We start from the raw sequence: 66057 nt of genomic DNA on the forward strand, positions 1-66057 counted from the left end.
AGTAATATTCCATTGTAGGGCTATACCACACTCTCTGTTCATTTATCCATCGATGGGCACTGGATTGCTTCCACCTTTTGGTTATTGTGAATAACGCTGCTATGAGCACGGGTGTAACGACTATCGGTTCTAGTTCCTGCTTTCAGTTCTTTTGGAAATATTCCCTAACCAAGACATTTTAAATACTTTTCCTCTCTTTGCTATTGGCCGGTTATTCTTTGCCTTTTGTTAGTTTTTTGTGGATGTCTCCATTTATGAAGCAATTATAGACATGTAAGTATCTAGGGAGATTCTTGTCATCTTAAGCTAGTAGCGTGGAGAGCAGCAGGAGGAGGCAGGGCTGGCTCACAGTTTGGATAGACACAGGCACATTCAGGCAGACTGGTGAAGCAGACAGAATTTTTCAGGCCAAATATATTTTAAACATAATTTCCCTCCCTTGGCTAACATGGTCTTTTGACACGCTTTTTTTAGGCTTGAAGGACATGACAAGCCACTGAAGACTTTAGATAGAGACAGTGAGAAGGGGAAAAAGATCCTGGTGAAGAAAAGCTGTGGTTCTGAGGTCTACCGAGAAGCAGGAAGGAAATGTATAAGCACATTAGTGATGTTAAAGTCCGTCTTAAAAAGGAAAAGGATGTAATTTTTAAAGAAAAAGAAATGAACAGGATTAGCAAGAGCAGGGCCCTGAGACATAAATGCCCTTAAGGAGGCAGCTTCTGCTACTGTTGAACTTTTATCAGACTCTTCCAGTTTTTATCAGAATCCCACGGACTCATTATTTTCTCAAATATACTCTCCTTAAGCCAAAATCATCTACTCCTCCAACATACGCCCCGGTAGGACTCTTTTCTTTCTTTTCTGGGTGGGTGAAGCATCTGCCAGCAGTGTCCTTTGGTAGTTTCCCCCTATTTAAAGCATCCTTCATTACTTCATTACTTTCCTCATCACTACAGCAGCATGGCCAAGCGGAGAGACCATGAGCCCCTTGGAAAGAGGGACCCAGGCTTCAGTCCTGGCCCTGCCACAGACTGACATGGCAGCCTCATATTTTTTACTTAGCCTCCCTCAATCTGTTTCCTAACCTGAAAGCAGGGACAAAAATACCCAACTCAAAGGATTTTTTAAAGGATCAAATGACATAAGTTCCTAGTATGTAGTATGTGCTTAATAACTGTACTTCTTGTCTGGATTTTGGGACAAATGAAAAATTTTCAATCCATCGTCCATATTTTCTTCACATAAAGTAATTATGTGAAACAGAGGTCCTCGCTTTCTCAGTCTTGTGTTTATAGATAAAGACATGTAACATAAAAGCTATAGGATGTTTGCCACAGAATGCTTATAAAGGTATTGAGATAAAGAGGCTGAAAGACAGGAAAAGGCACATCACCAAAGAAAAAACACAAATGATCATTGACTTGACAAAAGGAAGAGTGGCTATTAGAGATTTAAAGGGATTTAAGAGACATCATAATTAAATGGAATGTTTGGACTCGTGTGGATGATGAACTGAACGAGCCAACAGTAAAAAGCCATCTTTGACACAGCTGGGAAATTTTAGGTATGGACTGGGTATTATATTTTATTACAGAATTTTTAAAATTTTGTTAGGTACAATAATGGCATTGTGGTTATATTTTTTTTGTTGTTCTTATCTGTGAGAGATGCATACTGAAGTATTTACAGGGTTTTCTTTAAACTACTCCAAGGAGGAAAAAAAGGGAGGGACAGGGAAACAAGAGTAGAAAAGATTAGAATAAATTTTTCAAACTGAGTGATGTGTACATGGGGGTTCATTATCTTCTTCTTGCTATATACATTTGGAATATCCATTATAAAAAGTTCTTTAAAAATTAAGACCACTATTTACAGAATGGATGGGAGGAGGGACAAAAATGAAAGTACATAAACCAACCAGACAATGGAAATGAAGAAAAGCGGTCATGTTTTAGTGCTTTTGGAGGTAGAATCAACAGGACTTGGTGAAGAAGTTGCTATGTGGAGTAAAGTCCAGGGGAGTGTTAGATTTCTGTTTTAGGGAGCTGGTACCATTTATTGAGATGAGATTCCTGGAGGAAGAGCAGGTTTGGGGGAGGTCAACCAAGGAAAGCTTTCCAGGAGCCAATTGGCTCTAAGTATCTGCAGCTGGGCGAGAAGTCTGAGCTCCGGGTACAGATCTATAAGCCACTGGCATTTGGATGTTATATAAAGCCATGAGGAAAATCAGAATCACCCAGAAGAAAGTATAAAACAAGAAAAGGGCCCGGGATCAAGCTCTGAGGAACTCCAACCCTTAAAGATCAGGATGAAGAAGAGATAGCTCAAAGAGAGGGAGAAGAAACAGCCAGAGAGAAAAGAAGAAAACTAAAGAATGAGGGAGCTCATAAAACTAAGGGAACAGCGTTATAAATGCTGATTAGAAATATGTTTTTAGTATCTATGGGTTAAAATAGGTTTTTTTTTTAGCTTCTTTAACAATCAAGTCATATTTAAAGGTACCCGTGCTATAAACTTTATAGCATTGTTTCCATTGCATAAATATTTTCAAGTTACAAGCTACTGACACACAGAAACTTTAGAACACAACCAATCCTTAATCGAGGGCCATCATAGCAAAGGAAAAGGAAAGTTTAGCAAACATTTGGTGAATTCTTACTATGTTCGCCCACGGTTTTATTGTGCCAGTGGATGCAGTAGCAACCAGCATTTATTGAGAATCTTTTAGACGACAACAGCTAAAATTTACAGAGTGCTTACTTTGCAGTAGGCACTGTTCTACTTTCATTGCTAACTCTTTTAATCTTCACGATAACCTCATAATGTAGTTCCTATTATTGTACTCATTTTACAAATGAGGAAACTGAGGCGCCAAAAGTAAATTCCTTAAGATAACCGGAGCTGGTATTGGAACACTCGCAGCCTCATTTCAGAGCCAATCCACTTAACTCTTACTCTGTATTGCTTCCTTTTTTATATCTTGTCCCTCATTTAAAAAAATTTTTAAAGCCCTATATTATAGATAGTGTTGGGTGCATGTTAAAGATTACTAAGAAGAAACTTGGAAAGGTCAAAGACTGACAGAAGTCACGACTCCACTATGATCAACCTGGAGAATGTAACCAGGATTAGCAAGATGCCCTAAAGTACATTTTTTCTCTACTATGTGACGTCCTGCAGGGTAGTAGGTACAAAGAAGTGTAAGATATGGTTTTGGTTCTCAAGGCTGTCAGGATGGAGGGAAGACAAAAGCAATACAAGTAAGGTGATGTCTGATAAGTAGCAATGAGTGGTACGAACAATAATTATTAGAGAAATTCAGAGAAGTGAGAAACCACTGGGTCTTGAACAATGACTAAGATTTAGATAAATACAAAAGAGACAGGAGAAATTTTCTGGCTGAAAGAGCAGCATTAATAAAGGAACAATAGGGCAACTTGGTGCCAAAAGAAGGCAGACAAAGACACAAATTTCAACTCTGGCCACATATTTATATATGGCCTTGGTCACCGAGCCTTTCTAGGCTTTGGCCTTCTCATCTGTGTAATGGGTCCTTAAAACCCACCTCTTGGAATGTGGTCATTATTACTGAGGTATGTGATTCACATACGGGACTCGGGGATAACTAGGACCAGAAGCTAAACATTGTCATAAAGATAAAGCCTGAGGGAATGCCTAACCCTTGATCATCTTTGGCGTGATTAATATTGGCTGTTTGGTTTGGAGACGGTCCAGATTTTTAAAGTATTTACAAGTGGTTTTTGAAGATTTTCTTAATTTAAATCTTTTTTGAAAAATTCATGCCAAGGGTATTTCATTAAGTTGGTTCTTCCCGTGGTTTTCTGGTCTAACACTCGATTACATGGTGGCTCTGAGAATGCCATTTTCATTTGTATGGTTTTTCTCAGCTACAGCTTAAGAAAGGGTGAAATTTTAAGTAAGTATAGTCTGTTCCTTACACCATAGACAACAGCAATGACAAAATTATAGAACAGTTAGGTTTATTTCATGTGGTATGGGCAGGTTTGGCGGCCAGGCCTACGAGTGCTGAAATGGAGCACAGGCAGAATTTGAAATATGTCTTGAGACAAATAAGCAGTTATTATAGCTATTACACAGAGCAGAACACATGCCAACCTGCCTCATTTTTCTTATATATAAGCACTTGGTTTCCCCAAAGCAGAAATCTTAGAGGAACACAAACCACCCTAGGAGAGTATGAATTCTGAGTTGTTTTCCTATAACCGCGATGGTCTAATATGCTCTTACCTGGTCTCTTGCGTGATTAAGTGCTAGGATTTACCAAATAACTGCATAGAGTTTGGAATACAACCTTTGACCAAGAAAACAGAATGAAACTAACTGGGGATTTCAGCCATGGTTTCTCCTCTTTTGCATCAACAAGCAGCCTTCTTATCTTTCTCAATCTCCAACCCCAGCTATGCAGGAGGTGGCAGCGGAATAGAACTATATTGATACACCATACACTATATATACATACATATATATACGCACACACACACGCAGGAATACACACATATGTATGCACGCACACAACAGAGGAAAAAACCAGTAAGAAAGTGCCTTGAAAGAATCAAATTCCAATATTGCTCATTTGTGAATGACATAATATAATACTATTGCAGGTTAATGACTATCAATGCTATTGATAACCATGCTTAACTGGAAGCTAAACAGCATGACTCTTGTTAATGCTAATAATCACTAAGTGTTAATTAGGAAAATTGTAAATTTGGGGTTTTTTTAAATCTAATTTCGGACTTGCAATAAGACCTTTACTTATGTTAACTTCTGAAATCAAACCAACAGAGTATAGATGTTATTTGAAGTAAAGCGTTTAAGGAGGCAAATAACATGAAAAGCCAGAAGTACTGCATCAGGATAAATGCAGCAAGAGTTAGGGGTGAGCACGCTATTGAGTCACTTCCCCTAAAGGGGGAAAAACGAATTTTGAGGTTCTTGTAGTCCCAGGGGCTAAGACATGGCTATTTTCTATACTTTATCTTACCACAGTTCTGTAAGGCAGAGGTTATTATCCCCATGTCATAGATGAGAAAACTAAGGCTCAACATGGTTAAGGAATTTGCCTAAGGCCACACAGCTAATAAGTGGTGGACTCTCCGTGTTCTCCATTATTCCACAGTACCTTAGGAATAAAAAATTCAACAAACACATTGTGAATGCCTATTATGTGAAAAGCACCATGCCAAACACAAGAAATACACATCCTGACCTTATGGATTTTATCTACAGAATAGGCAGGACTGGCTGCATAATTTGAGGGACCCAGTGCAAAATGAAAATGCAGGCTTCCTGTTCAAAAATTATTTAAAATTTCAAGATGGTGACATCAGAGCATTAAACTGATCGTGGGCCTTTCTAAGCACAAGGCCCTGTCACATGCCCATGGAACTGGCCCTGAGTACAGCAGGGCAAACAATGGCCTGGGGCTGAATCCAGCCCACTGCCTGTTATTGTACAGCCAGGAGTTAAGAATGGTTTTCATATTCTTAAATGGTTAAAAAAAAAAAAAGAAGAATATTTGTGACATGTAAAAATTATATGAAATTCAAATTTTACTGTCCATAAAGTTTTATTAGAAACAGCCACATTCATTCTTTACGCATCCTATGGCTGTTTCTGCACAACAAAGGCAGGGTTGAGTAGTTGCAACAAAGACCATCTGGCCCACAACACTTTAAATACTATCTGGCTCTTCACAGAAAAAGTTTGCAAACCCCTGTTCTAGCAGGAATGTAGGAAACAAGCGACAAAAGAAAGGAACAATCGAGTGTTATGGGGATTCCAAAGAGAAGAGACCACATGAGATTGGAAATATCTGAGAAGATGCTCTTTCTTGGGGAAAGTAAATGGACCTTGAACAATGGGCAGGCGTCGGAAGGGGCTTCCGGGCAGAGGAAATCACCTCTCACACCAGAGAAGCAGAGAAGTGCTGCCATATTTGTGCAAGATGAAAAGTCCACTCTGACTGTCAGGCAACTTCAAGGGAAAGGGAAAAGTAACTAGACTCAAGGATTTTAACTTTATTCTGGTAGGGCTGGGGAAGAGAATGACTTACTCAGCGTGCTTCAAGATAATTTATCTGGCAACAATGTGTAGAATGGATCACAGCAGGAACAGACTAGAAGCTACAAGGCAAGGTAGGAAGGAGCAGCTAACATTCTGGAATTGAGAGGTAGTGCCAACCTCAATAAGTGTGGTCTTAGTAGGAATTAATTACTATCTAACAGATGTGCCAATTGACTGATGGTTCAAAAAAAGGCAGAAAAAGGAGAGTCAGGCTTGAAGACTGGGTAATTCAAAAGATGGTGATAAAATTAACAAAAGAAAAGGAGAAGAAACTGGTTTGGTGACAAAGACGATGAGTTCAGTTTGCACACATCACCAGTTCAAGTTGCCAGTAGAATATCCTGGCGACGATTTCAAGGAGAAAGGAACAAGGGGCTTAAACTCAAAAGTGAGATCAGTGCAAAGAGATGCAGATTCTGGCATTCTGCTTACAAGTTAACGATTTGCAGTCTAGTAAAAGATAACAAATGCATTTTTAACTAAAATAAACTATTTTACACATTCTCTCAAACTCTAAATAATCCTACCTTCAATCTTCTAAAACTGACTCTTTCTGGGGGGGAAAAATCAATTGCCCAAACGTCAAAGAAAGTTAAGAAAAGAAACAAGAAAAAGAAAGAAAAGGAAAAATACAGCACACCCAGGTAACAGCTGCTTCCGTGAACTCAGTGTTTCAGGCTTTCAGATTTCCCAAAGTTTCCTGCAATAACTGAGAGGTCAGTAAAGTCAAATTATTTAAAATTCATTCATTCAGAATTTATAATAATTCCTACAGACTGCTCTGAAATTTGCCTTTGATATTTCCATTAAAAAAGGGTTTTCTAAGGAAACAGAAATTTCCAAAATATGTAACATATTCAATTAACCTAAATTGTGTAACACCTAGAAGGCGCTTATGCAAAACGGAGGATAATTGTAATTCATTCTTCTCTCTTCCTTTAACTTACATTAGTTTTCAATTACTAGTGTTCTTAAGAGGAGTGAAGTTAACCATGCTTTTCATTAATCTCCCAAATTTATCAAAGTTCAAAAAAGTTATTTCAAGAATTATCTATACAGGGCCCCATTAAACTATGAACGGAGGGAAAGTCGTTCTTCAACGACCCCCACCACCTACTTTTCCTTGCACTTTGCTCGCTCTTTGAATCTCTTCGCCCATCAAAACCTCATAAAAAAAAAAAAGCTTTCATAAAGAAGTTAGTATCTTGTACTAAGAGAGCTGTATTTTAGTCTAATAACGGTAAGTTCCCTTATTGAGGGCCCGCCCCTTTTGGAACAGAAGGTGCTTTCCGTTGCCCAGTAGTCACATCATAAATCTACCTATGAGTAACCCTTTAAAGCGCCGGAGTCAGGCATTAAATATGCAACTTGCTTTATTCATGTAAATAGCTGATCCTGGAACAAAGTTGTTTGGGATCACCGATTTGTCAGCCGAGTTTGGCAGGGTAATTTGGAAAGGGTTCGCCGGGTTAAGACATCAGTGGCTGGGACCCGTGTCAACTCAAGAGAAAACCCATTTCAAGAACGAGAAGGAGCCGTGGCCCAGGCCCGTGGGCGGGGGCCCTGGGAGTGGACACGCGCCCCGCCACGGGCCCGGCCGCTTCCCAGCACAAAGGACCGCGCGCACCCACTGCCGGCGGCGTCGCCGAGCGCTCTGCGGCGCGTGACAGGCACCTCGCCGCGCCGGAGGGTCCCGAGGCCCGGAGCCCGCCGGCCTCGCGAGCGCGCGCGGAGCCCGGGCCGAGGCGAGACCCGTGGCGGCGGCCGCGGGAGGCAGCGCCGCGCTGGCCCCGCCCCCTCCCGGCGCCCCGCCCCGGCCCCGCCCCTTCCCGGCGCGCCACCGCCCCTCCCGCGGACGGAAGCGGGAGCGAGGCCGAGCGCCTGACGTCAGGGCGCCGCCGCCAAACCTCGCCCGGAGTCGGCGTGTGAGGGGCCGGAGCGGCGGCGGAGCGGACGCCGTGGCGCCGGGGCAGCGGCGCGGAGCAGCGCGGGGCGCGGCGGGGCGCGGAGGCAGCGGGCGAGGTGGGCGGCGCGCGCGGGCGGCGGGCGCGCGGGGGCGGCGGGGCGGCGGGGCGGCGGGCAGGCCGCGGAGGCGCCCTCGGCGCGGCAGGTGGGGCGGGCGCGGCCTCCGGGGCTCGGGCGGGGGCGCCGCGCGGCGGACGGGTCGGGCGCCGGGAACATGGCGGAGGGCGCGGGCCGGGGACCCCCCGCCCGGCGCGGCTCCACCCGCCCGCCCGCCGCCCGCCGCCCCGGCCTCCGGGTGGGCGCAAGTTGGAACGGAAACCGGAAAGTTGTCCTGCGGCCGCCGCGGGCCGCGCCCCTGCCGCGGGGCGCCCGCGGGAAAGTTGGCCGGGGCGCGGGCGGCCCCACCTGGGCGGCGCCGGGGACGGCCGGGCCTCGGCGCCGCGGGACTCGCCCCGGGCGACGGCTCGGGAAGTTGGCCGCGCCGCCGCGGCGAGCCCCGTCCGGCGCGGGCTGTCAGCGTGGGCGGCGGCCGCGCGGCCCCGGGACCCGGCCATCCGGGCTCCGCTTCCGAGCACACTGGCCTGCGGAGCGCGGCCGGGGCTCGCGCTCGGGCAGCTCGTGTGCTTCCCCTTCGCCTGCCCCCGCCCCCCGTTAGTTTAGAAAAACATTTCGCCTGCAACTCTCGGCTGGGAGGAACACGAGCGAGTCGGCTTCGCAGTAACGGGAAATCGCGTTTTGAACCGGGTAGGAAGTTGACGCTAAGTGAAGATTGTGGTTTTAGCGTTTTAAAGTCGATGCAGCCTAGCTGGATTTTTGTTTTGCTGGTAGCGTCTAATATGTATCGAGTGCTTCTCCCTTAAAGCTTCTGACTCATGAATTGATTTTTTAACCCTCTTCTTTTTTGTAATTAGAATGCTGTTTGGACTTGCTCGATAAAACCTTATCTCAGCAAGAATAACTTAGAAAAAAGGGAGACAGTTGGACTTGGAGCTCAGATCGCTGCTGAAAGCTCACTCTTGAGTAGTGTTTGAGTCATAATGGAGTCCTGGGACGTTTGAAGGGCCGGAAAGGACTGTTTCGATCATCCAGTCCCACCCTCTGATTTTATGCAGGAGGACACTGAGGCCCCGGAAAGATAAGATAACTAGTTCGTGGCCGACTTTTAGGACGGTAGTCTATCCGTAGTAGACAACCCGGAGAAAGAAATACGACGTTTTTATCGTGAATTACATTGTACGGAGGATAGTTTCCGTCATACCCAGAAAAGGTGGGTACCTTGGTCAAACAGTGGAAAACTCGGGTGGTTTCGTTGCCGGGTTTTAGGAGAGGAAATTGATACTCCGGGTGGTTAAATAACTCTCAGGACTCGGAGCCCTGAATGATGGTCTTATTTCAGCTCATCCCCTTTTTACTCTGTGCCCTACATGGTGTTTTCACTTGCGTTTTCTTGGTTGGTATTCACACATTGTGAGGCTGCCTCATCAGAGGAAGCCCCAAAGTAAATCTTTGAAACACACGTAGCCAGTTTGGTTTTAATGTGCCGGGTCTCATAATACAACTGAAGAGCCCAATAATAAACTTGCTTAATTTGAAAATGTGGTGTAGGGCGTGAAAATGACTGCTCTGTCTTTTGCCTTCTCCCCGTAGCCCACCCCATAAAAGTCCTCTCTCTTCCTTTCTATGGCACATATCACTTCCTGCCTTCTGTTATCATTAGAAGTATTTTTGTCATCTATTCCGTCAAATTGTTGAGTCCAACGACCAGATGTGTTCTTTGTATGCCCCGGAGCACTGGTATGGTGCCCTCCTTGCAAATGGTACCAGTTTGTTCAGTGCAAGCACCACGAGGGTAGGGACTTAATCCGTTTCCTTCTCCACTGTATCTTCGTTCCTAGACCCTTGCCTGTGCACATGGTGTTGAGCGTTTACCTTTAGAGATTAACTGCATTGAAGATTTAGAGAAGATATTTCAAAAGAACTTGATATTCCTTCAAAAAGAAACATACCCACATTGACTTTGGAATCTTTTTAACTTGAAAAATTGATTTTCATTTTATCCTCAAAACCATCCTTTACTGTAGAATTCCAGTACTTAGCTAAGTGAGTCCCCATGGTAAGGAGCCACCACGTAAGGAGGCTCCAGGGAGATGAAATGAAGAGTTGATGGTAAAAAAACCTTGATGAATGTCCATAAGGATCTTATCAAGTGTGTTTTCCAGTGTGATTCAAGATTGGTAGAAGGCTTATGCAGAGATCAACAACATGGTAACTAATTATACATGTTTTTTTAAATATAAAGTCTAAGATTTGGGTGAGAAAGTGCTCATGTTCAGTTTTCTTTGACTTGTTATAGCTACTTCATAAATATTTGTTAAGGGAGTGAAATCAGCAAAACTGGATTTGACACAGAATTTGGCTGATTTTACAAAGGTGTCGTTTATTTTTTTCCAAAACTAGTTTAAATAATTTTATTATTGAATATTGGAATCTTACTGATGTGCGCGTCATTTTCCTAAAGACTTAAATGTGTCCCTGTGTATGTGATAAAGAGGGTGGGTATTGATCTGTAGTGTCTAGATTTGACTGGCACCAGGAATAGTTTCGTTTTTATGAACTGAATGTTCAAAAGCTTTTTTTTGTTACTGCAGTGATGTCACATGTTCAGACTGTAGAAGAACTTGATAAAGATTGATCTCTCTCAAACCTTGTGTGTAAGACCATATAAGGTTGTGACTATATGCATGCCTTGGTTGGTTGGTTGGTTTTCCCTCCCATCATTTTTGAGGATTCCATGGCCTCAGAGATTAGGCTGAAGTTTTTGCTGTTAGCCTATGCAAATTGAATTTCTTTTAGAAAAAGTTAAGAAACAGCTATTTTGGCTGATGCAATGATTCATTATAACATTGGACAAATTTTTCAGTAAACAGGAGTACTGTGCCATGGCTTACCCTTGCTGAAAGCCTGATGTTTTTCAGTGTTCTTAGGTATATTGCAGCAGTATTGAAAGGTACTAATTACCATTGGAGGACTTACGTCTTTTTAGTTTACTAGTTCTTTGGAAATCTCATGAACGCAATGGAAGCAGTAGCCACAAAGAACAGAGTGAGTTTATCCATTTGCAGTAAAGACTGGCTTGCTGTACAATCTGTTGTACCTCGTTTGGATCTAGTTGAGCACTGGATCTGAGACCAAGGCCTTTCGTTATAGAATTTCTATTTTAAAGAGGAAAAGTTACAAGGAAGTTTTGTGCTGCCTTTTAAAAATTAAAATCACTTTTTAAAACGCACCACTAACAAAGAATACTACTTCTCCATGCTTCCTAACACTACTGTGTTTATTCCTAATGTTATTCAGATTAAAGGTACACAGCAACTGATTATTCTTTCAATAGCGATTTAGAAAAAATTTTTGCTTTGCATCAGTGGAGGATCAAAATTTTTCAAGCTCTGTTTCCAAGGAGCCTTAAAACTTATAAAAGAAAGAAATGTAAATTTAGGGAAATGTACCAGGTTTAAAATAATATTTAAATCACTTATCAAAAGAAAAAATATTTGTAACATGAACTGCAGGATTTCCATCTGGTTTTTATTATACAGAACAATATTCTGGAGTATTACTACGCTTGAGATTGTTTGTGTATGAGGTGCTCAAGTACTAGAAATAGGTTCACTTTTAAATTAAGAATCCTAGTCCCTCTGACCATAGAGAGTAATAATCTAATGTTCTGATTTTGGATTTTACATTGAGCTGGGTCCTAAAGCTTATTCTTATAGTTACGCTGTTTTATAATTTTGTAGTTAGGCTAATATATATATATATATATCTCTCTCTCAACAAAACCTTTTTCATTTAAACTGGATTCTGATCTTATGAGATAACTTGCTAGGTAATCTTTTCCAGTGGTTGGGGATTGAATGTTTTTGACTGTTGTTCAAGTAGACTGAATAAAGATGTTAAAGGAAGAGAGCATCTATTAAAGGCAGTTATGAATAATTTTGATAACTAAATTATTGACTTCTTGGAATCATCACTTTTATTGCGTCACAGAGCTCCTTGATGAGTTCTTCAGTAGTTGCTTTGGAAATTTATTTCAGTAAATAAGTACTTTCAATAAAACAGATTTTTTCCCTCATATATTTAAAACTTAGCATTTCATTAAGTAATTTTGTTTTAAAAATATACAGTGAACTGATTGCCCCATTGGTGGATGACCTCTACCTGTTGCTTTCCTCCTCTTTCCCTTGTGGGAAGGAAAAAAAGATGAAAGAAAATCTGTTTTGTCCATTTAATAGCAGTTTTTGGCAAAAGCTTCTGGAGAGGAAGTGGAAAATGTTACGTAAAATAAAATTCTAATTATCTGTGTCTTCTAAAATTTATCCTTCTCATTAGAATATATTTTTAAGTCACTTCATTCTTTAAAAAAGTAGAGGACTTTCTAAAAGTTCTTAGCTAATAGGACTGAGGGTATCAATAAAATAAAGACTATAAATATAAGCTCTTTTCGTTTAATAGTTTTTAGGTGTCACAGTGGTATCCCTATTGCATCCGACTGTTACCTTGTGTTTTAAGGTTGCAGTGAGAATATTACTACTACATTATGCTAATATCGTTAGAGCTGCTGCTTCTAAGATTTATAAGTTATCATAAAGCTCCTCAGTAACAATAGCAAAACTCAGAAGTCCCTCAAGAATCTTGAATTCTGTACCGTACAGATAATAAAGAGGGATAGCAATGAGGTTATATAAATGTATGTATCTACTATTTTGTTCTACTGCTCTTGAAGTTGTCACCTTGAGATACAACACTACATTTGTTTATCTTGGTAACACTGGCTGAGTTTTCAAATGTTTTGTCTTTTTAATTTTCTTATTACAGTGTTTAGAATACAGAAAAGTATAAAGAAGAAAATTAATACAACTTTGTAATCCCACCGGGACAATGAATTTTTAGGCAGAATTTGTGCTTCCCTTTCTGAAGCTTTCCTCCATGGGAAAGATGACATGTACTACTTAGAATTGTTGAGGATTAAATGGAGCATTATTTGTTAATGTTTATAAAAGGATATACTAATGTGGTATTAGTTCTCGTTCTTTATTATAAAGCTTCTATTCCCCTGTAGCATTGCTACTCCTGATTGAAGTTGATTTGGTTATTTGATTTTTAAGCTTCCCAGTAAGGTATGAATGAAGACTAAGAAAGAATAATTGTGATGTGAACAGCTTAACAAATAAATTATCTAACTCAGTGGTTTTCAAAGTATGGTCCAAGGAATTCTCAGGATTGCTACACATTTTCAAGGAGTCTGCAAGTACAAAACTGTTTTTACAATAATACTGTAAGTGATAATACAGTATGTTCTTTGCCTTTTTCACTCTGTTGACATTTGTACCAATACCATAAAAGCAGTGGTGGGTAAAACTTCTTGCACTTTAGAACGAATCAGAGTGCCACACTGTATTAGTAGTCGTTGCCATGCACTCACAGTTTTAAGAAAACAAAAGCATTCACCTGAATGCACTTGATGAAGAAGTAAACATTTTTTAAGTCAAATCTCAACTCTGGTACACATCACATTAATATACTGTGACAAAACAGGAAGTATGCTTAACACACTTCTGCTGCCATGCTGAAGTCCAGTGGTTGTGTCTAGGAAAAGCGTTTGTGTGATTGTTTGAGTTGCAAGCTGAACCAGCCAGTTTTTTTCATGAGCACCATTTTTACTTGAAAGAATGTCTGACGAACTATGGTTATTCAGACTTGAGTATTAGGCTGACATTTTCTCAAAAGTAAAGTGAGCCCATTGCTTTCAGGAAAAGATTGACAGTATTTATGGTCAATGACAAAGTTCTAGTTTTCAAGTGAAGATGAGAATTTTGGAAAACTTTTATCAGCCACTGTGCTCTTGACAGCTTCCCAATATTTAAGATTTTTTCTGATCTTATTGGTAATGTTAATGAATATGCTTTTTATTTTTAATATATAATGAAATGTGTCGGTATTTGAAGATCCTCAACTCTGTGAACCAGTATTTTCTAAGTGACCAATGTGTGATCCTCCAAAATTGTGCATGGGTAAGAGATCCTTCCACAGTTACAGCTAGACCAGTGGGTTTTAATGTTAGAGAGAACATGAAATTTATTGATAATGTTTTGCATCTCAATATATTGCAGCCAGTTGTCGCGTTTTGGTGTAGTACCAGAGGAGAATATCCACATTTATCTGAAAAGCTTATTAAAATATTCCCAACTGTCTGTCTCATTGTTAGTCACTTTCTTCTTTTTATATCACTCATTTTTCCATGCTTTTCTCTCGGTATTTAACATCATCTTTGATTTATTTTGTTTATATTTTTGTTGGAGGGGAAGAGAAGAATGGTAACCATAGATAATGTGAGACAGTGTTTTCCTGTGCTTCATCTTGAAATCTCTTATTAGTACATAGTCATTTAGGTTTAATTTCTTTGCAGTGTTCTCCTTTGAGCAGTACAGTCAGCTTTTGATCACAGTATTTTTTAAGCTTAGTTTTGGTTTTAATACTTGCTTTGTACACCTGATTAATTATCTCTAGATAGATTGCATGTGTGTCCCAAGTTTTGACATAATCTTAAATAAGCAGATTTTTAAAAGTTGATTTTCACAATTTTAGGATATGTAGTAGCTTTCCTATAGTAAAGCTATGGACTTTTTCCCATTTCAAGTCTAATAATGTTTCCTTGACCTGAGAATTTGGTGTTGTCTACCTTTAGTAGACACTTTTCCAAGACAGATGTTAATGTTCTTACTTTCTGGAAGAAAGCTGTTTCTTTTTGTCATTTAAGAACAATTGTAGCAATCCTTGTTAAACAACTATTTTTATAAATGTCATAAGACAGTTCCAAAGTTTAAAGGATTTTTACGCTAACCCGCCTTCGTTTCAAGTGATAAGTTTCAGATTATAAAAGTAATAAAAAAAGATGGGTAAGTTACGGTTTATACTGTACTCACTTTCTTGGAAATTTAGTGCCACTTATTTCTCTAGAGATGATAAAAGGGTGTGTTCTATGAAGAGACTATTGAGCCCAGACATCGCTCTTTGAAAGAAGGGCTGACATCAGAGGATGAGGTGTGGAGTGTTTAACTTTAGGGGAGCTTCAGGGCCGAGCATCACAGAACACCTGCCTCCATGAACTAATCCCACAGTAGGGAGGGAATTGAATAGGAAGCTTTAGTTCTCCCAATATTAAATAATTAACTGGTCAGCTGTTCTGGCTGTTCTGAATTAGGAAGCATACTGAGATCATGTTTTATGTCCAGGACATCTAAATTAGTCACAAGGTTGTTGCTGGCTGTTGCTTACAGAGTTTTATTTGCTAGTTTAAAAAAACTTGTATGAAATTTCCTCTAGGTTTTTTATACTTAAGCTTTTTTTTCTTCCAAGAGCCCTTTCACCTTACTTCATCACTGTTCAACAAAGAGAAAGCAGGATTTGCAAGCTTTTAAGGACAGAGGAGCATTCATAACGTTTTCTGTTGTTTACGTGGAAGTGATGATAGTGATAATAGGCAGTGAAGAGGTGGAAGGGCCAGGATGTAGAGCGGAGAAGAGAGCGAGGGTTCTCTTTCTAATGAGCAGGGCTCCTTTTGCCACCCTTCAGAGTTCTGGTGGAGCACGAGTGATAAACTCCTCTTTGGAAAGCCCTTGTGGTGCCGTAGTGATTGGTACATCTTGTCCCCTGAGGGTCCTGTGTAGCAGATAAACTGATACTGCCTATCAGTTAGAGATGATGATGTGAAAGTAAAAGTTCCGTCACTAAACAGTGTGAGTTGAGGGTGCTTTTGCTATTTCTATTCCCCAACAGGCCCTTATGCACTTTTCTCTGAACTTTCAGGTGCTCACATTGGAGACTTAGTTCATTTTTCTCCTAAATTTTAGCTGATTCCTTTGAGCATGAGGGGTAAGTCTGAGCAATGATGTGTCAGTGTTGAGTAATTGCTAGACCTTTCATTCCCCCTGTCGTCTTAAGCAGCATGCTTTAGAGGTGGTGACTGACCTGGGTGGTCTGGCACGGGACATGAAACACTGAACCAGTAACTCCTCTCTGAGAACTGATCTCTGTGTAGAGCAAGACTGATTAAATGGCTCTTCAGATCTCTCTGTGTTCTAAAATCCTGTGTTTCTGTTATACTACCCCTGTTTAAGCCGCATTCATCTCTTGTCTGGACTTCCTTGTTTCCCTTCTTGTTCTCCTCTACCTCACGCTCCACCCAGAAGACAAGTCATCTTGTCAAAATGTAAATCAGATCGTGTCTTACCCTTCAGTCCCAGTCCCCCCCAGTGGCTTAAATAGAAAGCAGATCCAGTTCTTGCTCACTTCAAACTTTGCCTCCTTCCCATTGTTCACTAAGCTCTAGCCATACTGCACTTTTTTCTCATCTTGGCCTGAGAAGCCCTTTACCACCTCTCGAGTTTTGGTGCTTACAACTCCTTTCTGTCTGTCATGATCTTTCCCGGCTGTCTGCATTTCTGCCTCACTCTCAACATTAGATCTAAGCTCAATGTCACATTTACGGAGAAGTTTTTTCCTGATTGCTTTAAATAAAGGAGCATCCACAAACAATAATTATTTTTATCCGTTTATCCTCTCTTCCCCTCTAAACTATTTGTTTCAAGAGGGCAGGAACACCCTGTCACTTTTCCACCACAATCTCAAATGGTTCGCCCAGTAACTGGCACATAGGAAGTGCTCAAAAATTGTTATTTTAATTGAAAGAGTACCTAAAGTGCTCAATGATTTGTCATTATCAATTTCCATCATGGGCTACTTCCTACACTCATTTTTTTTAAGCATTCTATTTCCACCTGTGGTTCCTCATTATTTAGGGCATCTGTCTCTTGAGGACTCGTTCATCTGACTGCATGTTATTGACAGCTAATTGTTCTCAGTTACTGTATATTAGGATGAAACTGAGTAATTAGTCACAAAAGGTTCTTAGCAAAGACATGAAAAGTTAATCAATATAAAGTGTAAATAGCAGTTCAAAATAATAATAATCAGTACCCAAATGAGTGATGTAGATGAGTGTTTACAGAGTCAGAGAAAGAAATGAAAACTCTTAGGCTGTAGTAGTCCGAGAAGACATTAAAAATGAGGTGGGGTCTGTACTTGTTATTAAAAGAGTGTGTAAGTTTAGGCTGACAGTGAATCGGGGGGCGACAGTATAGAAATTGGAAAGTGCACAGTATGTTCAAGGGAGTTTTGCTCGAGTAGATGTTTGTGAAATGGATTATAGGTCCGTAATCCCTCACCTTGGCACCAGGTGTTTTGGAATTCAGAATTTTGGGGGAAGATTTATTTTGAATTTTAGTAAGAGGAATCAAACTGTTTCTAAAGTGAAATGTGAATAGTCACACTAAATGGGATAAATGAAAACTGAACAGCCTCACATCAGTGCATAGGTGAAGTTTTGCTGTGTAAAAAGTTTTTATCAGGTCAGGTTTTGCCACCAAATTAGTTGAGAAACTTTCAGGTTTTAGAAATTTTAGGATTTCAGAATTTCTTTGAGAAATGGGTCTGAAATTGCTGGAAAGGGTTACTCTTTCTGACTTCGTGTCTTTGGGGAGGACTTCAGGGTCTGACGTGGTACTTTAAAGCAGTCAGTCAGCCTGGAAACAGTCTCCACCAACGAGTTCTTCCTGACGAGGGCTCAGGGTGGAGTGCACTGCCACCTCATTCCTCAGGTCAAGTCCTGGGAAAGGTGTGGAAATAGTGAAGATTTATCTGTGTGTGTTGGTGCCTGGAAAATCGTCTTAAGTGTTTAAAAAAAATGTTTAATGAGCCCTGTGGCCTAGTGGTTAAAGTTGAGCATGCTCTGTTATCGTGGCCCGGCTTTGTGGGTTTGGATCCCTGGCACAGACCTACACCGCCCATCAGCCGTGCTGTGGCAGTGACCCACATCCAAAACGGAGGAAGACTGACGCAGGTATGAGCTCAGGGCGAATCTTCCTCAAGCAAAAAAAAGTTTAAAAATTGAGAGGTCATATTTTAGTCACAATTTCTTCTTGATAGTTTTTTAAATCTCCCAGTTGATAAGGTTTCTAAGAATGATATAATAGATTTAATTGTGAAGTAAAAGTACAGTAGAAGATTGGAATAGGAATATTGTAGGACTAACAATCTCTGTTTAAAAATCCTTGATGGAATCACTTGGTGTTGACAAGGGAAGAAGTAAATATCTGAAGATGCTCCTTTGAAACTCAGAATTGATTACAAGCAGTGCCTGCCCACTCTTTCTGTTTTCCCCATTTCTTGTTATGCTAGCAGCCTAATTAATACCCAACTTCGGTTCTCCTTGCCTTTGTCCATTTATTGGGTATACGTATACTAATGTCCCAAGAATGCAAATGTGTATGCACTATTTTTTTTTTTGATACTGACTTAAATCTTGTAGAATTGCCAAGACAGGCATGTTTCAAAGCTACTTTAAGGGCAGGGGGTTGAGGCGGGGTGTGCTACTGACCTAATGGTTATGCAAGTAAGTGGAATAATGTATGGGAAAGCCAAATGTAAGCATTATTTATGGCTTCCAAAGTGTGGCATGCCTTTTATTTTTTAAGTGGTCTTTGTTTTACTGGATTCTAAGCACATCTTCGAATAAAGCAAAGAGATTAGAGTATAAAAGGAAGAACTATTAAATTAGTCAAAAACAACTTCCTAAGACCATTAGCTACACAAGTCATGTGGGCATTAAGCAGCTGGCATAAACTGCTGCTGAGATTGAGATATTGGAATTACTAGAGAAAGTATAGGCAGTGCTTGTGCTTCCAGTGTGTTTTGTTAGTTGACTAATTTTTCTCCTCTGAATTTTTGGCAGATTTAGTAGGGAATTTTGCATTAGGAATGTCCTGGTCTTTAAGTTTCATTTAGAATGTAATGTAGTCATGCAAATTATGAACCCACAATCTGAAATCATAGCATTCTTATTATGGTTTCAAATGCATTTGGAGGCAGCCGTATTAATTGATTAAAGTCAAACTAAGCTTTCTCATTTAATCTTAGTTAGGAAGTTAACAGTAAAATGAAATAAAAATAATTTTTGTAGTCATTTGTTCCTTCTCTCGTGGAAGACACTAATTCTGTTTATTTCTGAATTCAGTCTTATGTTGAAAAAGACTGTAAAATTATACTATTAAAATATCCCCCTGTCCTTGAAGAGAGCAGTGTATTGTAAAATCTGAGTATTTATATTAAAAGAAATATTTGTGGGGAAAAAAAATATTTGTGGCGTTCTTCCATTCATGAAAACAAGTGCGTTTTGTTCTGGAATCCTGCCCCTTAACTTGGATTCTAGTTTATCTGCTAGCACTAAAGAGCCTCACTTCTGGTTTCTCATGCCTCCTCCCCAACAGCTCATCAACTGTACTTAGTAGAGTGTTTGCTTGAAATTTATGAAAGCAGATAATTCCCTAACTAATCGGGATATCTCTGGTTGATGTAGTTATGTCATTCTGCAGCCTGTTCACCAGATGATTGAGCATCTTTTATGTTCATGTTAAATTCTGGAATCACAAATTCAGGAGACTCGGAGAAGTGTCTTCATCTAGGAAGATGTAAGGACATCTGGTTAGCCTTCTTAGCCCCAGTAACTGTCATCCCTTTGGAGTGGTGGTGTCTCTTTTTTTCCGTGACTTGTGGAAGCTAGGACATTAAGAGTGGGTTATATAAATTACTGAAAAATCCAGTTTCTGAAGACCAGAGGAACAACAGAGACCCTCCTTTTCTGTACTAGATTGGACATTTATTTGGAGGCAGAAAGATGAATAAGATGGTCTCTGGTGGACCCTGGCCTTTCTTTGCTGGTGATATGGGTCTTAGGGTCCTAAGCACGAAGGGAAGTGTTATCATAGTTTTCCAGAGGTGTTTTTAAAAACTTAGTCCCTGCTGTGATGAGAGGTGTTGCTGATGACCACTGCTCTAGTGTCACTTAACTCTCATAGGCTTTTGCGTCTTCAGATCTGGATGTGAGCTGACCTTCAGACCTTCCCTACCCTGTTCCCAGCAGTGACTTTGGTTTGCCACCTCTTCAGGGTCCCCATGCTTGGCTCCTTTCTTCCTCTCCTGCTAGGGCGTGGCCCGTCCTGCTGGACTGTGTCTCACAGAAGCATAATGTGTGACCGACAGTGTCTTATTTTGTGGACGTATGGATGTGTGTGTTCACATTTGTTTTTAGAGAGACTCAAACCAGTGTCTGAAAAGACAAGACCTAAGTGAGTCTTGGTGGACAGCCTTGCTTTATAGAAAACGAAAATGCCGAGTACCAGCTGTCCCAGCCTGCCTTACAACTGGGGCGCAAGTACTTGACGTAAACCTGGCAAACAAAGGATTTTTCTAGAATAATCTGAAGGGAAACTGCAGAGCACCAGTGACGTGAAGGCTTTGATTTCAGACTGTATGTTATATTAACTGCTTCCAGAATCAAAGTGGACATTTAATAGATTAGATTTAGCGTCAAATGTAAAATAAGGATGCTCTTCTTTTCCATTCTATCAGTAAGGCTTGATGGGGTTTTGGGGTGTGTTGTGGCCCCCCTTCTCGCCCCGATAGCACTATTCTCTCCTCCTCGCTGATGGCCTTAAACAGCTGTGTGTGTTGACTGAGTGAGTAGGTTGCCTGTTGAAGGGATCTTGTGCAAATGAGCAGCATCAGCCGTGCCAGAGTCAAAGGCATTGTTTCTGCCAGAGTCTTCAGCCTTCAGGTGGACCGTTCCCAATGATTCCTTTCAGGTTTTCTGTGGGGGACTTTTTGCATACTGTTTTGCAGCTAATAATTCATCTTTGTAGAATTAATAGATGACAGTGCTAGTTATTTAAAAGAAAATATTCTACAGCAGAAGTTTTTAAAGTTACAACCCTGTTTCTCCTTCCCCTGCACCACAGTAGACATTGATGACTGAGAACCGTACTCTATCCCTTTGGGTCCAGAGTTGGTCTCAGAATCATTCTTAACACTGTACTCCAGGCATCCATTAATGTTTTGAGTTGGTGTTTGAACTAAAACTCACTTGCTACCAGAGAATTAATGGACAAGATCCGTCCTTCTCTCTTCCAGACTCTAGCCTACAGGGCAGGTATCAGCAAACTTTTTCTGTAGGGGGCCAGATAATAAATATTTTAGGCTTTGTGGACCATACAGTCTCATACAGCCCCTCAACTCTGCCGTTGTCATGTGAGTTCCCAGAGACAGTATGCACTTGCGTGCCTGTGTTCCCACAAAACTGGATAATAAATAGGCTGCCCAAGAGATTCGGCCTGAGCCCTGGAGTTCAGCAACCCCTGCTCTAGGGCAGGAAATTGGGTTTGATTCATTCACCAAATAATTGCCGTCTGTATTCTAGGCATTGTAAGTGTTGGTTATGAAGCAATGAACCTTACCATAAGGTGTTTAAGCTGTAACTGAGTACTTTTTGTGCACGTGGACAGATCCAAAGCAGCTTTTTGAAGAAAAATGTGGCCTGTCCCATATGTCTGCCTTGTTTGTCAGTTCAATTGAGATCTTAGGCAAATACCCTTAGTGCCATGTTCTATGGTAGTGGTATTAACTCAAAGTAATCTCAGTGTGCTTTAGATACCAGATGCTGGGGTATCAAAGTAAACATCCTGTTATGAAAAAGAGAGAGGCTAAGATGTGCGCATCTAGTCTCTGCACTGTCTGCACATAGTAGGTACCAAGTATTCAGGTCGTGTTGCAGGGTAAGGCTGAACTCACCAGTCATCCTAACTCTCTCTGGTCAGTCGCCTGCAGTGCTTTTCCTCTGTGCGGTATATTGTTTCTGAGCACTTAAGTTTGGTTTTTTTCATCTTATTATAGATTTTTGTTGCAAACCTTAATTGATGCCTTTTTAAAGTAGGCTGCCTAATTAATCACATTTTAATAAAAAGCTTAACATGTCTAGATGGGTTGCCCAGACTTCTGTTAGAACTCTTCTTATTCATTTTAAAAGTACCTTTAGGGGCCAGCCCGGTGGCGCAGTGGTTAAGTTCATGTGTTCCACTTTGATGGCCCCAGGTTTGCTGGCTCAGATCCCGGGCACAGACCTACACACCGCTTGTCAAGCCATGCTGTGGTAGGCATCCCACATATAAAGTAGAGGAAGATGGGTACGGATGTTGGCTCAGGGCCAGTCTTCCTCAGCAAAAAGAGGACGATTGGCGGCAGATGTTAGCTCAGGGCTAATCTTCCTCAAAAATAAATAAGTAAATAATAAAAGTACTTTTAATTTTCTCAATATTGGTGTGTTTGTTTTCAAAATGTCCAGTACTGTGGCTTACAAATAGTCAAGGCTCTTGATCATCCCTCAGTGATCTCCGTTGTCCTACCTGTAGACGACCCCTTGCCATTGGGCTGCCCATTGCTTTGTGCCCTGAGACCCTGGGCACGCTTGCTCTCGTGGTCTTGTCATCCACCTGTCTCTCGCTGCCTCTGACTTTGCTCCCTGCCCTTTTGCCTGGTGTCTCTTTCCTAGTGACATGCTGTAACTTCTCTTCATCTGCCACTTTCTTCATAAATCTGTTCCTGACCTCTCTTCTTCTGAATTTCCACAGTATTTGTTTCTCATGACATTTTCTATATTTTTATGTCTCATCTCTCCTGCGCAATTGTAAGCTTCTTGAGAGCAAGTGTGTTTTGTTCATCTTTGTGACTTTCCCAGTGACTTGCACTTAATGCGTGTTCAGGTGCTAATTAGATGAAAGGGGCACTTTTCTAATTAAGCGAGGAACAGTGTTCCCTTGTGAGAAATGTTCTTGGACTTTTCTCCAAATGAGAAAACTCACGTCAAAATACATAGTAAATTGTAAAGTCTATACAAATATTGTCTGTTACCATAAATACTCAAACTTGGCTCTTATGCTAAGTGCTGCACGCAGTTTGGTTTTTAATTTCCTTATTTTATTTCAGAAAATAGTATGATTCCATTGTGAAAAAAGATAAGCTGTGTAGTACTGCAGAATGTTTGCAAGATGTTTTCTTAGCCTTTAGAGTTCTGCATCTTTAAGATTGTGAGACATGAGAGAAAGCAAATTCCTCTCAAGATGTGTTCCACGTAAAATGACCAGCCATCTTGGTTTGCTGGGCACTGAGGAGTTCCTGGGACACAAGGCTTTCAGTGCTAAAACCAGGGTCCTTGTCACCATGATTCCATCAACGATGCAGCAGTCTCCTTCGCGTTATCACTGTGTTGGTACAGTTTCAAGGAAGTGTAATAATGCCTGGTGACTAGGTGACTGGTGTGGTGGGAGGTTATGTTGGGGGCACTTATTAGTTTCTGAATATTATTTTGGACAGGCATTCTTTAATAGTCAAATGAAAATACAAAAGTGCATTTGATTAATTCATCTATGTAGGGATATATTTGTGTATGACAAATGGTGGCCTTATCAGAAGGTGGTGCTACTCGAATTTTTAATTAAAAATTGTATTGTCTGTCAGATTAATGGTTTACTTAAATGTACTTTATTATATATAGCAAAGTCTAAAATCGCCCGAAATTTTGCTTAGTTCCATTTAAAGTGGTTTAAACTTTGGTCATAGATTTGCAGAGACTGTGTTTCTCAAGAAATACCTAGGATAGCCTGTCCTTTGTCATTCCTTGCTAGAATTAGCTTTTGTACGTGTTCATGTTATAATCAGAGAACTCCATGGCTGAGATCTCTCTAATAGCAGGTATATAACTTAAAATAAAGTGGCTACTAAAAATCCTTGGAAATTTATCAGCAGTAAAGCCATAGTGGGACGTAAACTATTCTGGGACATGCACTGTGCCTGGTGGTATTGTCAGAAAAGAGCCGTTAAAGATATTGATACTGTATACCAAAAAAGGCATTAAAAACCTGGTTCCTCCTCTTTTTTTTTTTTTTTTTGGTTCATCTCATTTTGTAATGATTAAATGTTAATGTGCCTCATGGGGCTATGTGGAATAATAATAGTGTCCTTAATTTGATTAATCTGTTAGCTAAAATAGGCTTTTTTGGGATGGTTTGCTTGGTTGTTACCCTTTCATTATTTTTCTTGTTTTAAGAATGTAAATAGAGTTCTTTTGATGTTATTTTAGCTCTTTATGCTTCTTTTAGCCAACTTATGAGACTTGCCAGCTTATATCCTAGACCACACCATTGTAGAAAAATTACTTGTGCCTTTAAAGCAAAGGCTTCCAATATTATACTCCTGTATAGAAATGTAAAGATCAGATTTGAGTGATGAAAAGACTTGTGAAGACAAGAAAATGGGAAAATTTAAATTAAAGTTGAAAAAGAATGTTGTACTTTTCAGGAGAGGAGGAAGAAATCTCTACTTCTTTGTTTGTAGTAGTTTTGGTTGATTTTTATTAGATACATATTTTTTAGACTAGACCTTAAAAGAATGTGGAGTAAACACGGGCAGTGCTGATGTCCCCATAGCAGTAGTATCTGTTTATTCCTAGGGAAATCAGAAGTAGAGGATGTAAGATGCTTACTGCCCTATTTACAAAAGGCTTCAGATAATGAGGAAAAGGGGCAAGTCCAGAGACACTGTGGACTGTGTGGGCAAATGATTGTTATATGTCATGGTTTATTGTACAATATGAGCTAGGCACTGAGTTTTCTACACTGAGAAACTCATTAAGCCTAGAAGATATTTGGTTTTATACAATATTAATTTTTTCTGTTCATATTTCTGTTTCTCATAGACTGGCAAAAGACTCCATCAAAGTTCATTTGATGAAACCTTGGAACTGTAATTATAAAACCTTAAAATTGAGATTTGTAATCATCTAAATAAATTATATATTTCAAATTAATAAGCCAGAAATATTGAGTGAAACAGATTACACATAATACATTTATAATCTCGCTAAACAAGTCAGTGTTGTGTTCTGTGCCTGAAGCTTTTTGCACACAGGCAGTGAGCATCTTCCTTCTAATCTCTTTAGGAATAAAAGATGCTACTGCTATGTCCATACTGCTCTCAGTTTTTCCTCCGCTGTCTTTGAGACCTATTCCTAAAGATCAGAGATACCTGCTAAACCCTTCTGTCTGTCCTTGTAGGCTCCCTGTCTGGTCTGATGGCCTCACTGTCCATCTGTTTGATCGTGCTGCATCCTGTTTTTCTTTCCTCCCCCATCTAGTCTGTCACCATATTCTCTTGATTTTGACTTACACATTTCTCAAATATACCTTCCTTTTATTCCTTCTTTCACTTGTCTCAGTGTCTTGTAGAATGTAGGTCAACGTCTTTAAGCAAAGAGGGCCCCTTGCTCTTCCACCTCCCCCTCCCCATGCACTCACGATGGGAAGAGTTCTCTCCTGCTAGTCCGTTTCCCCAGAATCTTCCAGTGAACTCTCCTATTGCCTTACAATATCCACTGGTCTCCTTCAGGTGTCCACTTAGCCAAGCCTTGCCTGGCACATCCTCGAAGAGAATCCCCTTCCGTGCCCTACAGTGCTCTGTTCCTAAGACCCTGTGATTGTGAGCTGACCCAGGGCAAACATGATAGACATTTTCATGTTCTCCACTAACAAAGCATCTTGTTAGGTAAAGGCCACTAAAGTATGGTTGTCATATTTATTTTTTGCTCAAATTTTTGGGATGCCCTACCTCTCTATTTTCATAATTAAAATTAACATCTCCAATCTGGTTATTGAAATTCAAATGTGTAACAAATTAATGTTTTCCCTTCGTATTTGCCGCCTGTCTCCCCCTTTTCCCACGTGAGAAATGAGGGCCCTTATAAGATGTGGAGTAGAGACCATGGAATTGATTCCAGAGACACCAAGGTAGAATGGATCAGACTTGGTAATGGGGTGGAGAAGAGAGACAATGACGGACAGCTCCCCCAGCTGTGCAGTTTCCTGTAGTATAGTATGCTTTTGAAGTCCTTTAGGTACTTCACCTTTTAGGCACTGTAAATAGCAAGATAGATGGGATTACAAAAAATAGCAAGGAACATTTACTGACTGCTTGTTACTTGTTACTGTGTTAAACATTTTGCACAGGTTCTTTCATTTGGGTCTTAAAAACTTTAAGAAGTAGATGCTGTTGTTCCCATTTATAGATGAGAAAATGAGGCACAGAGAGGTTAAATAACATGACCAAGGTCACTTAGTCCTTGGTGTGTTAGAACTGGCATTCTAACCCAGGAAATTAGATCTAAAGCTCTTAACTGTCAAAAGGTTTTCCTATTTTATCATTTTTTCAATTTAAAATATGGTTAGCTAAGGCGTGTGTATGTGTGTGTATCAGATTCTAAGATATATGGCAAATAATCAAGTGAACGTCCATACTCAGGTTCCCTAAATTGTATTTGGAAGGCACAGCAGTCTTTGAATCACTGTGTATGCCTATAGAATTTACAGCTAGATCTGATGAGAGAAAAAAACCCGACAGGTTAGTTTTTGGGTCACGTTCAAAGAACTGTTGGGAGCCAGGGCGAGTTCTGCACAAATCCAGCCTCTTTGGAGGAACTGATAGAAACTAATAAGGTGATCTTGGGCCCACATTATTTCTTCTTGCTTCTCTGGAAACGTTGTTGGAATCTCCTTTTTTGGTCACTTAACTATCTTGCTTATCTATTGACCTAGCTGAGAAATCTATTAAGAAACGGATTCTTCTGCATTTGTCAGATTACTGATAAATTGTTATACTCTGATTAATATATTCCCTCAGAGACATGATCAAGTACTGAACTGAAAGGTAACTACAGTAATAACGCCATTAATAAAACTAGAAACTGTGACCTTAAATTCCATGTCATAGTGTGCGTTGGAATAAGCTTTATTTACTGGCAATACTAATCCATGAAAAGGGCAAGAGAAGAATTTTTTTCCCATCTGAGGTGTTATAACTATGGTCAGAATAGAGAAAATGCTATATAAACAGTTTGATAGTCTACAAATTCTATGCTTGACTGGATCTAGAAATCTAGTTGACAGAGCAAACCTTTCTCAGCAGAATGTAAGTAAGATTGGAAACACTTCCCATTTGTCCTCATCACGAGAGGGGCAGACAGCTCAGAAAGTAAATGTGATAAGCAGTATTCATATTAACGTATTAACTAAGCTTTCTGTTTACTTTGTAGTTTCCTGCTAGAAGTTTTATTTTCAGAAGTGGGTATGAGAGGTACTGTTTGGACCTCTTATTTTTTTCTTCAAAAATAATTTTCAAATCTGCTCAGAAGTTTTAAATTCTGTCATTGTGTCCAACAGATTAGTACCAGGTTCTTCTGACATTTAAATTAGTTAATTTTATCTGGGGTGAGAAGAGAACATAGTAATCCTCTTCAGCTGCTAACACCCTCCTCTGGGAGTTGGAGGCGGAAAGGAGAAATCGTGTCATCGTTTCTGGCAAGTGCTCAGTGGGAGCAGCGATGCCACTTGACTTCAGCAACCGGTGGTTAAGTGTTTTTCCTTAGCCTTTTATTTGTAATTGAAGATCCCAGAATTTCAGACTGGGTGGTGGAAGGTGTTGTAGCTAAAGAACTTGAGGATAGGAGACTTGCTTGAGTTAGCAGTGTTTTGGGAAAATTTTAATTTGGCTATAGCTATTTAGACACTTTCTGACATTTTAATGGAAATGAATTATGCATTTTAAATGTTGCTTATCACTTTTCAAGGATTTGATCCTTATCATAACCTGTTTTTACCTTTATTAGTGAGATTGAAAGAGTAAATCAGATTATGAAGTTGAGAGCAGGTGTCTCTGGAACCCAAAAGTGATTGGTTTTAACACAGTTTCTGCTCTAGAGCATTTTCTTTTCTACTGAAATTACAATTCCTACAGGGCGAGAATGGGAACTAATTTTTTTTTAAGCCAAGATTGTGTAGTTCATTTTCAGTTGGGATTCATGACATCTGTCAATAATTGATGTAAACTTAAATGGCAACTTACCTATAAGAGGTAACTTGTTAGTGGTCTTTTAAAAATCTGAATAGTTCTTTCCTTTGCTGGAAATGAATTATTAGTCTTTAGTGATTTATTCAGTAAACATTTCTAGATCGAATAGGGGACACCAAAGTTAAATAAGGGCCACTTTGCATCTAGTTGATAATGGTAATAACTAACACTTAAGACTTTTGTAGACAACATACATTCTTAATCTGTCCATCAACTCTGTGAAATTGGTATTATCACTGTCCATCTTTTACAGATTAAGATACAAACCTAGAAATAAGTGACAACCCTCTGATGAATTGTATAGCCAATTCTAAGTCGTCTTATTTCCAGGTTCCGTGTTTTACCACCCTGGGCTGCAAAGGTGGTATCTACCGTATTTACTTTTTGTTTATAAGGAAAAACTAAATTTGATCCTCAAACTTAGCCAGATAGCTTCACTGTTGGATAATGAATTGGCTGCTCTTGGTTAAGGAAAGTCTCTAAAAATGTCAATTGGTTATTTTGTTTGGTTTCATCTTCTTTTTTTTTTTTTAAGGATTGGCACCTGAGCTAACAACTGTTGCCATTTTTTTTTTTTTCTGCTTTATCTCCCCAAACCCCTCCTGTACACAGTTGTATATCTTAGTTGCCGGTCCTTCTAGTTGTGGGATGTGGGACGCCGCCTCAACGTGGCCTGATGAGCGGTGCCATGTCCGCGTCCAGGCTCCAAACCCTGGGCTGCCACAGCAGAGCACACCAACTTAACCACTCGGCCACAGAGCCGGCCCCTGGTTTCATCTTCTTAAAGTATAGGATTGCTTTATGTCATTTACACTAGGTCCATCATTTAAAAAAAAAAAGATGAATCAGTTTATTTGCTTTCCACGACAATCTTGATTACGGCATTTTCAAGGTAACCTTGGATACACATTTTGGTACTGGGTTAATATAAACAAAGTTTTCTTAATTCTTTTGTTTTGATGTGTTCTCTTTTATCCTGGATAGAAGTAAAGTAGTCTTTAAAGATAATCTGTTATTCATTTTAATATTTTATAGGTCAGCCTGGTGACATTTGGTTCCCTAGTCCACATTTTTTGCATATTTATTTATATAAGACTTTTCCCTTGCAGCTACTTTTTACTTCTTTTTGTATTTTACTTCCTAATCTTAATCCCCATACCAGTATCTATAATCTCCTATACAACCAATCTCTTCATTTGGGGTGATAGTTGAAGAGCAGTATGTTTCCTGACAGAGGACCTCATGCACACGCCCTAATCTTCAGTTCTCAGCAAGGCTTTGCCTGCACAAAGCCCGTTGGACTAGCATGCCGGGAGGAGGAGGAAAGTGTGGCGGCCTCTGCATCTTGCCTTGGTTGAGTGCCCAGGGCTGTTAATGGATTTTCCCAGTTGTGGGCAGCCTGTGAATGGCGAGATTGTCTTATATTGTTTTCAGCCCTTTTCTTTCAGTTTTATCTCTGTTATATTGGAAAGATACTACTACTAAAATGTCTGTAAATATCAAACCACCATTATGAAGTTAGAAAAGAATATTTTCATTATTCTTAAATTTTATTGCCAACACAGAATTTTTTATCATTTTTTTACATTAAGAAGAGGGAATATAACATTCAGATACTTTTAAAGTTCTGTCCATATATAATTCTTCAAAACCTGGCATATGTAACAATGCGTCTTGGAGATGAGAGGGACCTTAGAGAGCATCTAGTCCAGAAGCAAAAAACTGGTGGCGCAGAGTTCGTCTCCATACTGCAAATAGCTTTTGTTGGTCTTCCACAATATTCACAATTTTAGGAATTTGAATGACTTTAACTGTCTAAGCACTCGCTCTGCTTAGCCGCCGTCCACGCCATCACCCACTGTTAACACCTTGCTGCTTTGGGCAGCTGCATGCTTGCCTGGCCGCTGTGAGTGTCTCTGTGTTAGGTGCTTCCCACTCCCTTACTCCCCTGTTTTACAGACAAGGAACCTGGAAGTTGAGGATAAATTGATTCACCTCACCTTATATAACTGTTTAAACAGAGCCAAGCCTCTCAAACCCCAAGATAATGTTGCTTTCCACAGCTTGTTGTCTTCTCTTAGAAGATGATACAACAGAGTATATAACCGCGTGCTAAAGTACTTGGTGCAACCGGTCAGAAAGGGGACCGGTCACTGGGCTAGGAGAGTCCTTCGGAGATGGCTCCTTGGCACTGGCCTCTTAAGGACTGCATCCTGAGTATTTGCTTGTCAGGAACATTCTATCATCTGTGTGGTGTTCTTCCTACACAATGGGAGGAAAATCATGACTAGCCTCCCATACAGAGCTGGCTAAGGAAATCCCTGAGGGGCATTTTATGCATATTGAGTAACAGTACCTCCTAAGACCAACTACATTTCGATTCCCCCAGAAATCCCATTTGTGGCCCTATTAGCAGAGGAAGAAGGGGCATTGAAGCCATGACTCTGCATAGATCCTAGACAAGTCTCTATGACTTTCCCAAATCCAAATTTAACTTCAGCCGGAAATTAATTGGCCTGTCACCCCACCAAAGATGTTGATTTAAAAATACTAAACAGAACAAAGCCTAATGGTGGCCTTTTGTTGAAAAGAGGGTTTAGTATCGATCCCCTGGAAGGACTCTGGGCACTTCCACCCTAACCGAAATCCTGCGTCACCACCGTGTGTGAAACAGTCCCCCGTTCCCGCGCTGGCTCCCTTAACTTGCTTTATTGTTTTTCTCCATCGTGCTTATCACATGTAACTAACATGTTTTATATTGATTCTGTTTCTACCCCCCATCGTAAATTCTGAGGACAGACTCTTTTGTTCACTGCTTTAGTCCTATTGCCTAGAACAGTGCCTAACATGTAGTAGGCACTCATTGTTTATTGACGTTGAGTATTGAATGCTATATTACAGTAATCTTGATAGAAGGCATCATTTCTTAGATTTTCTTTTCTTTTTTTTTTTTTTTTGAGGAAGATTAGCCCTGAGCTAACTGCTGCCACTCCTCCTCTTTTTTCTGAGGAGGACTGGCCCTGAACTAACATCCATGTCCATCTTCCTCTACTTTATCCATGGGACGCCTACCACAGCATGGCATTTGCCAAGCAGTGCCATGTCCGCACCCAGGATACGAACCTGCGAACCCCAGGCTGCTGAGAAGCAGAAGGTGCGAACTTAACCACTGCACCACCGGGCCAGCCCACATTTTCTTTTTTAATCCTCAGGTTGTAGCCCAATTCTTGGACCAGAGTAGGTCCTCAGTAAATGTCAACGCCAAATAAATAGCCAAGAGTTTTTTTAAATACTTCAGTTTATCATTTTGCTATGCTTTTTTATTTTCCAAATGATTTTTAGAATTACTCTTGGGGCAGTAATATCTGAAGTTGAGTCTGTCTTAGGTCTTATTAATGAAAAGTGTTATATGTAATACAGAATGGTAGATAACCAAATCAGTTGTCTGCTTTTTGATATTTACTTTTATGTGGTGAATACATTTAGACTAAACTTTTGGGGCTGGCCCCGTGGCCGAGTGGTCAAGTTCGTGCGCTCCGCTTTGGCAGCCCAGGGTTTCACTGGTTCGGATCCTGGGTACAGACATGGCACTTCTCATCATGCCATGCTGAGGCATCATCCCACATGCCACAACCAGAAGGACCCACAACTAAAAATATACAGCTATGTACCGGGGGACTTTGGGGAGAAAAAGGAAAAATAAAATCTTTAAAAAAAAAAATACTTCACTAAATTTTTATTTTCTTTGACTCATAAGTCTTCAGAGTTTCCTGCTTAGCTTCATTGTAACATCTGTTATTGTTTTGTATTTTTGTGGAAATGCCAGTTAATAATTTCTGATTGATGAAATGCTATCGTTGATAAATTTACTGAACTCAATGTAGAGTGTGATTGTGTCTGCTTTCCTCAGCTTTCATTCAAGCAGTTCTGAAGCAGCCACTGAAACCTGACGTTGGAAGGAGCCCTAGGAGGTTTTGTTTTCTTGTCTTTCTATATCTTTGCTATAGTTTTCTCTGAGACTGGAATTCAGCAGCTTCTTAAATTGATAAAAAGAACCAGTGCAAGCAAAGCTCAGTCTGTAAAGGAAGTGGAGAAAGTTGTAGACAGTAATAAAACAACCTTTTAAGTTAGTGAATAGGGCACCCAAGTATTTGACAAGAAATATAGCAAAATGTAAGAACTATCAGTTACTTTGATCAGGAGTTGGTTGTAGTCACACAAATTTCAGGGGATCTATGTAAGTAACTAAAGTTTGGAGTCTTTAAATGTAAATGACATACTACCCAAAATTACCCCACAAGTTTTATTCAAAGATAAGTTGCAGAAATATTTATGCATTTGAAAAATCGGTGTAGAAAATGCTTCCAGTTTTAACAGTAGTGGAATTTTCAGTGTTTTGATAGTTATTCACAAATTTGATCGGTTTTCTTCATCTGTAATCTTCGATTGTTGGAGAAGCAATGTGAATCATGCTTCATATTTATAATTGTGTAAATTATACATAAATTGTGAAAATTATATACATACATGTTTATAATTGCCTGCTTGTTGGAGAAGTTGCACTTTCTTGCTAGTGAAGAAGTATAAGTGAGAAGTGGCATTATTGATAATAGTCCTAAATTTATTTTGCATATATGCTACATTCTTGCCTGTTTAACCACCCAAAGAAAATGGGGATCTGGGAGTCCCTCATTAATTAATGAGTTAATGTAATTGGTGACTTCATAGATTAAAGCTTGGTTCAAATAATGCTTATAGTTGCAGATTAACATATAGGCATATTATTGTTAATTAGAAATTTTTTTTTTTTTTTTTTTTGGTGAAGATCGGCACCTGAGCTAACATCTGTTGCCACTCTGCTTTTCTTTTTTCCTTCTCCCCAAAGCCCCCCAGTACATAGTTGAGAATGCCTCTGGTTGTGCTATGTGGGACGCCGCCTCAGCATGGCCTGATGAGCGGTGCCATGTCCGTGACCAGGATCCGAACCAGTGAAACTCGGCTGCCAAAGCAGAGCGCACAAACTCAACCACTTGGCCACGGGGCCTGCCCCCTAATTAGCATTCTTAATATATAACTTCCAAACTGCATCCAGTTTTTACAAATAAATTCCATTGTTTTCAAGAAATACCATAAAAGAGAGCATATGTAAACCAACAAAATCCTATCATGTGTATTGGAAATTCAAACCAGAATGTTTTTACAGATGATCAATAACACCATAATTTTTAGCAAAATGTTTAACCAGTATCCCCTGTTGCTGATACATCTTCATTTAACATTTTCTGATAGCGTTGCCCTTAACTTCTTGAAGGTTGTTAAAATTTCTTTCAATGTTGATTCTTTTTTTTTTTTTGAGGAAGATTAGCCCTGAGCTAACATCTGCTGCCAATCGTCCTCTTTTTGCTGAGGAAGACTGGCCCTGAGCTAACATCTATGCCCATCTTCCTCTACTTTATAAGTGGGACGCCTGCCACAGCATGGCTTGCCAAGCGGTGCCATGTCCGCACCCGGGATCCAAACTGGCGAACCCCAGGCCGCTGAAGCACATTTAACTGCTGTGCCACTGGGCCAGCACCTGTATGTTGATTTTTTAGTTGATTATAAAGTAGTTTTAATTTGTTCTTCCCATCTCTTTAAATGGCATTCCATGGGGATAATCCCTAATAGTCGGAACTCTGTTGATAATTTTTAATATCAGTACCCTCGTTTTACTTTGCATCTTCTTTTTGTTTTTGTCTTAATTCTTCTTTTCTGCTGATGTACAAGATACTGCAAACCAGCAGGCTTCTCAGAATACAGTCGTTTATTTGTGGCCTGCCAGTTAAAATACTTAGAACTTGAGTCCCCTGCCCCACTATTTTATCTTCTCTTACTAGGTAGGCTTTGTGACATGCTAATTAATATGAAGACAAATATTGCTTTGACATAAGAGAGGAAATGTTTAAAATGTCAATATGTTTAGATTATTTCTTTTTCTATGAAGCACTTAAAATGTTTAATTTGTAATGTTCAATATGTCTTAGCCCTCTTTGAGAAGCAGCGTACTAATTGTTATGGTTTAAAATACAGGATTAGAGGAATTTTGATTGGTGGTACTTTTAAGCTTACCTGCTTGTTTTCATTAAACATTTACTGTCACCATCAGTATATTAATTACCTGAAAAGTACTTTTTCTGCCAGCACCAATGTTTTATAATTATTATTCATTGTGAGTTGAATGATTGCCTAAACTTGCTATTTTTGGGTTTCTAATGCCCACTTTTTTATAATGCCCATAATTATCAACATTTTAAAATTATAGTAACATGGGGTAGTTACAACTCCACAACTCCTCATTTTTTAACTTTTTTAGAGTTAAAGTTTTTTAAAGTTTTTAATTTTCCTTTGTGTATGTTACCAATTTACTGTTATTAGTAATAAAACTGTCAGAAAAAACAAGCAAAAGGAGAAGAAAAATGATTCTACCACCTTATCATATATATATATTTTTACAATTCAAGGGAATTAAAATTCATTTCACATTACAATCTCAAGATTTTCTCACTGCTCCTAAAGTAGTAATACTGAGATTCTCCCTGGGCTGTCAAAATTATAGTCTGTATAGCTCGAGGTACAATAAAGTTCATTGACTTGTGTAATTAATGCTAAGGTCAGAGATTACTCCAGTATTATGGGATTTTTGTGTAGTGATCTGTTTTTTAAAGATTTATAAGAGAATTATTTCCCAGTCTTTTTCCCCTGAACTACATTTAAAAATGATTCAAAATACTGATGTGTACTTAGCTTTTTGTATTGACATGAGAGGCTACTGTAAGGTATTTCAATTTCAGAGATGTTAAAATGTGATTTTAAAAGTTCCTCTTAGATTTAGTGGAATATAGTGATAAGCCTTAGGGTCTGTAGCTAAAGAATTATAATAAAGTTCAGTCGATCGTCCAAACGGGCTGTAGTGACAGAAGGAGTAAAATAAGGACGGAAACCCACATATGGTTGGAAAAGAGAGTTTTGGTCTATATGCTGCATCTCTGCCTACCTAGAAGAGACTCTGAATCAGACGAAAGCTGGACAGCGGTCCCCCACCTGCGTTGTGATAGGTCTTATTGAGCTAGTAGGTGACAGGGTGGAGCCATGATTCTCTCCTGAGGGCACAGCAGCAGTTCTGCTGCGCCGTGTTGGGTGGCGGCTCAGACTGTTGCTGCTGCTGTTATTATTTAAAAGGCTGTCTTTTAATGGTTGTTATTACGTGCAAGATACCATTGACTCTTACGGAGAATTAGTACGTTTAATTCCTTAGTTTATTGAGCACATACTATATGCCAGGCACTGTGTCAGGTTCTGGGGATATAGCGAGGAATAAAACAGACAAAAATCCCCGCTTTTGTGGAGTTTACTTACATTCTTGTGTATTTGCCTGACGGCCTTATCCTGTGGGTGTGGCTGTCTCCATTTTTCCTGTCAGGAAAGTGAAGCTCTAGGTGATTTCCTGGGTTGCCTAAGGTTTTACAAATCTAGGATTTGACACATAGGTGCCGTGAGCCGCTGTGCTGTGCTGTCAGTCCCTCCTTGAGGTTCTAAGAAAGGGAGCAGTTGTTCTCAATGTTGCAACAGTAGTTATCACAAATCCCCTTGAAATTCTGATACAACTCCTCATCTTAAAATTGTGCCTGAAATTTTAGAAATTCACAGCTTCCCGAGGTCATTCATGGGCTTCAAGTTAAGAACACTTGAACAGGAAAGTCCTTCCCACAGCCCACAAATACATAGGTGCCACTACTTTCACTTTTTATAGTCAGTATTTCTAAATAGTCATTTTTTATTGATTCAGTCAGTTGTGTCAGTGTTTTGGGGGTTTAGTAACTTTATACGGTTGTGCAGTCACCACTACAACCGGTTGTCGGACTACAGCCAGTTTTGAAACACTTCCATTGCCCCACAGCGTTCCCTTGTGACTGTGTAGCGCGCCCCCACAGTGGCGGCAGCGCAGGGAGTTGCTGGGTGCCCCTCTTGCCCTTGGAGCAGGATTGTGGGACAGATTTTGGATCTTTCTATTTCCATTTCTTAGTAAAACCAGGATGTTGCTTCTTCCAGTCTCGACAAGTGTCTTCATCCATAGACTCCCACTGCTTAGAAAAGAGACCTTTTGGTGTAGTTTTTCCTTCTAGTTTGTTTACTTTGTGAGGGTCTCTGAAAGTGCTCAGCCGTTGCAGATTTCCTGAATTGCCAGTTTTCCATCTTCAGTTTCCTGTTGAAGTCTGAGCCCATTTACAGAAAGAAGGGACGCGTCGCCCTTGCTTCAGCTGTTGGGTTTACCAAGATCTTCTAAAGTTTCCTGAAGTCAATTTTTATTTTGTTTACAATTTTAAATCTGGAGCAGTCTGCCCTTAAGAAAAATTTATGAAATGATGTATGTATTTCCTAAAGAGATTCTTCTTTTCTCAAGGCCAGTTTTTTTGGTTTTTGTTTTTTTTAAGATTGGCACCTGAGCTAACAACTGTTGCCAATCTATTCTTTTTTTCTTTCTGCTTTTTCTCCCCAAATCCTCCCAGTACCTAGTTGTATATTTTAGTTGTGGGTCCTTCTAGTTGTGGCACGTGGGATGCCACCTCAACGTGGCCTGATGAGCGGTGCCATGTCCACACCCAGGATCCGAACCAGCGAAACCCTGGGCCGACGCAGCGGAGCACGCAAACTTAACCACTCGGCCACAGCCAACCCTTCAAGGCCAGTTTTTAAAATATGCTGGGCTATTTGAATCTGGTCTTTGCTGTCCTGCTGCTTTTAACTGTTTTCCTTGATGAGGAAATTAAGTAGTTAGTAATTAAGGTGGAATTCTGCAACGGATTTCTGTTGGTCTTCCTGAGATTTAGAAAAATTCTTAAAGATAACTTCAGCTAAATTCTAGGCCACTGTTTAAATTCAATTTCTATAGCTCTGCCTTCTACTCCAGCAGTTAAAGAGGCTGTTGTTTAGTATAATTATTCCTTTGCTGAGAAACTCTCAAGAAAGGTAGGTAGTTCATTTCAGAGGAAAGGGGAAGGGGCAGAAGGACTAGAAGGGTTTTATGGGTAGTGTAAATAGAGAGATGTGATGATTCAAGGAGGGTGAGTTTCCAAAGATTTGAGCAGGGGAGAAATAGAGACTCTCTTAGTCATTTTATTTTGACGCCCCAGAATACCAATTAAAGAAGTATTTAATGTTGGTTTCTCTCATAATTGTAAGAGATCAGCAGAGTCAAGAAAGAGGGTGTTGGAGTAATAAACTGGGAAGAGACAGACACATTGGGAATTTTCTGGGTGATAGAAGTGTTTTAAATCTTAATGAGGGCTGTCTTGCGAGAGTGTTAGCAGTATTAGCATGTGTCAAAATTCATTTAACTGTAATGCTTAAGATCTGCTTGTTTCACTGGATGTAAATTATTCCTAAATAAAAATGATTTGAGTGCTTTAAAATTTTTTTTTAACAAATGTGTCCTTACAAACAGATTCCCTGACCGAGCAGAGGTTAGGAAGGGACCACTAATCTACATCCCCATAGTTACAACTGACCTTATCATGAATGTTTTGTGAAGGGCCCAAGGAGAAGTTTGACCAGTCACTCACCTGTGTCTGAAGTGGTCACTGGTTTTACTCATCTGCAACCCTTAGTCTTTGGGGCCACTTTGAGTTGAATGGAGGCTTATCCAGCCAGTGCCTCCTTCCGTTCCAAATGGAGCACTCCCTGATTCAGTAAAGGGAAACAGGACAGTGCAGGACAGAACAGAGAGAATGACACTGAGTTTTGCACAAATAGATGAACAAAACCAAAGCAAGTAGCTGAAGAAATAAACTAATGGTGAAAATATTTACCAAAATAGCCTACCTCCAAGCCAAAGCCCAAAGGCCTAATTGCCTTACACAAAGACCTACTTGGTACAAATCCTGGGATGACAAAATCAGTTTAGAAGTGTGAGCTCAAGGAACCAAGTGGAGCTCCCATCGTTGTTGAGACTGACTCATGTGATAGCAAACTCAAAGGACAGACAGAAGCTGGGCACAGGCAGCCACTGCGGACGTGTTTGTCCAAGGCGTCATTTGGAATGATGTCAGATGAGGTTCTTAGGTCAACTGTCAAAGAATGAGAGACCATTCAGTACCCGAAACAAAAACCACAAAGCTAAAGTTACTGATTACTTAAGGAAAAGCTATCCTGGTCAGACACTGTGTCCCCTGATCAGAGCAGACTGCCAGTCTTACAGGGTCTTAGGGAATTTGGGGATTCAAAGGTTGACAAACTTTCAAAGGCAGGAGTGAGTTAATGCCAACTGGAGAAGTGGTGTCACTCAGTGAAGACGGTTGGCATTTTGATGTGTGTTCATCCAAGTGAGTCCTCTTTTTTTTTTTAAGTTGTAGATAAACAATGGCAAAGTAGTCATCAAACAGTGATACAGCCCAGCTACATAAAAGATAATGTAGAGAGATGAATCTAATTTTTTTTGTGTTAAAGTAGTTGGTTTGCTCTTTGTGATGTTTAGGAAACTCTTGTCCCAACAGTTATTACATTCCCCCAGTTGGGTTCAGAAACACAAATTTAGGGGTTGTCTTTAGTTAGAACCCTAAGTTTTTAAAAAAATATTTCTCAATCAGTGTAGATCTGTGTGGTTAGGTAATGTCTGCAAAGCACTGATAATAGAATTGTCACCTAAGTAATCCTGTTTTTAAATGATTTTTTACATTAAAGAAATAAACCTGACTTCTGTTACATGTGTACGAAAAGTGATTTCTTTATTTGTCCAAAATTTATGTGCATCCATCCTACAGTGTGGAATATTCTTAAAGCTGAAAGTTGATTGACTTTTTATTTCATATCCTCTTCCTAAAATTATAAGCTGATAAGAACCGTGAAGCTCACAAAAGTTAAGGAGACAATGTTGGAACACTGGAGAAAAATCTCTGGAAATGGTGGGTTCAGTAGGTTTAGAAGTACAGGAACTAGTAAGTGGAAAAGTCAGCAGCTAACTTTTTTTGGTTTATTTTTGTTTGTTTGGGGGTTTGGGGGGTTTTTCCCCATTCGAGAACAGAGATAGTGGGTTGTCCCTGTATTTGAAGGCAGAGGTGAAGGAGGAAGCTCTGAAATGGCATCCTAAAGAGAAATAAAGAAACGGCGTAGAGAGAGGTAAAATAGAGGCTGCCTCTTCTAAGAGCATGGGCTGGAAGGAAAGAAGGTGTAAATCTATGTCACACAGAGAACTTTCATGCCAGAGTGAGTCCGTGCTGTATTGGCTGACTGTCGGAAGTCAGGGGCTGTGGATAGTCAGCTAGTTTGCAGAGGCGTGTTCACTGAAGCCAGTGGCTATTGGTTGATTAAAAGTGTTTAAACCAGTTCTGGTAGTTACTTGTTATTATGACTAGAGAACTATCATTTCTTGATAAAGAAGGTTTAAAAAGCCTTTCCGGTGACTACTTGTGTAACATGGCCAGGCCACTGACCAATTATTTTTTTCAAGGAATGTGAGAGCTTTGTATTTTCGTGTTATCCTGGCCCTGGAACCTTTTAGGATCTTCTTTCTGTATCCTCAGGATACTGAAATTTTATAATGATAAGGCTTGTTACGGGTTGTTTCCTTTTATTTTGTTTTGATTTCCGCTGTGTCCTCACACTGAACTCTCAGTGGACTTCTTCAGTCTGGGCAATCCTCCTCCTTAGTTCTGCCCCCATTCCTAACTGTTTTCAGGCTCTTTGTACCTCCCCCACTTCAGGAATAGGTACTTGGTCTGCTTTCCCTGCTGACTCATTTACCATTCGTGTGTCCCAGGGGTCGGCAAGTTTTTCTGTAAATGCCAGGGAGTCAGTGTTAGAGGTGTTGCAGACCCAGCGGCCTGTGTTGTAACTACCTACCTGCCGTTACAGCGAGACGGCAACCACAGGCAGGACACAGATGTGTGGGCGGGGCTGTGTGCCAGCAGAACTTTCTGTGTGGACGCGGGTGCTGGGCTGGACCTGTTTGCAGACCCAGCCCTTCCTCTCCATCTTTACTGGACTGTTGGCTCGATGAGGGCAGGTTTGCTGTTCATTGGATACAGCCCTGTGCTTAGTAGGCACGCGACTCCTTGTGACTCAGGGCTCCAGGTGGTTCAGGAAAGGGTGAGCATGTCTGTCACGCCATCTTGTAACTAGCGGAATACTCCTTGCTGTTTTTCAGCCTCCTCCCTTTCTTTTTTTTCCTTGACAGAGTAAATATGCTATTCTAATTGAATTTAGGATAGAGCTGAAAGTTGTGTCTGTAATTCTGCAGTTTCTTTCTACCTCTGTTGTTATAAAAAGCCCTGCCAGTAGCATTGTTTATGAACTCTGTTTATGTCATATTGGTATGAAACAGTAATCATTTTAAATAAGTAGACTGGTTTGAGTGTCTTATTTATGTAAGAAGCACATAAATACGAAGACACTAGTTAAGAATTGTTTTTCTTTAATAAGGTACTAGCTTTTGACGAGTGTGCACCATGCGTGAGTATAAGCTGGTCGTTCTCGGCTCGGGAGGCGTTGGAAAATCTGCTCTGGTAAGTCCTTCTCGCTGCACTGAAGCTCTCCACTCCTACACACGTTCTTTTTTGGTTGAGTTTTAGGTTTTGATTATTTGTCATCTTTTATTAAGGCGAAACCCCATAATGATTTTAGAGGCAATATAATATTTTTCTTGAAATTTTAGTCACTCTTTAGTAGTATCTGCGTAGATTATTGGTTCCAGACCAACATGAGATATACCAGAATACAGTTTGGGCTAATAAGCACAGAGGTTAAGAGCATATAAATGCGTGTCTGTCTGCATTTCAGAGCCAGATAGGAATGAATTTTGGTTTCTTTCATTGTGAGTTGGCTTATAATATATATTTTATGTTAGAAAATATTAAATAAAGCTTATAAATTACAAAACCTTTTTCAAACATTACCTTTGATTGTTGAGTTTTTACATTATTTTCACAGCCATGTTTTCTCATCAAGAAATAGTAGAGCAAGAAGATGACATATGGTGGGTGGGAAAGGGAGAGACTTGGGGAAATAACTGATGAACAGTTCAGAGTTTAGCAAAGCCCCACCATAAGACACATGGACCGTCTCCCTTGGCCACTTAGAGTGACCGCCCGGTACAGAACCTGACATGCTTGGGTCAGACCGAGAAGTATGTACAAGGGGCATGAGCTGCCTTTTCATTTGTAAATACGGCCAGAGTGCTGGAGAGGCGTCTCGGGCGCGCACTAAACAGTTAGCCACTCTCTGCTGAAATGCAAATTCAAGCCCTTAGAACTGAAACAGGAGGTATTTTTAAAATTTTAAATATATGATCTCTAAATTTAGAATTACCTGATAAGGAGCATAGTGATTATTAATTGTAAAGAAAAGGCTTTATAAGGTAATTTTCTCACAAAAATATGTGCATTCAAATGTAGTATTGGGTATGTTTTTCCATCAATGGCGTAACTACCTATGTGAAATCAATAGTGAGAAATGTACAGATTTGGATTTGTTCTTTTCCTTACAAGTAAAATGGTATGTTAATTTTTTTTCAGACTGTACAGTTTGTTCAAGGAATTTTTGTTGAAAAATATGATCCTACAATAGAAGATTCTTATAGAAAGGTATATGTTACTTTAGAAGGCGTTTGCTTTTTACTTTACTATAAATATGAATTCTTGTTTTTAGTTTTGTGATTATTGAGTGTTGTTTACAAAGTAGAACGAAGAAGCAGAGTTAATTTATAAAATTAATGGGAAAAGTTCACACTTATTTCCTGGCATTTTGTGTTTACCAGTTTATGAGAATCTAAACAACACTTGCTCTCATTCTCTGTCTCCCTGATTCTCTCTCAGAGAATTTTAAGTTTATCCTGACCCAAAAATTGTCATTTGACTCACAGACTGTAGAGCTAGGCCGTCCATTTCCCGTGGCGGCTCCATGAGGTCGTGTGTGCCCCCCGCCCCCACCCCAGCCTCCTCAAGTCTGAATACCCTCAGGCTGCCCTCTTTTTAGCCGAGATGTTCAATACAAAAGTCTCCCTAACCTTCCTACCCTTATAGCTGTTTGAGCAAGGGCCACTGCTCGTAATAGAAGGGTTTATTTCTATGTCCGCTGACACAACATGTGGCAGTGAAAGCTAATACGCAGACGTTTTTAATTCAGTAAGGAGAGAGTTGTCTCCCCACCTTCCTGGAGCAGCCAGCCTGGCCCCTGCAGCTGTGCAGACGCTCTGTTTTCATTCCTCCCTGTGTCCACAGTCTTCCAGAAAAACTGGAAACCCCACGTGTGAGGCAATATTACTCTTTTCTTTCCACATCTAATTCTAAATAGCTTTTTTCCCGTAGGAAATGTTAAGTGAAAAGGGGTAACAAGGGTATATAATTTGATAGCTGTCCTCTGCTTCCTTGCTACCAGAAACTTTGTTCCCATGTGATGGAGGAGATGTGGTTATCTAGAGAAATGAAGGTGTGTCCACAACGTGGCAGAGCTGACACAGGCAGGATCACTTCTGATATCACTGGAACTGTTACTGGTTGTAAATTTGGGGGGCTGTTTTGCAGTCCTTTCCACTCTAGAATTCAGTGCGGAGTGAGTCATACTGAGCTTGGATCCTGTAGGTCCTGGTGTTGATTAAGAACACAGGCTTTTGTGGCTAATACAGTCTGGGGGGCAGTGAAACTTGATTGTTAGCCAGCTCTTTCTTTCCTGTTTTGTTAAAGTATTGCTTGACATTAGTTGTAAAGTGGCTATAATCAGTGTCTTTATTTTAAATATCATATTAGCTTTTATATATCTTAAGGTAGTCTTGTATACATAAAAAAATGAAGATGTATTTTACTTTCCCCCAGCAAGTTGAAGTAGATGCACAGCAGTGTATGCTTGAAATCCTGGATACTGCGGGAACGGTATGTAGCCCAAGGGCCTGGGTGTGTGTACGCTTCGTGTGCTACTGACCTTGCGTGTGCTGGCACTCTAGAGACAAGTTTTAGCTAAGCTAATTTAAAGGTACTGCTAGCATTAAACTTTAAAGCTGTTTTTTTATTCCCTTTTTGTGTGTGTGCTTTGTAAGTGCAGTGGGTCAGTTATTGAAGAAATAAGTAGAAAATATGTTTGGATGAAAATTTCGTAGTTTCACTAGCACTTTTAAATCAAGATGTATTGCCATATTTTAAATGATGTGGAAAATCCTTGGGGATGCATTTATTCCTCGGTGGCCTTGTGAAATATTTTGAATGGTGTCCTTCCTCCTTCAAAGTATCTACAGAACGACTAGATTTGTTGCTATCTGCAGTGAAAGGGGAGGTTTATTCTGCCTATTTGGTATTCCTTCCGCTAACGATAGAGCACCTGACAGGTGCGTGGACTGTGTTCCTACCCTGGGGCTCACAGTCTAGTGAAGGAGGAATCGTGTGGGCGATGGCCAGATAGAGATGAGGGTGCTGGTGGACCCACAGAACTAGCGCCTTCTGAGCCAGCTGCGAGCACCTTAGGGGTCAGTTTGGGTGCCCTACACCGTATGATACATTAAAAAGCTACCTTTGAGTAGCTTTTGGAGACAGGATGTTTCTGTCCCACGTGAGTATATTTATTTTACATATAAATCTGCTTTGGTTTATTATTTTCAAATAAAAAATTTATTTCTTGAAATACCAGTTTTTCAAATAGCATCTTATCATGGACTGTAATTTTAAGAAATGTTACATAATACTGTATTTTTCGTTGAGCTCTAATTGTAGACTTTGAAAATTGTCAAGTTAATGGTCAAAACATTATTGTTTTTTAATGATCCTTTCTTTCTACTGTAGGAACAATTTACAGCAATGAGGGATTTGTACATGAAAAATGGACAAGGCTTTGCGTTAGTTTATTCCATCACAGCACAGTCCACATTTAATGATTTGCAAGATCTGAGAGAGCAGATTCTTCGAGTTAAAGACACTGATGATGTGAGTTGACTTCCTAATAAATATATTTTATTTCAAACTAATCGTAGTGATAGCCGATTTAAACGTTTGAATTTAAAGCCAGTTTAACGTTCATGTATTTTGGGTATTTGTTTGTTTTTCAAAAGCTTTTTCCTTGAAAGGCAAAAATAATGTCTTTAACACTCATACGTATTTTCAAGTATATATAATGTAGAAAGTGAGAAATACCCTCCATTAACCTGTGTTAAATAAATTTATACCCTTATTTTTAAATCATGTGTTTGGTGGGGAGGAAGCAGCGGTGTGGGTGGCAGGTGTTACTAATAGAGCAAATGATGTTCTGGCCACATTTCTGGGAGATTTAAGAGCCTTTTTAACAAGAATCAGGACTACAGATAAACACATCTCCAGAATTATGACGGAGAAGGAACATCGTAATATTAACTCTGAAAGGAAGGAGTCGAACATTAATTTACGTGCCCCTTCAGAGTGCACCACAGTGGAGCTGAATCCTGTAGGAAACTTCAGAGGGGTTGCTTGAATCCTCATGGCGCTGGGTAGAGCAGTGGCTCCCAGATTCGGTCTTTCCTCAGAATCCCTGTAGAGCTAGTTAGAACAGATGACCAGCCCTGCTTCTCCCCAGTTTTCTGATCCCTTGGTCTGGGACAGCGCTCAGAAATTTGCGTTTGTAGCACATTTCCAGATGGTGTTGGTGCTGCTGGTCTGGGCACCACACTGTTAGGAACCTCTGTACAATATATAGTTTAATTATAGCAAATACTATGAGAGCTGGGAGGCCCCCTGTGGGAAATGGTGCCTTTTCCTGGACTTCTGAAACAGGAGAGCTGGGGGCCCACGTGTTTCCAGCAGCCTCAGTGAGCATTTCTCAGTTCGCAAATCTGTTTTCTACTGTCTCCGGTAGCTACTGTCGTTTTCTTATAGCAGTTGGATTAAACAAGTATATATTAATATAATACTCTATATCTATTCCTTAAAAAGGCAAAATTCCTGTTTTTCTAGTTTGGGTTTTTTCCCAAAAATTCTCTAGAAACCCAGTCTCTAAATGATTAATAGGAGTTTTGCAGAATAAGTATTATTTTTTTATATAGTGTCCTTTTAAAATTACAAACATCACATGTATCCAGACACATGATTAATGTAGTCTAGATTTTTAGTAAATTAGGTGATTTTCTGGATTTGGAATGTAGACTGTATGAGAAATTGAAAATTCTACTTTAGGGGCTTTCCAGTTTCTTCTTTTGTGTCGTGAAATCGAGAACAATCATTTGATAAACGCGTGTCAGGGAGCCAGAGAACTGGGCTGGTTCACATCCCTGAGAGAGATGGTTTAAAATTTCGAAATAGATTGTCTTTTCACAGTAACACCCTTTTGTACTTCCTTTCTAAAAAAGTTTTGCATTTTCCTTACTTTAATTAGTTATAAATCCACTGTGATATGATTTTTAAGGGTTTTTTCCCCTGTTTTGTAAGTAGATCATAGCTTGTTTTCTAAAAATTTCACAGTTAAGGGGCTGGCCCCGTGGCCGAGTGGTTAAGTTCGTGCGCTTCGCTGCAGGCGGCCCAGTGTTTCGTTGGTTTGAATCCGGGGCGCGGACATGGCACTGTTCATCAAACCACGCTGAGGCAGCGTCCCACATGCCACAACTAGAAGGACCCGCAACAAAGAATATACAACTATGTACTGGGGGGCTTTGGGGAGAAAAAGGAAAAAAAAAACCAAAATCTCAAAAATGAAAAAAAATTTCACAATTAAGTTTCTTAAATTAACATTGTTAATGCTTTCATATTTAAGTATAAGTTTTATTACACATTATTAATTTAGTATTTTTCTCTGGCATAATATAAAAAGTAATCTTTAGGGTTAACTTAAAATTCTTTTGATTTGAATTTATATAGCCTATTTATTGACTTGTTTTTACCCTCACAAATATATTTTTAGGTTCCAATGATTCTGGTTGGTAATAAGTGTGACTTGGAAGATGAAAGAGTTGTAGGAAAGGAACAAGGTCAAAATCTAGCAAGACAGTGGAACAACTGTGCATTCTTAGAATCCTCTGCAAAATCAAAAATAAATGTTAATGAGGTATGGTGAATATACTTAAAAGTTCTTGATTTGGATTTAAGCATTCAAAATTAATGGAAAATAATGTGTGTGTATTAACCCCAAGTTAATGTACTCAGGGTGCTTTGTTAGTTAAATATATGCATGTTAATAAGCACGGTGCTCTTTCAGCCTCTTTATTAAATGCTAGTGTAGTGGGATTTACCATGAAAAAACAGAAGACTAGACAGAGTGAGGAAGTTAGGGGTGAGGAAGACATGAAGTCTGCACGCTTGTGAAGGATGTTATGTAAAAGATAGAGACAAATTGAAAAAGGAGTGCCCAGTTTACCTTGAAGGGGCTTAAAGTCATGTTGTAGAGTAAAGAGGCAGAAAGATTTGAAGAAGAGTAAAGGATTGTTTTCTTTAGATGATGGTAAATGTTCTAACTGAACTAAGATAAGATCTCTGCAGCTCCTTCAACTCAGTGCTTATTTTAAGGAGAACAATTTTAGCCCTCCCAAAAAATAAACAAACAGAAAAGGACTTGGCAGTTAATGAGAATACCTGGTTTACTCTCATTCCTTAACTGACCAGAATATTCGCTTTCTGGGGTTCATTTATTTCTATGGAAAGTTCAGCTTTTTCATTTTACTTTTTTGTTTTGATTTTTTCTCCTGTAAATTAAAAAATAATTAATATGTTTGCAGATCTTTTATGACCTAGTGAGGCAAATTAACAGAAAAACTCCTGTGCCTGGGAAGGCCCGCAAAAAGTCGTCGTGTCGGCTGCTTTAATGTACTGAATGCATTGTAGCTCTGAGCCAGGTATGTTAACTCTTGCTTGATCTTTTCCCCTTTTTTTGCCCCCCTCTTTTAACCTCATCTTCATTAAGGGCACTCTGTCAAGAAAGCAAGTATACAATTTTTGTTGTTCTAAACAAGAAACAGTTACTTCCTTTCTAAGCTATCAATGAGTTAGTATGATATTCTAGTAATTAAAATAATTATTTCATGCACAATTCATCATCAGAGGTAAGGTATTCCACGTAAGTGAATATTCTGGGTAGGTTCATCCTTTCTGTCCTTAGGCCTGGGGGGACACTGGTTTATGCTGACAGCGCAGTCATGAACAAAACCTTCTCTCCTGCCTCTTCATTGCCTTAAGCTAATTAAGTTCTAGTGGAAGAGTCAGACATGCAATTGCAAAATAGGATAAATACTTTGATAGAATGAACCCAGCGTAGTACTGATAATAAGAATCTGTGACACATTTGTCGTACACCAGCCACTCTTAAGTACTGTCTGTCTGTTACTTGAATTCTTGAAACAGTTCTGTGAGGCAGGAACTATTATTGTTCCCGTATTTTCCAGATGAGTGAACTGAGGTACAAAGAGATTATTACTTGTTTAAGCCCTGCCTTGGGTAAACAGCAGAGCCAGAATTTGAATCCAGTTATTTGAGTACATGGCTCAGAATTGGAGCCTCAGACTGGCTCCCAAGTCTGTGCTTAGTCACTATGTTGTCGTAGGTACCTAATATGGCAATATGGGTACTACATATGGGAGCATATGCCTGGGGCACCAAGCCAGTCAGATGTGAGCTGTGGATTCAGGGAAAGTCTGTCAGAGTTCAGAGACATCTCAGCTGAGATCTGAAGGGTAAGTAGGAGTTGTGTAGGGGCTGAAGAGTTCCAGGCAGAGAACCACAAATACAGCTCAGAGATGAGACAGCAAAGCAAAGCTGAGCCTACAACCTTTTGATACAGTTTTTGAAAACAGTCATGTTAAACAGGTTAATACACGTACAGCAGATCAGTGCCTGGTGCACGGTAAAACCTCAACTATTAGCTGCTGCCGTTTGCCAACGATCGTGCTTTCTTGCTCGGTGATCATTAGATGGTATTTTACTCTACTCTTATCCTTGGGAACTTTTGGTGTCTGACTCTGCTGCTTCCTGTGTTGAGTGGCCCTGTCCCACCACAGCACCCTGATTCTCTCTCTTAGAGTTCAAGGCTCTCTGTTAGATACCTCCTCTCGTTCTTGACCACTCGCCCGTTCTTAGCAGCGCACGTGCCCAAGCTCACACGTGCCCATCTGTCCTTTCCAGTTTGCTGCGATCAGTCCGCTAGGATTTAGAAAACTTAGCAAACTCGTTCAGACTGTCAACGAGGACCTAAAGTTCAAGGCATTTGTGAAATTATTTCTGCAGCCACATCTGTATTAACAGTGTTTCTGGAGCTTGCAACGTCTGATCCGAGACAAACAGTAAAAAAGGAAACTTCTTTTAGCCCAGGCGTGTGTGCAGAAAATCATCCAAAGTAAATAAATATTTGGCAGACGTTGAGTTCTGATTTTACTTCTTAAGTTTAATCGCATGTGATTTTAGTATAATAACTTTTTCTGACATCCATCTTAAAGCTGATAGAATCTGTTTAAATATGGAATTAGAAAGTATATAACTGTTAACTGTAAAGAGGCATCATGAAATAAGTTCTATTTTGTCTGCTTCTCTGAGCCAGCTTTTTAGCTGCTCTTTATTCTTTTTTTTTTTGGCTTGGGAAAATTAGCCCTGAGCTAACATCTGTGCCAGTGTTCCTCCATTTCCTATGTTGGTTGCTGCCGCAGCATGGCTGACAAGTGGTGTAGGCCCACACCTGGTATGCAGACCTGGGCTGCTGACGCGGCTTACACCACCCTTAACCACCATGCCACGGGGCCAGCCCTGGCTGCTCGTATGCACAGAGGAAGGAAGAAAGGTCTTGATTTTCTGGTACTAGGAACCCTGGTAAGATGGGCATTCTATACTTAGGATGTAATTCTAGGATTGGAAACATTCTTATAGGATCGCTCATTTTAAAATACTAATTGCAATCTCTCTTTTAATCCTAATTCTAATGAAGCTGACCTGATCTAAAATTTTAATGTAGTGGGGTTTTTTGGGTCTTTCTTTTTCTACCCCCGGCTTTTACTCTTTGGAAGATAGTACACAGACATTTGCATTACAGTGATCCCCTTTTGTATCTGAAACTTCGTTTGATCGACTTCCCAGAGAGTAGCAGAATAGATGAAGTCATTCCACAGAGATGAAAATATCTACCCGTGCCTTGCTTTGCTGTGAGTTGTGGGACGGTGTCATTAATGTAATGACGAGGACAAGAGCCTATATTACATTCATTTCTAACACTTCATTGTTCCTTTAGATCTTTAGTGTGCTAATTTTTGGCCCACGTTTTCAATTAATGTAATTTATTTCTTTTTGACAGGTCTGAAGAACTGTTGCCCAATTCAACAGTGCCAGCATTCCAACTTTGTTAAACCTACCAACATCTTAAATGGACTTTCTGTGGTGGTACCCTTTAAGAGGCGGATGAAAGCTACTACATCAGTTTGCACATTCTAATCACTTCCCAGTATCACAAGAGAGATTTTTACTTATATAATAGTCCTAGAGTATGCAGCTGGTAAAACCAGAGGCTACGATCCAGTATTACTGCTAAGAGACATTTTCATCCACCAATGTTGTACATGTATGAAAATGGTGTACTGTATACTTTACACGCCCCATACTTTGTATTGGAGAGTACAATAATGTAAATCTTAAAAGCACCACTATTTTAGCATAATAAAAGAAAGTCCAAAGAGCTCCTATATAGACTACTCCAGATAACTTCGCTTCTTTGATACTTGTAGCTTATTGTAATTTTTTTTAAGAAATTCAAGGTCATTATCATTGTATTGTACAAATAAGCGCTTTGATTAACACAGCTATATAGTTTTTTTAATTTTTAAAAATCCTGTGGAGACAGTGATCTTGTCTTTAAAATATGATAGTCCTTTCAGTCTAATGTCTTAGATTAAAGACGTTGCCTTTAATATCTGTTGGGAAGGAAATGTCCAGACTTTTCAAATCTCTTATTATATGTTTCCTTTTTTGTTTACATAGGGAACAGTGTTTATAGTTGTGTGTACAGTGGGGGTCTACAACAAGAAGTGTATATTTTCAAACAATTTTTTAATGATTTAACAATTTTTGTAAATCATTTTCAGGCTTCTGCAGCTGTAGATTCTCACTGTGAATCCCTTGCTTGCTCATGCATAAGTGTATTTGCAATACCAAATATACAGGTTTAGTATTTTTGCCTGTTAGTGATTGTTTCACATGTGTAACGTTTTGGTTGAGATGTTAAATGGTGGACGAGTACTGTGGATGTGAATGTGGGAAGTAATTTTAATCATGTGTAATTGGTCACAAGGCCTGAGTTGCAGTAATATTGCTGTTTTATTTAACAATGCCTTGTTGCTTTGTATGCATTAACGTTTGGGTGTAAAGATTGTGTGTCTATCCAACAGGGAGCCACAGTATTTAAATTGACCAACCTGATGTTACAACTCCTTTGAGGTGGCCAAATGTAAACTAAAAGCCTTAATTAAAGTGGTGCAATTTTGTATAACTAGCATCAGTAGTTCAATAAATTTGGATTGCCATGCAAGGGCTTGCATTATAATTACTTGCCACTTGAATGTGTTTTGTGTAATGTTTAACAGTGCTAGTAAATAAATATGGGTTTAACTTCTTTTTAAATAGAATGGGTGCGTTTTACATAGTTTGGTTTCATAATTTAACATTTTGGCAAGCTGGTCTCATTCATTAATTACAGAAATGATGAGTGAAAGATGGCAGATTTTTTTCCTAGTATTGTTTGAATATCCACATAACCACTTTCTGAATTTTTCCTTGGGAAAGAATTTGTGAATCAGGCAATATTACTTTAGGAATGTATGCCTCTGGGCAATGTTCAGGTGTAGGAGGTGTCAGAAGAATTGAAAAGACTGACAGATGTTACACTTAGGGATTTTTTAAAAATATAGGATGCAGTTTTACTCAAGCTATTATCGCTATAAACTCTCTGAGAGAAGTGGACTCGGGTCCTACTTTGTTTTTAGATGATAGGTCTGTCTTTGTCTTTTGTGTGCTATAATCTTGTTCTTTTTTGAAGTTTGTAAGCAAATCTTAACTCAACTTTCTCAAAGTATTTGCCAGCCACTGGAGCCTCTCAGTGGTTGACCAGTTACACCATCTAGTTTAGGGGTTAATCCCCTACATATGGGCTGTTTGAAGGGGCATTTGAAGGCTTTAATTTTAAGAAGAAAGAAGTCTTCTTCCTTACGTATTTAACTCAGAGTTCCGTATACTTAAAGGTCCCATGGATCCAAAGAAAAAGAAATGTTCTCTCAGAAGTCCCACTTAATGAAAGGACTTGTTTTAGCAGAACTGGTTTTATTTATCATCATTGGGAGAAAAACCCTAAAAAAGTGGGATTGCAGAGTGCTAAAATCACTTCACTTTATGATGTCCTGTTACATCCTGTCCACCCTCTTTGAGGGCACCACCATTCAATGAGTTACCTTTAATAAGTGTTTGTTGCCCACCAGCTACATGCCAGGCTGAGTTTTCAGCTCTTAAAAACAGATAAATATTCAACAGATAGATTTAAGTACTTCTCTGGCAAGCTTTGTTCTAGGCCTGAGGATAGAGCAGCACCCGAGATCAACTTGGACCCTGACCCCCTAGAATTTATGCTCTGCTGCGGTGTGTCTCAGCCTCAGCACTATGGATATTTTGTGCTGGACAGTGAGTTGTGGGGGGTATCCTGTGCATTATAGGATTTTTAGCAGCATCCCTGGTCTCTACCAACTAGATGCCAGTAATACCACCCCCACCCCCAAGCTGTGACAGCCAAAATTGTCTGCAGACTTTGCCAGGTGTCCTCTAGTTAGATTTGGGGAGAGGGTGTTGAGGGCAGAATTGCCCCATTGAGAACCAGTGATCTGGTGGGAAACAGTACGAGTCACAGACGAGTGCTGGGCATACAAAACGGACAGTTGAGTGTGTGAATGAGGAGGTGGGCCCTGGAACCAGGCTTCCTGGGCCTCTGGTCTCAGCCCTGCCCTTCCCTGGCCTGTGACCTGGTCAGGTGTGAAATGGGAGTGATAAGAGCACGTACTCCAGAGGAGTAGACTGAGGTCAATGCCAGTGCCCTCCTCTCGGTCGGTGTTTTTTGGTTTTTTATCTTGTATCTTGCTAATAGAAATAGGGCTGTGGTTTGGCAAAAAGCACCATTGTCTCCCATATGACATAGTTGCTGCAGCTTAGGAATTGCAGGTCCTGTGCAGATAGACTCTCTGGCGCTTAAATGGAAAATACTACAGTAATTCAGTCAGAAAAGTCATGAGTTCCTCCTCATGTCCCCAAGGATACTGAGAGAATCTTGAATTTTAGGAGAAAACCAGAGAGAGATTTTATTTAACTTTTCTAAAAAGTTGTAAAAGCCCCATTTTGACTTTGGCGTGGATTCGGCCTTCTTTTTTCTTGAGTGTATGGTTGTTCCCACATGTGGCTGTTATGAGCAGAAAATTTAAAACCTCCATTTATGAAGGTGAGTTTTGCTTCTCTGTTCAGTCATCTTGTCTGTTGGGTGGGGAAGGCAACCTTAGAGTCAGAGCTCACCCCGCACCATTTTTCCTCTTCATTTACTTCCGTCTCTGTCTGCCCTGAGTTTAACCCCATCTGTTATTCCATCTCCTCTTAAATCCTGGAAATGCAGAAAAGAATTACAGTATTTTGTAATTAATACTCCTGCAACTTCATCTTAGTGTTTGCAGGCTCATCTCTCCTAAACTATCAGTGAGCCTTAACAAATTGTGATTTATAGGACCCAGATTTTTTTTTTAAACCTGTTCTGTAATTTGTTACAGTGCATCAGTACATCTGGTGTTTTATGAATGCTTGAGAGAAGTATAATAGATTGAGAGCAGATCTAAACTCTGTCCCCTTAACTGACTATGGAGAGAAAAATGTATGAGTCTTTGTTGGGATATTGATGACACTTGTCAACAGTTGGCTACTAAACCTGTTAATGGAGCAACTGAGTTTGTAGGCTTGGCATTAGTTTTTCTTTGAAAGGTAGAAATAAAATACTGCTAAATAGGTCTGTTTTCTAAATGCTGCAGATTTTTTAAAAACTATTCCAGATGTTGCATATATTTTGAGCTTCCTCCCTTAAAATATCCTTGTTTGTGGCCTATAGAATACTGACCTTAAGAATTAAAGACTCTCCAAAATTAGAGCTATCTAGCTGAGTTTTTGTATCTACGAATCAACAGATCTGTTTAGTTGTGTGTGTCTGCCACGTCCCAGGCCCTGCCCGCCATGCTGGGGATGCAGCAGAGCTGTTCTGCCCACATGGAGCTTCCATTCTCTTGGGAGAAAACGACAGCAACTGAACAAAGCTCAGTGGGTAACGATCTGTTAAACTTTCTCAGAGCTTTCCATTGGGACAATTTAATGACTTTAGGAGAGCAGGGTATTTCTAATATGTATAAAGATTTTTATCCTTTATAGGCCGTCAGTAATTTCTCTGATTTGTCTGAAAGGGTGTGGAGGGAATTTTTACTACTTTGTTATGTTATGAACCTAGTTTAAATTGATTTTCCTTATACAATGACATAAATGAGATCATTATCCAGATTCAGCATTTGGGTCAAAATGCAGGGTTTTTTCTGGAAACTAAACTCAAATAGATCTTACAGGATTTTTATGTGAATAATAATGTTCGCTTAAGTCAGAAGGTTACAGCAGTTTTTAAATAGGCAGAGATCAAACCCTTTAAGTTTTGTGATCTGCTGTTACTACCCATTCGGATTCCTGTGTGTGGTGTGGTAGTTCATGTCCCCTGCGAGCACTGGGTTCAGAACAGGAAACTCAGTTACTGTCAAACTTAGGAATGTGCAGTGTGCTGTGCTTTGGGCAAGGGGAGCAGCAAAGAGTAAATGATAAAATAAACCCAATTCCTCCTGGCAAAGTGCTTAATATATCAGTGTGGGGAAGACCAGTCAGAAATACCAAATGAGCGAAAACCTAACTCACGTCTAACCGCAGATGGTCCTGCTCCGTCATCCCTACTAATGCAAGTGACTATGTAAAAATTTTATTTTGTTTTAAAATGTATGGACTACTTAATTTATATTTCTAACTTAGTTTTACTCAGGTCAGTGTTAATTAGATTCTCTGAGCAAATCAGCCAGTGATGGACAACTACATGGCTGGCAGAGAAATTAATAATTTTCCATGGTGGAAATGGAGTACAATGAGTGGGTACAGGAGTGAGGAGTTAACCAGGGGGCCGCTCTACTGCTCTAATGGGAGCAAAGCACTACAGCCACCCACGGTGACAGCTATGTTGAAGACAGCCGGGGAGGAACAATGCTGGGTCCCAAGTGAGCCCAGCCGGCTGGGAGGCGGCTTGGGTCTGTAAGCATGAAGTGGTTAGGGTTGGAGCTGCCGTGACAAGGGTAGCCCAAGAAACTTTAAAAAGGAGCAACTGGAGAATTGGTTAATGGCTTAAATGTGGGGGCTGAAGGAAAGAGTCAAATATCTGATGATATTAGCAGAACCAGGGAGATGGAGCACCAATGATGATAAAATAGAGAAGCTGGCAAGGAATTGTGGGTTTTAGTGCATAAGCAAAAAAACTGGTAAGATTTAACATTTGAACTTTGGGGTCGTGGACATCCAGGAGGCAACTGAAGCATGAGTGTGAATGAGATGATTTTTATAAGGATTGAGCGTGGCGAAAGAAGAGGGCAGCCCGGCCTCAGTGTGCTGGGGGTGGAGAGAAGAGGGCAGAGTACAGACTGCTCGTACAGAGGCAGGCGGAGAAGGCAGCCGATAGCCGCCTACAGCCCAAGGGTGCAGACAGCATCCTCGATGGCGTGGAGTAAGACGCTCCCCTCCACTCGTGCTGTAGGCCAGCAGTAATCTCTGGACGCTTTGTAATTTGTACCTGTCTGTCTCTCTACTTCATGCTGGGGAATTGGCCACTAATGTAAGGAGATGATAGGATAGTTCTGGAAAGACCATTCTCTAATCAGCACCAGGTCTGTGGATGTTGGTGCAGTGACTCTGAAGTCTGTTTCAGAGCCAGTGTTGACAGACTTCTTTTCCACTTCAGCTGCACTATGGCCGCAAGGCCTCTTCCAAATAATGTCATTGAAATATTCTCCACATACCTTTCCAATAATAAAAACATTTTTGTTCCTCTTGTTTTTCTTAAGTGACACTTTGGTGTTTTACCCACAAAAATGTGTTAAGGAGATAAATTCTTAACTGGGTTCTCAAATATTGTCGATCTATTTCTGTTATTTTCTAAGAAGATATTAGTGTCCTAGTTAAACAGTATGTATTAGTTCCTGGGGCTACTATAACAAATTACTACCAATTTGGTGGCTTAAAACAACAAACTTTTTGTTATGGTTCTGGAGCCAAAAGTCCAAAATCAAGTGTAGACAAGACCTTGCTGCCCCATCGGCTCTAAGAGGATCCATTCCTTGCTGCTGGCATTCCTTGATGTTAGGCAACAATCACCCAAACTGCTTCCATCTTCATATCTCCACTGTGTGTGTCTCATCTCCCTCTTTTAAGGACATTTCTGGTGGCATTTAGGGCCCATTGGGTAATCCAGGATCATCTCAAGATTCTTAGTCACATCTGCAAAGATCCTTTTCTCAAATAAAGGTAACAGTATCAGATTTGGGGATTAGGATGAGGATGATGTCTCTTAGGGAGCCATTATCAGCCTGCCACACAGTGTTTTACTGGTGCTGAGGTAACAAAAACCAGCATGGGTCTATGCTAGGCTCACCCAAAACATGCTGAATTGAGTCTGCAGACCTAGGGTACTCCCTAGAGAGGTCCCACCTAAGAAAGCCCCAGAATCTGGCTACTCTGCAGAGGGTCTTCTGTGGGAAGCCTAGAATCAGAGGAGACTTGGAGGAGTCAGTGAGAGGTCCGGTCTGGGCTTGTTCCACAATTCCAGAGCCAGTATAGTATAGTGTCCAAGGGGTGCCGTTAACAGTTATCGCACTGACTGCCTTCCACTCGTGTTAGCATTAGTGTACGTCCTGTCTCCCCTACAGATTTTATTTTTTTCGGTGATGACAGGAACTTCCTATTCCGCTGACTTAGATTTAGGAGTGATATAAATATTTTTTTTTTTTAAAGATTTTATTTTTTCCTTTTTCTCCCCAAAGCCCCCCGGTACATAGTTGTGTATTCTTCGTTGTGGGTTCTTCTAGTTGTGGCATGTGGGACGCTGCCTCAGTGTGGTCTGACGAGCAGTGCCATGTCCGTGCCCAGGATTCGAACCAACGAAACGCTGGGCCGCCTGCAGCGGAGCGCACGAACTTAACCACTCGGCCACGGGGCCAGCCCCAGGAGTGATATAAATATTAAACGTTATTTTCTTACTTTGCTTTTCAGTTTCAGACCTGGCAAGAGGGTTTTCCCTCCACCTCATCCCCCACCTTTAACCAGACTTACGTATATGATTCATATTAGAAGAAAAAGGGGGCTTCTGAAACCAGAGTGTTGTGATTTCGAAGATGTGACTCAACTTCTACAGGGAATTGAATGTTTTACTTACTGTTTTGTTTGTTTTTAGAAATGAGAGTAGATAAAAATTCATTTGGTTGGAATGAAGTACATTGAATATTCAAGTAAATTAGGGATTAATTCAACCCAATGGGTTTTTGGGTTTTGTATCTGTTAGTACATCCTGCATTGGGGGTGAGGTTTCTGTCTGTGTGAGCACTTCTCAAAATGAATTTGGACCTTCTCCAGAGAGGCCTTATCTGTTAATTATTTGAAATAATAGTATAAGGAGATGGTAACCATCCGTGTGGTTTACATGTTAAAAATACGAACTAAAGTTCCCAGAAGCTGACTCAGTCATTCGCCACTAGAACTATTCTGGAAAAAGTTCTCACTTCACTCATTCATTCCTTTGAATTTTCTGACTTCAATAAAGCACGACTTGGATCACAGAAGATTTTAACTGGAGACTTCCAGGGTCTGTTTTGTTACACAAAAAGACGATTCCTGAGCTACATCTTGGGCTGCTTGCAGAAGCTGAACCAGCTGGTAATGACCAGCAAACACTCAACAGCTAGCTCTTAATTTTTCAGAAACAAACAGAATGTTATTAGCCACAGCCGTGCCACTAATTTCATTCCACCGATGGTATCATACCGGCCCTGGCGGTCTGGTGGTTAAGATCCGACGCTCTGGGTCAGGCCTGGTGGCACAGTGGTTAACTACACACGCTCCGCTTCGGCAGCCCAGGGTTCGCCGGTTCGAATCCCGGGTGGGGACATGGCACAGCTTGGCAAGCCATGCTGTGGTAGGCATCCCACATATAAAGTAGAGGAAGATGGGCACGGATGTTAGCTCAGGGCCAGTCTTCCTCAGAAAAAAGAGGAGGATTGACAGCAGTTAGCTCAGGGCTAATCTTACTCAAAAAAAGAAGAAAAGATCCGACGCTCTCCCTGCCACAGCCCACATTTGTGTCCCAGTCAGGGAACCACACCACTCATCTGTCAGTTGTCACACTCTGGTGGCTGTGATGCTGAAAGCTCTGCCACCAGGATTTCAAATAACAACAGCAGGGTCACCCGTGGTGGACAGGTTTCAGGGAGCTTCCAGACTGAGACTAGGAAGAGGGACCTGGCCACCCGCTTCGAGAAAACTGGTCTTGAAAACCCTGCCAATATCAGCGGAGGACTCTGATACAGCGCTGGAAGGGGAGAGGACGGCCCGAAAAGTTGGGCAGCTTCCACTCTGCTGTCCACAGGGTCACTGGTAGTTGGAATCCACTCAATGATACTAACAAGTGCTGTCATAGAGGATGGCAACAAAGAAGGACGTGGTACCCACTCCCCTGCCCTCATCCTTCCACTCCTAACCGGCACAGGATATTATGTTCAGGGCATTCTCCCCTTGGCAGGCTGTGGATAATGCCGGATACAGAATTAATGGTAGCTGCCCTAGGCCCCCTGCCAAGGCTCTTGTTCAGGGAGGGTAAAGAGGACAGGTCTCAGGATGTCATCCAAACAGGATAGATGTAAAATGCCAAACCATGTCAGCCCTGGAAAGTGAAGACAGTTCGCAGTGCCACGTCCCCCACCACTGTCAGAAGAGAGCTGCCTCTCCCCAAGAGTTCATCTCCCCAAGGCTATTACATCATAAGGAAGGACTTTTTTCTTAGCTCAAGTTACTCATAAAACTCACTGAGAGGAGCAGTAGAATGAGTCATAATTGGCTCAACTGCTTTATCTCCCTTTGAAGAAGAAATGTAACAAATCCTAGGAAGCAAAAGATTTTGTGACAAGTCTCCTTGACCTGCCCAAGATAAACTGAAACACCACATGAGTTAAACCAAAATATATTCAATATCTAGCCTTAAACCTAGTTTGACTATAGCTTCTCCTTTCCAAAGGAAAATGATCTGTGGAATAGTAATAACTATTATTACGGAATCATTAATCTGTCATTATTACGTAATCTATGGAATCATCCTTATACATAAACCTTTCCTCCGCTCTTCTTTCCTGCCGTCCTTTCTTAAGCAAAAGTTTAAGAAAGCTGTCACCCAGGCCCCCAAAACCAATTAGAATGGGGGAATGATGGAATAATAAGAAAAGCCAGCAAATGGTAGCTGAATTCTTGGTCTTTGGCATGATGTTTCCATGAAAGAGACATTTCCAGACTGAAGAACTTACAACCTCTGATAGTTTAGAAGTAATAATAATTTTAGTTATCATTTTCTTGGACCCCTACTATGTGCCAGCCACTGCTCTGAGCACTTTAGATGTGTTTCTTTAGTCCTCAAAACAATGCTACGAAGTGGGGGCTATTAGTGTCCCCTGAGAGTGCTAAGAGATCATTAAATCAACAGAATGAAATATTCATTCTGAGTACTGGAAATTAATTATTTTTGGTGATATTATAAGTGAATAGCTCAAACAATCTGTTATTCCGGAACTTGGGGCGGTGGCTGGATACAAGATAAATGTGCCAAAAGTCAATAGCTTTTTTCTACATTCACAATAAGCACTTGGAAGTTGATATGGGGGTAAACATTTATGACAGAAAAAAACTAAACATCTCAAGGAATAAAGCTAACAAGTAAGAGCTATTAGAAAGTCTTCTTAAAGATCATAAATCAAAATCTGAACAAATACTATATTCTTGAGTGGGAACACTTAGCATCATAAAATGCCAATTTCCTCAAATTAACATTTAAATGTAATTTGATTCCAATTTGAATTTCAACTGGCTGAGGTTTTGAAATTGAAATTGAAGTAAATGATTTTAAAGTTCAAGTGAAAGAAGAAATGACATTAATCAGTACAGTAGAATTGGGTCCAGAAGTAGATTCCAGTATACAACAAGTTAATATACGACAAAAATATATTTCAATAAGCAAGAATGTTACTTAGCAAATGATGCTGGCACAATCTTGACGAAAATAAATTTCAATCCCTACATCACAAAAACAGCAAATTTCAGACAGATTTAATTTTTTCAAGCTATAAAATAAAACAAAAATCTTAGAAGGAAATCTAAGAGATTGGAAGTGCAGTTGTAAGAGAGGGAAGGCCTTCTTAGCCAATTCAAGAAACTCAGAAGCTATCTTTAAATTAAAATATTTTATATATTTAAAATAAAATTAAAGAACTTATATAAATTTAAAATGCTTGGCAAATATATTACAAAGTCAGTAGATTTGGGAAAATATGACAAAATATATAGGGTTAATACCTAAAAATAGAAAGGGTTCTTAGAAATTGAGAAAAAATCCAAAAGAAAAATGGATGAAAGATGTTACTAGGTGGTTCAGAGAAGAGCAAATCTAAGTGGCCCATAAATATAAAAAGATGCTCAAACGAACTAGTAGCCAGGGAGATGCAAAACTAAGTACCCAGAAGCCAACACACAAGCAAAAATTGCAGAGACAACACTACAATCCCAAAAGGGCAAGAAAGGAGTCCTATATTGCTGATGGAAATAGGCGTTGTACAGCCTTTGGGTAAACCACAATTTTAATTTGCTATCTGCTAAGATCAAAGTTCAAAATAGGCATATTCGATCCAGCTATCCTACTCCTGATACCTACATCAAAGAAATGAAAGGATGTAGACACAAGACAATTTACTTCCACGCTGCAGAAGAAAAAACAAATAGGGTAAATGACCGTCAACACAGAATGACTGAATGAATTATGATTCATGCATAATAAAGAACATTATGCAGCCATTTTAAAAATGCGTTTGATGTTTAATGGTTGACTTAGAGGGATTTCTATGAGATATGGAAAGTGAACAGAGCAAAATACAGAGAGGGAGTGTGTTGCACTTGTGTGTGTATTACGTGAGCCTGGAAGGTACTGAAGGATACACACCAGGTTGTTAATAAGGTTACAGAGGAGGGGTGGGGTGAGGAAGGTGGAGGAATCTGAGGAGCACAGGGTGGAGGGAACAGAAGCGCAAAGGTATAGAGGCCTCACTGTCAGTAGCAAGTTAACAACGGTTTCTGGAAGATACATTTTAAAAGCTATATGAATGTCATTATTATATGTAAAATATGAATGGAAACATGGAGGATAATGTGTGATATAAAAATTACCTTGCTAGCAGTAGTAATATAGATGACTTTTGAATTGTTATCTCTTTTTCTCTAACATTGTTATGCTTTTTTTTTTTTTTTTTGGTGAGAAAGATTTGCCCTGAGCTCACATCTGTGCCAATCTTCCTCTAATTTGTATATGGGATACCGCCACAGCACGGCTTGATGAGCAGTATGCAGGTCCATGCCTGGTATCTGAACTGGTGCACCCCGGGCCCTCGAAGTGGAGTGCACGAACTTAACCACTGCACCACCGGGCCGGGCCCCCAATTATGCTATCTTTAAGTAAAAGTAAATTTAAAGTTTTTAAGTAATTAAGTCATCAGCATAACGTCATGCTTAAATCAGAAAAAAAAAATCATCATTCAAAAAAGCCAAAAGAGTTTAGCTTTATTACCGGAAATTCAACCTTTTTACACAGCTAAAGAACTTCAGTTGATCTTGTGAAGGGCAAAGGAAGCAGAAGGGCTCCCCTAGGATGGCAGGCCGTTTCCTCAAGATCAAACTCAATCATTCAAAAATTGCAAATAGGAAGCCAGGATGGATTTTGAAGCACAGATTAACCTCATGTCCTTTTGTAGCCGACTCAAGCTTCCAAAAAAGTTTCAAGGGTGATGTTCAAGACAGACACGGCTTTTTCTTGGTGTTATAGTGCACTGCCAATACTTACATTCTATCATTTTATACTTTTAAATGCACATCTATTGATAGAACCTGCATAGTTTGTTCTTATACATCAATATGTTTGTAGCTCAAAATATACTCAAAGTATTTCAAAAGTCAATTCCTGCTCTTGATTTATGAACTAAATATGCTACATTTTTCAATCATTAAAACGACACTGACAATTTTGTTGTTATGGAACAGATTCATAGCATCATGGATGCATGATGCATCCTCTTAAAGAAGCATTTTCATAGATCCTCTAATTAGAAGATACTTATAGACAAAGATAACTGTACATATATGGTAACTAATCATCCATTCAAATTTTTAATTATCTACTACATTGTTTCTCAAAAGGTTGTCATTGAGTCTGATTATGATGTGAGTGTGTTTTCCCTGTATTCTTTCCCCCCTGCCCTGTTATGCGCGCAGCACGCAGCATGTGCCTCCCAGCCTCAGCCAAACACGAAAGTCTGGACAGTGACCTGCACTAGGTAAAGTGGGCTGAAGGCTAAATGCTTTTATCTGTGTTCTTAGCACCACAGAAGTGGCCCTTTGGATTCTTGTGCAAACCCAAGAGAAGAGGAGAGAATCCGTGTGATGTGCGAGGTTGAATTTCCTGCCTTCAACCCACCTTTTAAACCAGGCAGGATGAGGGCTCAGTCAAAACTAAGACCATATAAGAAAAAAATATTTATGTGACTTTTCTTATCCAAATTTATGGAGTAAGGTTTATGCTAGCTACCTTCTTTTCATAGTAAAATCTAAACAGAGTATAAATCGTGCTATTTAGAGAAAACAGAACAAAGCAATGCATTCTCAAGGGCCCTAATAAATCATTCCTCCGAAACGCGAATGTGTGTTTGATTTACAGGATTTCTGTGCCAAGCAGAGAAGTATGTGAAAGCTGCAAAGTAAAATGCATAAGCTGCAATAATAGTTCTGTGGTTTAGCTGGAAAATGTCCTATATCAACAGGGATAACGATTTCAGTTTTTCACTTGCCCCCAAGATCATATCCACTATTGACGACGCCTGAGATGTCTGCAAAGAAGAGTCACTGCGATTGATTTATTTGTCTGGCAAACATTTTGTCAGCAAATTCACCACTACCTTGAAAATGTCACTGACTATCCTATGCTTAAGACACTAGAAGCACAAGCCACAATGAAACCTCTATTGAGCTAAGTCGTACTGTTAGAATTCTAAGAAGCAATAGTACATTTGTGATTTCATGTTAAAAATTTCCAGACATCAATGTTTAAATCACAACTAAGCAATAAAAGAGTAACTTGAAATTGCAAAGTTTCACATTTCACCATTCTATTTTCCTCTTCACATTGAACACAATTTGAAAGAATTAAGAGGAGAAGCAATAACACCTAAGTTATTCGAGGGTTCTTCCTGTTTTTAAGCTCCACAAGATTAAAATGAAAAAGAAATCTTTGAAAGTGGTAGAGAGTACTGTGAAGTATCTATGTATGATAGGTATAATATAAATGAAACTAAATCAATCTGATCATACAAATGCAGATACTCTCACTAGGATAATTTTTGAGGAATTGAATGCAATTGTATTGACTGGAAATGACCCACTCATTCAAGAAAAACGTGAGCATCTACTAAGTGACAAAAGGTGGAGGTAAATAAAACAGATATGGTCCTTGCCTTTAGAGCTGAACAAGCGCAGACTCTTACATTGAATATTTACTATACGTGGTGCCTTATATTATTAGCCAATGTTTATTGAGTGATTATTATATATCAAACACTGTTCTAAGTGATTTACATAAGTTAACTCATTTAATCCTCACAATAAATCTATGAGGTAGGTACCATTATTTCTGTTAAACAGGAGCATAGAGAGGTAATTTGCCCAAGGCTCCGTTGAGCAAGTGGGGAGCCAAGATTCAACCCAAGGAGTCTTTGTGTTCTGTACTACCTCTCTAATTGCTACATAAATGTTATTTAGTCGCCAGTACAAACTTTTGAGGACAATACTCTTATCATCTCAATTTTACAGAAGAGGGAACTGATATGTAGAGAGGCGTATTAACTCATCAAATGTGAACTAACCAAGAGCCTACCCACTCCACGCCACTCCACTGCTTTGCTGGGAAGACAGACAAACAAGCGTCACCCAGGCTCCACATTTAAACTTTGACCCCATTGGACCACAAGAAAAGCATTTTTCTTCAAACCAGATACCACCACCACCAACCCTCCGATGCCCTCACAGAAAAAGTCCTATCTGAAAAGACACAGTGTACTCAGTCCACGGCTTCCCGCCGTGATCACCACGACCACATCCTTTCCTAGAATCGCAGCAGCGTCCCGTCGAGCCCTTCCTTAGCTTTGCTCCTGTCCGTGAAGTCCACATCACACAGCCGAACCTTCCAGGGCACAGGCAGTTTATGCTCCACACTCAAATGTTTGTTTCCTCCCTTGACTCATGAACTTCCTCTTCTTGAAATGTAACATTGTTTTCTATCTTCTTTGCTGCGTGATCTATCTGGACCAAACTCCTATCTTGGATTCCCCCTAGAATACATTCAAAGCTCTGTTTCACTTTCAAATCACTGATGTTTAATGACTTTGCAGTATCACTGCTATATATACGTAAAATGTCTGTCAGAATTTCATTCTGATTACCAAGATCTGACACCTCTTGAGCAGGAAGCCAGATTAAATAAAAAATCATTTTGAGTTCATTTTGATGCATATGTATGTATATATATATAATATATATGTTTTAAACTAAAACATTGCCTTGCACAACAATGTAAATATACTTTATGCCACTGAACTGACATTTAAAAATGGCTGAAATGGTAAATTTTATGTAATGTTTATGTTACAATTTAAAAAAATAAATAAAAGAGCTGGTCAACATCAAGGGGGAAAAAAGAATAAAACATTGCCAACCAACCACTAATATCAATTTGCAAGATATAACAGTTTTACCTCAAAACAGGTTTTAAGTAAAAGTATTTGAAGAAAATAATGGCCAAATTTTGATTGAAAATATTTATGTATTCCATACTACGATCACTTCAGTATGCCTGAATAGGTAAGTTCACATGATTTTTTTTTATGAGTGAAGGTCCTTTTTTCCCCAGTCTATATCCCCCAGGTCCAATCATAGTGCCCAGTCCACTGCAGACACTAAATAAATGTTTGTGAATGGATGAATAAAGGATTATCTCCACTCAGCTGTTTTATATAAAGAACAATATGAAATATCAATAGGAAGTATTATTTTGAGTTCTTCACATAGACAGGAAAAACGTCCTTCTGCCATTATTTCAGCATCACAGAAAAAAGGATTGGAACTGGTTCAGTTCAATCTATGTTACTAATGCCTCTATCGCTAGGTCTCAGATTTGATGTTGCCAAATGAACTGATCATTACTAGGAAAGTAAGAATAAGATTATGTTTGAAAAGGTGTAATATGCCACTCATATTATGATGCCTGGTAGTCATCAAAGCTTTACACATATTAACTCACTGAATCCTCACAACAACCTTATCCCCTAGTAATATTATTACACCCAAAAAGAAGAAACTGAGGCACACACTTGCACCCAGGGTCACACAGCTAGGAAGTGGTGGAGCTGGGATGTGATCCCAGGCAATCGGCTCTCGAGGCTGCACTTGTGACCACTTTGCTCTGTTGCTATTGTTAGACTTTGTCCTCATAGCTACCCTAAGAGAACACTCTCATCTACAGAGATGACTTCTGGAGCAGTTACAGAGCTGATAAATTGGAGAACTGAGATTCAAACCTGGAAAGCCTGATGGCCAAGACAGCACTCCTGCCCTCCTGGCAGCACTGTCTCCCGAGCCAGGCCGTGCTTTCAAACTTGCACACGGTGTTTGGTTCACAGGTCAGCCCAACACGGGTGTTCATATTCAATTCACGATTCACTGGTATTTACTATACTTTTAGCTTGTGGTTCCGTTTAGTTCAAGTCCATGACCTGAAGTAGATTATTTCATCTTTCCGCAGTTCTACGTCTTGAGATAAAAAGAATATTATGAAATTATAACAGCATGTTTGCAATGTTTGAGCTCAAAGAAGAAAACTCACTGTTGTGCATGCTGTTGAGTGGATTCCGACTCCTAGTGACCCTGTGGACAGGAGGGGGAGCCCTGCGCGGTCTTTTTGGGCCATCCTCTCCGCTTCCAGCGCTGAGTCAGACAATGCTCCACTGCTATTCACAGGGTTTTCAAGGCCAGTTTTTTTCACAAGCACGTGGCCCGGTGCTTCTTCCCAGTCTCAGCCTGGAAGCTCCACTGAAACCGGCCCATCATGGGTGACCCTGCTGGTCTTTGAAATCCCGGTGGCAGAGTTTTCAGCATCACAGCAGAATGCAGCCGCCACAGTGTGACAACCGACAGAAGACTAAAACTACTCCCCAAATATTAAAATGAAACTTAAAAAACACAACACCATCTCATAGCTGAACAAACTGCTAAAAATCTCAGTACGTTTTGTTTTATATAAGCTGCATTGTATCCTACGACTGTTTTCGAAATCCTTCTATCTTTTGGACATGGCAAAAAATAGGTAAGCACCTACCCTAACTTAACTCACTGGATTCATATCTGACTCATTGGAGTTCTTAATGAATTTATTAAAATATTTCTTTGAATTTCAACTGGATCATGTCATGAAAAGAAATTGCTTTAAAAAAAAACAAGGCACAGTGAACTAGACAATAACAAAATCATCCAGTTTCACCAAAGGCAACCACTATCAACACTTGGTATGATCTTCATTCAGGTTTATTTTAAAAGACTTCCTTTTTTTTTAGAGCAGTTTTACGTTCACAGCAAAATGGAGAGGAAAGTACAGAGATTTCCCATATATCCCTTATCCCCACACATGCAGAGCCTCCCCCATTATCAA

The 66057-nt window shown here is 40.0% G+C and overlaps 1 protein-coding gene across 6 annotated transcripts; it reads left to right on the forward strand.

Annotated features, from left to right (window-relative positions):
* The first annotated feature begins 7964 nt into the window (after positions 1–7964).
* Positions 7965–50463, forward strand: RAP1B (RAP1B, member of RAS oncogene family). Of its 6 annotated transcripts, none has more exons than XM_070494702.1 (9): positions 7975–8133; positions 8988–9343; positions 40432–40514; positions 41523–41591; positions 42819–42875; positions 43776–43916; positions 45856–45999; positions 46667–46783; positions 49222–50463. In XM_070494702.1, the coding sequence occupies exons 3-8, from the start codon at positions 40458–40460 to the stop codon at positions 46751–46753; spliced, it is 555 nt and encodes a 184-aa protein (XP_070350803.1). In that variant the 5' UTR covers positions 7975–8133; positions 8988–9343; positions 40432–40457; the 3' UTR covers positions 46754–46783; positions 49222–50463. The 6 variants fall into 6 exon arrangements, with proteins under 6 accessions (XP_044611635.1, XP_070350803.1, XP_070350804.1 ...); XM_070494703.1 differs by having other exon boundaries at positions 7995–8133; positions 9189–9343; XM_014860686.3 differs by lacking the exon at positions 7975–8133 and adding an exon at positions 8538–8820 and having other exon boundaries at positions 9189–9343.
* The last annotated feature ends 15594 nt before the right edge of the window (positions 50464–66057 follow it).

Source organism: Equus asinus, chromosome 22 (genome assembly GCF_041296235.1).
Source record: "Equus asinus isolate D_3611 breed Donkey chromosome 22, EquAss-T2T_v2, whole genome shotgun sequence".
NCBI classification, from domain to species: domain Eukaryota; kingdom Metazoa; phylum Chordata; class Mammalia; order Perissodactyla; family Equidae; genus Equus; species Equus asinus.

Coding starts and splice junctions, on each gene's coding strand:
- RAP1B (XM_044755700.2), top strand. CDS start 40,458: ATGCGTGAGTATAAGCTGGTCGTTCTCGGCTCGGGAGGCGTTGGAAAA. Junction 40,515..41,522: donor GCGTTGGAAAATCTGCTCTG/GTAAGTCCTTCT, acceptor ATTTTTTTTCAG/ACTGTACAGTTTGTTCAAGG. Junction 41,592..42,818: donor TAGAAGATTCTTATAGAAAG/GTATATGTTACT, acceptor ACTTTCCCCCAG/CAAGTTGAAGTAGATGCACA.